The following is a 64,216-nucleotide window of genomic DNA, read 5'->3' as shown; positions in this document are numbered from 1 at the left end:
TGATGGAAAATCTGTTTCAAGCCTCTCTCCTAGCTTCTGGTGGCTTGCTGGCAGTCTTTGGAGTTCTTTGACTTATAGAGGCATTGCTCTGATTTCTGTTCTCATCTTCACATGGCATTTTCTCTGTGTTCAAATTCTCTCTTACAAGTTCATCAGTAATTTTGATTAGGGATCCACTCTACCTGAGTACAATCTCATTCTAACTAACTATATCTACACTGCTCTACTTCCAAATAATGTCACCTTCTGAGGTTTTGGGGTTGAGGCTTCACCATATGAATTTTGGTAGGACACAATTCAAGCCATAACATATATCCATACAATGTTTTTTTGTTGTTGTTGTTTGGTCATTAAGTCATGTCAGACTCTTTCCAACCCCAAGGACTGCAGAATGCTAGGCTTCCCTGGCCTTCACTGTCTCCCAGAGTTTGCTCAAATTCACTTCCACTGATGCAGTGATGCTATCTAACCAACTCATACTCTACTGCCCTCTTCTCCTTTTGCCTTAGATCTTTCCCAGCATCAGGGTCTTTCTTTGGTGGCTTAGATAGTAAAGAATCTGCCTGTAATGCAGGAGACTCAGGCTCAGTCCCTGGGTCAGAAAGATCCCCTGATGGAATGGCAACCCACTTCAGTATTCTTGCCTGGAGAATTTCATGGACAGAGGAGTCTGGTGTACTACAGTCCATAAGGTCACAAAGGACTGGACACAACTGAGCGACTACAATGTTTCTGGTTACATTTAAAACCCATCCAGTCTGATTTGGAATGATGAATCCAGTTGCTTCCTGCTTTCCACTGTGTGGACTAAAAGACTGTATGAGGTGAACCCCAGTCAGTTAGTTCAGTCATTCACTTGTGTCCAACTCTTTGTGACCCCATGGACGGCAGCACACCAGGCTTCCCTGTCCATCACCAACTCTTGGAGCTTGCTCAGACTCATGTCCATCGAGTTGGTGATGCCATTCAACCATCTCTTCCTGTGTCATCCCCTTCTCCTCCTGCCTTCAATCATTTCCCTTCTCCTCCTGCCTCAAGGTTTTTTCTAATGAGTCAGTTCTTCACAACATGTGGCCAAAGTATTGGAGCTTCAGCTTCAGCATCAGTCCTTCTGATGAATATTCAGGACTTATTTCCTTTAGGATTGACTGGTTGTATCTCCTTGCAGTCCAAGGGACTTTCAGAAGTCTTCTCCAACACCACAGTTCAAAAGCATCAATTCTTTGGCGTTCAGCTTTCTTTATGGTCCAACTCTCACATCCATACATGATGTGAGACTAAGAGATTGTATGAGGACTATGAGATTGTATGAGGTGACCTCTAGGGTTCCTTCCATATAACCTAGTGATGATTCAGTGTCTGAGGGCAAGGAATCCATCCTGTCGCCTGAAGGTACACCTCAGTCCAACCACTTACCAGCTTGTGGACTTTGGGCAAGTGACTTAACCTCTGCAAATCTGTTTCCTCAACAGTAAGATGAGGATGACAGTCTTTTACTCCTTGGGTTGTTGTGGTCGAGGCACAAAGTAAGTATTAGTCAATGTGACTGTTCAGACATGTGTGGACTTCAGAGATGGGAGGAGAGCCTGACATAACCCCAGTGTTCTCACCCTCTACTGATGATTCGGCTCAACAATTTCTCCCTGAGGTTCTCCTGAAAGAAATTCAAGATGGGGAGGGATGCTTTGTTATCCTGCAAACAGAAATTCAAATCCGGTTCAGAGAACACAAAGCATTTCTCTTTCTCCCCTAAAGCCAGATGCGATAAATCTTAAGCAGACTCTAGGCAATGTGATTATGAAATACCTGCTCCCTTTAGGTTCCACTTAATCTGTCTCTCTGACATCTATTTTTTTTTTTTCCCTTACAACTTGATCTTTCCCACCATCTTTCAGATGTGGGCTGGAACCAGTCATTTTATTTACAATCTTTTTTTTGGCTTCATAAATTTGGGGAAATGAAACAGACATCTGCTACTTTCCAAGGCGCCACATCTTTTAGTTCTTTTATACTTTTTCTACAGGCCCTAATTTAGCTTGTCTAGATGCTGACTGAATAACAACTAGGACTCCAAGCTCTTGCATGCAGCCTAACTGCTTGCTACAGATGTATCAGGGCTTCACCAAGGTCGAAGGAAGAGGTGTAGATTGCTTTCATTTAGCAAATGTTTCTGAAGTGCTGACTTTGTTCCAAGTGTTGGTTTAATCACCAGGTTCATAACAATGAACAAGAGAGCCACCGTCCCTACCCTTGAGTACTGCACATTCTGGGGACATTCATTCAAGCAGAAAATATGTAATGAGAACTTAGTACACGTCAGGTATTGTTCATCGTTAAACAACACAGACACCATTTCTGCACTAATGGCTATGATGTGTGTGTGGATAAGGTGGGGGCAGAATACAATATACACATACATGTATTTTTTTTATCATGTTAAAAGGTAGTAAGTGCTGTGGAAAAAAACAGAGCAGGATAAGGGGATTAGGAATTTGGGGGGGAGTTACAATTTTAAATAGGGTGAGCATGGTAGGTCTGTTGAGAACGTGATGCTTGAGCAAAGACTTGAAGGCAAGAGGACGGGAATGTGAGGAAGGGAGCCTGGATATTTGGGGGAAGAGCAAGTCCATGGGCTCTGGGGCATGAGTGTGCCCAACTTTTTCAAAGAAAGCAAGGAGGTCAGTTTTGCTGGAGCTGAGTGAGCAATGTGATATCAGAAGGAAATGGTTAGGGACAAGTCAAGCAGAATTTTTACCCTGAATGAAATGACGAACTAACAGAAAGTGCTAAGCAGAGCAGGGACATGATCTCAGACGTGAAAGGGCTGACCTGGCTGGTAAGTTTAGCCCAGGCTGTGCAGATGCCGGTGGTATTAGGGAAGCCAGAATAATCAATCACAACAAGGGTGAGAAGGTACGACACAGACCTGGAAGGGGGACAGGTTGGGGTAGTGAGAAGAAGAGGCTGGATTACGGATTTGTATTGAAGACAGGACCAACACGATTTTCTGACAGACTGGATGTAGGGTGTGAAAGAGGAGGCAAGGATGCCTCCAAGATCTATCCACTGACTGCGGGAGCACGGTTCTGTTTTGGTGCGTTGGGCCAGGAGTGCCGTTCGGACATAAGTTTGAGATGCCTACTAGCTATCCAAGTGGAGTGAGCAGCTGGCTTTTGCCTGTAAAATTGATTTTGGGAATATGCTTACGCTTCAGGAAGTGAGATTGTGTTGAGGCACTTTCAGAACTGGGCACGTCCTCCTCCTAAAAGCTAGAACATCCCTGAAGGGCAGCTCATCGCGCCGCTGCAGCCCCTTCGGCCGACAAAGCCCTTCTTTTTCCTCTTTGGGGAATGGCGAGAAAAACGAACCGAACCCACAAGCCACGGCAAGGCCTCCATTCCCTCACTAGCCGCGAGGAAACAAGCTTGGGGATTGGGATGGGAACGCAGATGGGTTCAGAGAGGTGGGGCGGTCCGGGGAGAGTGGGCGGGGCCTGAGGTAGGCGGGGCCGCGGCGCGGGCGCACGCCTCAGAGAGGGGCGTGGCTGGCCCGGCGCGCGCGCCGGCCTCCTTTGCTCCTGCAGGTCCGCCGGCGATCAGCTGGTCTGCGCTCCACTGACGTGGGCCCTGCACGTCACCGCCGAATGGCAGCCTCCAGAAAGGCACCGCGAGTAAGGTGAGGGCGCTCTGCCGGGGATCCGGCGTCCGGGCAGCGCGCGGTCCCCGGGCCTGGGCACGCATATTGCACCCCGGAGGGCAGGGACAAGCGGGTGAGGAGCTGCGGGCGGCCCACCGCAGTCGGGCGCCGGCTGGGGCTGGCTGGAGCCCCCCGAGCGAGGCCACAGGGGAGGGAACTATGCAGCCGGGCAAGTTCCGGTTGGTTTCCAGCGGTCGCGGGCACCCCCAGGCAGCCCGAGCCAGGTCCCCGGACGTGTGTGTGTGCGGAGCTGCGGCTATCGGCCCGAGGGGGCGGTGGCCATCGCCGCCCCTTCCCCGGCCGGGTGAGAAGGCCCGCTCTGGCAGGAAGTTGACCCCTACTGGCTCTTCTCGGGGTTCGGGAAGGCAGGCGAGCCCCTGCCCTCGCTCCTCTACCCTGGGAATCTAATCCTCAAATTACAACCCTGACAGTATGACACCTGCATTTCGCCTTACTGATCTGCCACCGCCACAAGGATAGGCAACCGCGGGCCCTTCCCCACCCAAGTGTTTTCAGAGGCTAGGGATTAATTCTTGGGCATAATCTCCAGGAAAGTCCCACCGGTAACCTGCCCTGGGTTCTCCCTGGATTCAGGGAGGTGAGAAGGATGATCCCCTGGTCTCACATTAACAGGTTGCAGCCTGTGCTTCCCCTATACCCAAGGAATACTTACCAGAGCAGCTAACAAAATGGGAGGAGGCTGCTAACAAAATGGGGGAGAGATAAGTTGAGGGTCACAAAGGTCAGAAGCCAAGCACCCTGGCAATCCACAGGAGGTCAGCTATCCTCTAACCAGCTGAAACTTGAATGAATAGGCTTCGCAGCCTGGGCAGACTCATTTGCTGAACACAGACCAAGGCTTGTGCTGGTGTTTGTGAGTGGAGGGATCCCAAGCCGACCTTGAGTTGAACTTGGCCTTGCCACAGCATGTTAGAGATGAGTAGAGAACCTGCCCACCCTGTGAAAGGATGTCTGATGTGTGGCTAACCTGCACAGGGAAGGAGCTGCCTGTGTGTTAAGTGCTGGAGGTGGGTTCAGACCAGTGGATCCTGAGTTAGGGCCCTAGGCTGAGAAGTAGCCTTTGAGGACCAAGTTGGTCTTTGCTGGTTTCATAGACTCAAAACATTTTAGGGATAGAAGGGTCTTTAGGCATCAACTGAGAGAGCCTCTTTACCTCACACAGGAGGCCACTGAGAGCTGAGAGAAGGGGGGCCATTTGCCCCAGGTGCTTCCCCTAATGGCAGAACTTGAGGGCTATCACTGTAAACATGACTCGGTTTAGATGATGGAAACTGAACTCAAATTGACTTAGTTAAGGGGTTGAGCCAGCTTCTAGTGTAGCTGAGTCCAGGTAACCACACCAACTTCAGACTTGGTTTCTCTCTTGTACTTCTTGGCTCTGATTTCTTTAGTGTTGGCTTCATTGTCAGGCAGACTTTCTCCTTTGGCAGATTATGACGATTGTAGTCTGACAGCCCCAGCAGAAATAGGGTCTTTTTACCTAATGGTTGGAGCAGAAATTCCAAATCTGATCCTCACTGGACTGATTTGATCCTGTGTTCATCACTGGTTTGGAAGGATGGATTGATCCTTTGTCCTTCGCTGGTTTGGAAGGATGGATTGAGTGGGCCTGGATCCCAGAACTTGGTGGGTGAACAGGTGAGACTCATTCCAACGCTGTGGGCTGAAAGTGGAGAAGAGACATTTTCAGAAGGAAAACCAAGGTGCTCTGACCAAAAGAGGGAGGGTTGGATTCTGGGTAGGCAAAAATAACATTGCCCACTTCACCCTAGAATCTGTTCCATTCTACCCTTGTCTTACCTTACAGGGCATGACTGAGCATCTTGGTCTTTGTTTTGCCCCATCCTGAGTGATATACATGTGTGATTCTCATCCTGGACTGGGGGCATGGGGAGGGTAATAACACTGCTGGGATTTCTTTAAAAAGAGAGAGGGAGAAAAATGTGCCATAACCATCTTATAAATAGATTGAATAGGAAGTTCTCTGCATGCTTCTTTCCTCTTACTCATCTTATGGCACATCATGACATCGAGAAGGTGTTGGCTGGAGAAGGGGCTTCCCAGGTGGCTCAGTGGTAAAGAATCTCCTGCCAAGCAGGAGACATGGGTTCGATCCCTGGGTGGTAAGATCCCCTGGAGAAGGAAATGGCAATCTGCTCCAGTATTCTTGCCTGGGAAATCCCATGAACAGAGGAGCTTGGCAGGCTGCAGTCCATGGGGTTGCAAGAGTCAGACACGATAGTGACTAAACAACAGCCACAGGTTGAAGAAGTCCTGGGCAGGAGAAGAGCACTGAAGTGAACCTTGGGAGGCTTAGACTCTAGTTCTAGACTAGCTGTTTCATCAGATAGCTCTGAGGCCTTGAGCAATTTGTTGATCTCTGTTTCTCAATTTCTTTCTAGAGGTGGGAGCTGAGTTGGATCATCCCTCAGGTATATTCTAGCTCTAAAATTTAATGATAACCTTGCTCTGAGAGCCTGAGAATGTGTCTGTCCAAGTAAGTGAAGGGTGGATGGATTTCGGACTCTGCAGAGACCAGGATATGACAGGAGCATGATTGTTTTAATGTTTAGCTGCTTTGTGGTTCCTTTGATCCTTACAGGAAGATGGAGTTGGTGATGCTGACAGAGAGTGCTTGAACTCAAGTTCTCTGGGAACATCACCTGTCAGACTGATTTCTCATCTTGTCTTTGCAGCTCCTAATGTTTATGGCCTGTGGCGAGTTGTTTCTTCTCATGTAAAGTGAATAATAGGGCTGCTTTTGAATAGTTTCCCTTCAGCTCACTTGTCCTGTGTGTGAACCAGTTAGTTGAGTATGTAGAGAAATTGACTCCCTTGGCTCACCGTCTTTTAAATGTGTATATGAAGTCAAGGGAAATCAGGTAAGAATGTGACTTGTTTTCTGTCCAAGGAAAAGAGGTTTTTTTACTTTGTAAAATATTATAACAACTTTATTGAGATATAATTCATGTACCACACAATTTACCTATTAAAAAGTATAGTTCAGTGGTTTTGAGAATATTCCCAGAGTTGTACAACCATCACCATGATCAGTTTTTAGGATATTTTAATCCTCCCTGGAAGAAGCCCTGTACACAGCGCAGTCACTCCTTATTTCCAGCTCCATCCTACGTCTAAGCAACCACTGCCTACTCTCTCTCTATGGATTTGTTTCTTTTGGACACTGCATATGAAATCATGCAATATATGATTGTCTTTGGCTTTTTTCACTTAGCCTAAAATGTTTTCCAGCTTGACTACGTTGGATTACTACTGATTACTACAGCATCTATCAGTTGGAGAAGGCACTGGTGCCCCACTCCAGTCCTCTTGCCTGGGAACTTCCATGGGTGGAGGAGCCTGGAAGGCGCAGTCCATGGGGTTGCTGAGTTGGACACGACTGAGCGACTTCACTTTCACTTTTCACTTTCATGCATTGGAGAAGGAAATGGCAACCCACTCCAGTGTTCTTGCCTGGAGAATCCCAAGGACGGGGAAGCCCGGTGGGCTGCTGTGTATGGGGTCGCACAGAGTCGGACACGACTGACGTGACTTAGCAGCAGCAGCAGCATATATCAGTAATTATTCCTTTTTATTGCCAAACAATATTCCATTGTATGTTTAGACCACTTTTATTTATCCATCAACTGATGGATGTTTGGGTTGTTTCTACTTTTTGAATATCATGAATAATGCTTCTGTGAACTTTGTGTGTAAGTTTTTAGGTGGACTTGTGTTTTCAGTTTCCTTTGGTATGTACCTAGGAGTGAAATTGCTGGGTCATAGGCTAAGACTGTATTTAATCTTTTGAGGAATGCTGGACTGTTTTCCAAAGCTACTGTACTATTTTACATTCCCACCAGTGAATTTCTGGTTGTTCCAATTTTTCCATGTCCTTGCCCATACTTGTTACTGCCTTTTTTTTTTTTTTAATTATAATCTTCCTAGTGGGTGTGAAGCGGTATCTCATTGTGGTTTTCATTTGCATTTCCCTTATGAATAATGATGCTGAAAATCTTTTCATGTTGATTATTGGCCACTTCTATATCTTCTTAGGAGAGATGTCTATTTGGAATCTTTGACCATTTAAAAGTTTTAATATTTTTCTTTTTATTGTTGAGTTGTAATAGTCCTTTTTAAAAAAAGTTTTATTTATTTTTGGCTGTGCTGGGTCTTTGTTGCTGGGTGCCGCCTTCTCTAGTTGTGGTGAGCGGAGGTTACTTTCTAGTTCAATGTATGGGCTTCCCATTTTAGTGGCTTCTCATTTCAGGCTCTAGGGCATGTGGGCTTCAGTAGTTGTGGCTCATGGGGTTGTTGCCCCTTGGCTTGTGGGATCTTCCCAGACCAGGGACTGAACCCCTGTGCCCTGTATTGGCAGGTGGTTACTTAACCACTGGACCACTAGCGAAGTCCCTATAGTAGATCTTCATATACTCTGGATACCAGAATCTTATCATATATTTGAGTTGCAAATATTTTATTTTATGGGTTGTCTTTTCACTTCCTTCATGGTATCCTTTGAAGCATTAAAGTCTTTAATGAAGTCCTGTCTGTTTTTCTTTTGCTGCATATGCTTTTGATGTCATATCTAAGAAATCATTGCCTAATTCAAAGTCAGGCAGATTTATGTCTATGTTTTCTTCTAAGAAAACATTTATGTCTGTGATCCATTTTGAGTTAATTTTTGTATATGGTGTGAAGGTGGAAGTTCAGCTTCCTTCTTTTACATGTGGATATCCATTTGTCCCATCATCATTTGTTGATTTGTATTTTTCTCCATTGATGTTGTTGTTGTTGCTCAGTCCCTAAGTCGTGTCCTCCTCTTTGCAACTCCATGGGGTGCAGCGTGCCAGGCTTCCCTGTCCTTCACAATCTCCCAGAGTTTGCTCAAACTCATGTCCATTGAGTTGGTGATACCTTCCAATCATCTCATTCTCTTCCCCTCAGTCTTTCCCAGCATCAGAGTCTTTTCCAGTTAGTCAGCTGTTTGCATCAGGTGGCCAAAGTATTGGATCTTCAGCTTCAGCATTGGTCCTTTCAATGAATATTCAGGGTTGTTTTCCTTTAGGATTGACTGGTTTGATTTCCTTGCAGTCCAAGGGACTCTGACTCTCAAGAGTCTTCTTCAGCACAACAGTTCAGAAACATCAATTCTTTGGCACTCACCTTCTTTATGGTCCAGCTCTCACATCCATACATGACTACGGGAGAAACCATAGCTTTGACTATACGAACCTTTGTCGGCAAAGTGATGTCTCTGCTTTTTAATATGCTGTCTAGGTTTGTCATAGCTTTTCTTCCAAAGAACAAGTATCTTTTAATTTTGTGGCTACAGTCACCATCAGCAGTGATTTTGGAGCCCAAGAAAATAAAGTCTGCCACTGTTTCCATTCTGCACCTGCCCCTCCCCATCCGACCCCGCCCAATCTTTTGCTATGAAGCAGTGGGATCAGATGCCATGATCTTCGTTTTTGGAATGTTGAGTTTTAAGCCAGTTTTTTCACTCTCCTCTTTCACCCTCATCAAGAGGCTCTTTAGTTCTCTGCTTTCTGCCGTTAGAGTGGTATCATCTACATATCTGAGGTTGTTGATATTTCTCCTGGCACTATTGATTCCAGCTTGATTCATCTAGCCCAGCATTTCCTATGATGTACTCTGCATGTATGTTAAATAAGCAGGGTTACAGTATACAGCCTTGAAATACTCCTTTCCCAATTTTGAATCAGTCCATTGTTCCATGTCTCGTTCGAATTATTGTTTCTTGACCTGCATACAGATTCTTAGGAGGTGGATCTGGTTGTTGTTGTTTAGTTGCTAAGTTGTGTCCAACTCGTTTGTGACCCCGTGGACTGTAACCACCCACCAGGTTCCTCTGTCCATGGGATTTCCCAGGCAAGAATACTGTGGTGGGTTGCTATTTCCTTCTCCAGGGGATCTTCCTGACCCAGTGATTGAACCCATGTCTCCTATATTGGCAGGCAGATTCTTTACCACTGAGCCACCAGGGAAGCCCTCATTGATATATAAGGCTATCTTTATGCCAGTACCACACTGTCTTGATTACTGTAGTTTTATTAATTTTGAAATCAGGAAGGGTTGAATCCTTCAACTTTGTTCTTTTTCATGATTGTTTTGGTTATTTTGGATTCTTTGCATTTCTGTATGAATTTAGGATCTGCTTATAGTGGAAGAAAATTGATGAATTAGAGATTGAGATTGAGATTTACCTGCCACGGTGATGTTTTATCTGAAACTTACTTATTTCATCACTGATATTGGGGTGAGAGATTTTCCATCTCATAAAGGAAAATTGCTAAGTCAAGTTGATGTTCCTCTCTGACTAAACCTTGCCACGTTTACTGAGGTCAAAGTCTGCAATAGCCTATTCTTTCTCTTCCTTAGGGCAAATTACCAGGATTTTCAGCTGAAAAATTTAAGAATAATTGAACCTAACGAGTTGACATACTCAGGAGACCCAGGTGTGGAAACAGGTAATAATTTTGCCTCTTACTTTAGATGGAACATCTCAGAAGGATTTTAGATTCCCCTACTTCAGCACCAAGTTGAGAGAGAAGGGAGGGTAAGGGATTAATAATTGATCATGACTAGGGCTGAGGGGATGTATGCCCGGAAATTAAAAACCATTTTGTCTTTTGGCTTCCTGAGTTGTTGCTTATTGTGTGTATGTATGTATTTTATGTACATATGTGTGTGTGTGTGTGTGTGTGTATGTATACACATATATATGTTACTTTTTTAAGTAGAAAGTAGAGAGAGATGGTTTTTGAATTCATTGTTCTTGGCATGGTGGTGATGGTGGTGGTAGTGGTAGAGATAGGTTGTTATTGAAAAAGTTCTAGTCTGATTTTTCTAATTTCTAGTATAATTTATTGACATCCTTAGAGATTGGCCTTCAGTTTTCATCTTAAGACTATGAAATAAGTTTATAATGCATCACTGTGCTTTATAAATTGAACAGGCATTCAGGAAAATCCTCTGGGGAAAAATTTCTGGAACCATATCCTCTTCCCAGAACTGATTAGTTATATTGTTGGGTTGCCAGAAACCCAAATTCCGAAAAAAAGTGGTATATTTCTGTATTTCCAGTCCCTTTTCTGTGGACTACCCAGGAGAACTACAGTGAGTATTTCCTTGTAGTTGACTGAAAAAGATCAATCCCACGAAGCACATTAGAAACCATAACTGATCTCTCTTTGGAAGATCAATGCTGTAACTATATGCAGTTTTAGGTCCTTTTTCTTTAAAAATGTAGCTGTATCCAACACATTTTGGGCCATGTTGGAGGAAGGAGAGGAAGGAATGAGAAGAAGAGGAAGTAGGAAAGGGAAAAGTGATAGAACCATTGGATTTAGAGTTTGGTGAGAATTTCTCTTTATTTTTATTACGTATGAAGAAATAGAGCTTCAGGGAGCTTCGTTGTCTGAGGTTGTAAATTCCAGCTGGAAACTGGAGCCCACTTGTTTTGACTCCTTTGGTTTTAGAGTTGCTTTAAAAGAGCTGCCTCTGTTATGTTCTCTAGATAAGATGATGTATCAGTGCATGGGCTTGGTAATTGAATCCTTGGGTCCTTATCCTGATGACCCACTTGACTTGGGTCATCAAGTATTTGACTTCTGTTTATTTATCTGTAAAATGGGAAGAGTTGAACTTCCCTGGGCGGGGATTATTATGAGGATTAACCACTAATGTATGTAAAGCTCTTGGCCCTTCCTCAGCAGTGGGACAGAGCAACAAACTCTAAAGCTCTGGGTGCCGGAGGAGCAGCTTGGCATCTGTGAAAATGCTAAGATGCTGAAATTGGAGTAAACCAGCCCTTTCTATTCTCGTAACAAGACGTGTAGGAATCCCAGCTGGTGCTTCAGATTCAGATTCAGATTGAAGTAATATTTCTTGAGCTTCTACAGTGTATCAGTTGCCGTGTATGGTGCTTTCACACAGGCTGTCATGTTAAATTCTTCTAGCCACCCAGTGAGGTAAATAGGGTGTGCTCTTCATGTAATTCCAAGCAGCGAAAAGTCTTTTGTTTGTGATAAAGGTTGAAGGCTTAGGAACTTATTTCTAAAAGCAGACCCACATATGCAAGAGACTTTCAAATGAGTCATTCTTTTTAGAACATGATTTAAAAATACCTGGCAATGTATGGGCTAATTTTACATCATGCACTAGGTTTGTTGTTCTTGGCTCCCCATGTCTCTGCACACCCTGATTAGCTCTTGGCTGCTTCTAACGTTTCTGAAAAGTAATGGGATGTGGAATGAGCAGATGCTAAAATACGGCATCTTCTAGGATCCTAGCTTTTTTTCACAGAAGATTCATCACTGTTATGTTGAGTCTGAAAAGATAGGCACGGAGCTGTGATACTCATTCAGCCATCTTCGAGTGAGCTTATGCATGTATGAGATGCTGGGCTAGATACATGGATTCAGGGATGAAGATGACATGGCCCCCGCCTTAAGGAGAAGCAATATAGCCACCATTTCTCACCATTTCTCACATTGCTTTCATAGTTATTGTAGTTAATTGTGTATCTACCTCTAGTAATTGCAAACACAACATTTACTATGTGCCAGGCACTGCTTCTAAATGCTTTCCACATGGTAGTCCATTTAATCCTCATAAAAACTAGCCTATGAGGATCACAGCCATGGTTTTCGTCTCCTCCATCCTGACTGTCATTTCAGCTGCCGGCGCAGTGGTTGGGTCTCGTGATTGTACCTGCTTTGTCTCCTCTGCAACTCTAGCTGCTCACCCGTTCACTCACTCGTAAGGCCTGCTGTCCTGCAGCCACCTTTTCTCATTGTGTCCATCTCCATGATAGCTGCCTCCATGGCCACAGCGCATTTGTTGCCTCAGCCACAGCCATTCCTATCTTCTGGCTGTGGTATTGGGAATCTTTGCGTTGAGTCTCATATAGGTGACAAAGATGTGTCTGTATCAGACGAAGGACACTGACCAAATGTGAGGGGCACGAAGGATGAGGAAGGCAGGCTCAGGGGAGATGTTAATAGTGGGGAGGGTGGCAGGGGGCATTGTGGAGGAAAGAGTGAAGATGCCCCTGTAGTGGAGTGAAACTGAGGATGCTGGAGATCCTGAGGGAGGCCAGTCTGGAGGAGGAATGTATCGATGAGGCGAGAGATGGTGATGAAGGTCAGAGTGTGTGCTGAGGAAGCAGGCTGTGGTGACCAGGAAGCAGAGATGTCCTTGACCGGCTCCATCTTGCCTTTGATGGTTTTCAGTGTGTGCTTGCTGTGCTAAGTCATGTCAGTCGTGTTGGACTCTTTGTGACCCTCTGGACTGTAGCCAGACTCCTCTGTCCATGGGATTCTCCAGGCATAAACACTGGAGTAGGTTGCCATTCCCCCAGGGGATCTTCTTGACTCAGGGACTGAACTCATGTCTCTTATGTTTCCTACACTGGCACTCAGGTTCTTTACCTCTGCTGCTGCTGCTGCTAAGTCGCTTCAGTCGTGTCCGCCTCTGTGCGACCCCAGGGACTGCAGCCTCTCAGGCTTCTCAGTCCATGGGATTCTCCAGGCAAGAACACTGGAGTGGGTTGCCATTTCCTTCTCCAATGCATGAAAGTGGAAAGTGAAAGTGAAGTCGCTCAGTCGTGTCCGACTCTTAGCAACCCCATGGACTGCAGCCTACCAGGCTCCTCCATCCATGGGATTTTCCAGGCAAGGGTACTGGAGTGGGGTGCCATTGCCTTCTCCCTCTTTACCACTAACTTTTTTGTGCTTGCCATTGGGTCTGTTGACTTTACTGATGAAGTCAGTAACTGATACTATTGATCCGTACTACAGTCAGCTCAATAAACACCTAGTCAGTGCCAGCAAAATCCTTAAATCAGGATGTGTCCAAATAGAAGTCACATTCTTCTATTGGGAAGAACAGAGGAAATTAATGATGTCAAAAGAAAATACACTGGTTTCTATCATATAGTTGCTTTCTAAAATTCCAGATGCTCAGGCTGTACTCCTCCCTAGGTAGCTCTCATGTGCCACCAAGGTTGGAACTGTTCCAAAGGATGTCTGCGTTTTTGCTTGACTTTTAAAAATATTAAATTGCTCATAAATATGATTCGGAAGCACAAATTTATTTTGAAACCCCAAAAGACATCATAATAAAGTTTTCGGATGCTAGCAAGCTTGTGAAGTCACAATAGGCTTTATTTTGAACCCAGTGGAGGTATTAATATATAAATTTAGGTCATTAGATACTTCTGATCCCTCTTTTTCATGTACATAAGAAATTATAGGCTCAGTAGGACAGACAAAGGAAAGGATGTCCCTCTGAAAAGTATTCAGAAGCAACTGTATTGCAGGGATCATGTACATGTTTGATTCATGAATAGGACCATTTCTGGTGTCTCTCTCTTTTGGAGACTTCTGTCTTTTGGAAACTTCTGAGTGGGAGCCCTAAGGCCAGTAACTGAAGCTGCCCTTGCAGATTATGAATAAGATGGGGCACTTTCCCAGTGAGTTCAAGATTAGTATTATACCCTGTAGGGGAATCTATTGGAGATAACCATAGAGACTGAGGCTCTTATAGCCCAAGGTGGTGGTGGTGATGGAGAAGCACCAGATAAAACTGTTAAAGAAAAAGAACCAAAATAAAAAAAAGATCCATACCCAGCAGACTATAAGCTACAATGAGTCAGAGTATACACTTTTTTTTGGCAGATTTATTGATTTATTTTATTTTTGGCTGTGCTGAGTCTTCCTTGCTGCACTTGGGCTTTCTCTAGCTACAGCAGGAGGGGGCTACTCTTCATTGCAGTGCGTGGGCTTCTCATAGCAGTGGTTTCTCTTGTTGCAGAGCATCGGCTCTAGGGTGCATGAGCTTCGGTAGTTGCAGCATATGGGCTCAGTTGTTGTGGCTTCCAGGCACTAGAGCAATAGCCCAATAGTTGTGGCACACAGGCAGGCTTAGCTGATCTGCAGCATGTGGGAGCCTTTGGAACCAGGGCTCGAATTCATGTCTCCTGCATTGGCAAGTGGATTCTTAAGCACTAGATCACCAGGGAAGCCCCAGGATATAAATTCTTAAAGATAACCTGTAGTACAATGGCCTCACTATAACTTTCCATTATTTATGGGATGGTGCATTAGGATGTTTTTGGTTAAGCCGAGTATTTTTTGTTTGTTTGAAAAATTGGTTGGTAAAATCCAGAAGTCTGAAAACACCAAATGCTGGCTAGGATGTGGACCAGCAGGAACTTGAATTTATTAACGGTGGCAATGCAAAATGGTACAGCCACATTAGCAGACATTTGGTAGACATTTGGTAGTTTCTTAGAAACCAAATATACTCTTACCATATGATCCAGCAGTCATGCTCCTTGGCATTTAGCCGAAGGAACTGAAAACTTACGTCCATACAAAAACCTGCAACATGGATGTTTATAGCAGCTTTATTCAAAATTGCCAAAACTTGGGAACAACCAAGATGCCCTCCAGTTTGTGAATGGATAAATATTAATAAGCTGTGGCACATCCAGACAATGGAATAATAGTCAGCAATAAAAAGAGGTGAACTATTAAGTCATGAAAAGACATGGAGGAACCTTAAATCCACATTGCTAAGTGAAAGAAGCCAATCTGAAAAGGCTTTATGCTGTATGATTACAACAGTGTGACTTCCTGGAAATGGCAAAACTATGAAGGCAGTAAAAAGATTAGTCACACCAAGGGATTGGAGGAGAGAAAGGAAGGATGAATAGGCTGAGCAGAGAGGATTTTAGGGCAATGAAAACTATTAAACTCTTAAATCATAATGATGGGTACACGTCACTATACATTTGTCAAGACCCATAGAATGTGCAGCACCAACAGTGAACTCCAGGGTAGACTATGGACTTTGGAGGATCATGGCATTTCAGTGTAGATCATCAGTTTTTATACCACGTACCTCTCTGGAACTCGGCCGGTCATTGAGTTACGTGGGGGCAGTCTGACTGGTTTTGGAACAAACTCTTCCTGTTGTTGCAGACAGCAGAATGGCTCCAAAGGTAACTTCAGAGCTGCTTCGGCAGCTGAGACAAGCCATGAGGAACTTGGAGTATGTGACGGAACCAATCCAGGCCTACATCATCCCGTCGGGAGACGCCCATCAGGTACTGAGTGGAGATGGGCTGGTGATGGGATTCATCAACCCCTCCTTTGGTTTCCTCCTTTCTCCCCTCAGCGTGTTTGTACTCTAGGATTCTAGTTGTCAAACCACATCTAAGTGTGTCCTCCAGGGCTCGGCACAGGGAACTGTGTCCATTTGAACAGTTTCTTAACTATAGGATTTCTCAGAGCCTTTGATATACTAGGGTGCACTGTGTAACTCTAAGAAGCAGATGAAATATTCAGCATTTTCCAGATTTAAATGTCTGTGGAATTTCCAGTCATCTCAGAGTGGAGTAGGGGACTCCGTGTTCCAGGGAATTCCTTTGTCTGTTGATCTTCAGTAGCAGTTTCTATACAACAATGGGTTCGAACTTGCTCCTTGAAGAGGGGAGAAATAGTATGTAAAGAGGAGAGGCCGCTGAAGAGGAGAATCTGGCAAGTGAAAGTGGTTGAAAGGTTGAAGGAGGAGGTGGGAGAGCAGGTGTTAAGTGTAGAAGCAGAAGATCAAGCAGGACAGGGAGTTGTTGGATGTGGGAAGACGTGGTGGCCGGGTACATTAATGTTAAGTTTAGTAGGCAGTGGGGAGATAGAGAGAGACGTGGGATTTAGGGTGGGGGTTTGGTAATGGAATTCTCCCATTCGCCTCTGTTGTTTAGATGAACAGGATTCATTGGAGTTTCATCTTTCGCCTTGACTGAGGACTGAACGTGAGTAGGTAACATAGCTAGCACAAGTCGGGCCTCAGGAGCGTAGGTAGCAGAGGAGGCGGGCATCCCACCATTTAAGAAGGACAGACCTTGGCCTTATCCTCAGGGAACTCTTTTCTTCTTCCCCTGCCTGGGTACGTCTGATGGGCCCTTACCTGCTTCCCGTCTGTCCCAGAGTTCAGCCTTTGGACTTGGGCTTCAGGTCACATGGATTCTCTGTTGGATTCATCAGTGGTGGTTTTCATTCTCTTGCCTTTTAAGCATCAGGCAGTTGCCCTGGACTGATTTGACTGTAACTGTCCTATCTCAGTATTGGGCGGGATGGTGGAGCACATCATGTAGCAGTTGGTTTAGGGTCTTCCGTAAGTCGCTGCATCAGTAAGTTTCTCCAGAGAGACAGAACCAAACACATGCATATGGGGAGAGAGGGAGAGGAAAGAGAGAGAGATTATATTTTGAGCGGTGGCTCACACAACATCAGCTCCCTTGGTTCTCAGGCTTCGGTTTGAACTGGAGTTACACCTCTGGCTTTCCTGGTTCTTCAGCTTGCAGAGGGTACCAGGGATGTTTTCACATCAAAGGCCTGAGAACCAGGAATGCTGAAGTCTGAGAGCAGGAAAAGATGGATGTCTCATCTCAAACAGGAGAGAGCAAATTTGCCCTTCCTGCACCTTTTTGTTCTCTTCAGACCCTGAACGGATTGGATGCTGGCCCTGTATATCTGAGGGTGATCTTTATTGGGTCTGCCAACTCAAATGTTAATCTTTTCCAGAAACAACCTCACAGAAATTTTACCAGCTTGCTATCTGGGAATCTCTTTACCCAGTCAAGTTGCCACCTAATATTAACCCTCACAGCCTCGCACACTATTGTCTGAAATCGGGTCTGTCCTTTCAGAGTCTCACAAGCTGTCATGGAGCCCCAGCCAAACTCCTAATAGCTTTGCTTTATTTATGAACCTTCACCTCCAGGTGACACCTCATTGTATGGAAAGATGTGACCTGTTAGTATTACTTGCTTCAACCTTTGAAAATTTTTACCACTTAAGAGAGTGTATGGAAACTTTGTGATGTTGGTGTTTCAGTTTTCTTTTGCCTGAAGTTAGGATAAAATCTGCCTGTTTACGGACAGAGGAGCCTGGCAGGCTACAGTCCATAGGGTCGCAAAGAGCCGGACACCACTTAGTGACTAAATAGCAAATAGGCCCAAAGCAATTTCTTATTCAACTTTGGGAATGGCAGCGACAGTGGCCAAACCCCAGGTGATGTTCCAGGCTTCCGCTTAGTGTTTCATCTCCTATAATGGGTCTGGAATTTCAGAATTGGATGGCCCCTCTGTGGATAAGAAAGCTGAATCTCTAATCGTGGAAAAATGTGTTTTCCAGCAATGTCCTGAAAACAGAAAGTTAAGCTTGCTTGATATTAGCTGTGATTTTTCATCGCAGAAGTTACTGTTTAGGCTCATAAACTTATATTCTTGGACTCTTGCTGTCCTCTTCTCTTTCACCACACCCGCCCCCCATTTTTCTTTTATAATCTTTGACTATCATTTCTATTGCTGTAGCCTAGCCATCCGCCTTGCCAGGCAGGAGAAGCTGTGTTTTGTGTGTCTGATGCATGTTTCCTGACTGCCATAACAGGGCTAAGTATTGGGTACTGGCTAAGTAGAGGGCCAGCAGTTGGCATATTGGTATATGTATGGGCTCTAGAAACTGTCTGGGTTCTGGTGCCAGATTTGTCACTTAACTAGCTGCTTGATCTCAAGTTAGTTACCTCAAATTCCTAAGTGGTAGTTAAACTCTCTGGGTCTCAGTTTCCCTATCAGCAAAAAAGGGATAGTGACATACCTATCTCATAGGGCGGTTACTAGGATTAAATGAGTTAAAAGATATAAATGCTTAAAGTGTATCTGTCACCTAATAAGTCTCTTTATATTTGTTGCTATTATTACTATTATAGCGATGAATGAAGGGAAATGTTCCCTTAAAGAGTAGATAGCCCCTGTCACAAATATAACACAAAGTTCAACTCGTAAATGTCATAGGGAAGAACCCAGTCAGTCCAATAGAAATATGTGAGGCATGTATGTAGTTTAACAATTCTAATATTTATGGTGGAAAAAAAGGAAAAAGAAACAGTGAAACAATTTTTTTACCCCAGTATGTCTGACATATTGTCATTTCATCACATCATCAGTATAAAAATCATCAATTATATAATTTACATTCGTTTTTTTATATTAGGTCTTAAATTCCGGTATCTACTTTATTACAGAACATCTCAGCTTACGTGTAGAGGGTAGACTGTTCATTGGAAATATTTGATCTGTATTTAGATTTCATAAGATCTACAGTTGAAAAGTGGACTTAGGTGCCAAAGTTTTTCCAAACATAGTTAAAAAAATTTATAATAATAGAGTCTTGAGCATCAGTTTTAAAATGTAAGTTAATTGAAATGAAATAAAATTAAACATTTAGTTTCTCAGTCACCTTAGTCACATTTCAGGTGCTTGGTAGCTACCTGTGTCATTTCAGGTGCTTGGTAGCTACCTGTGTCATTTCAGGTGCTTGGTAGCTACCTGTGTCATTTCAGGTGCTTGGTAGCTACCTGTGTCTGGGGGCTACTGTAATGGTCAGCACAGATTTAGGTAAAGTGCAGACTGAGCTCATTGGTCAGAGAGAATATTTGAAGCTGGCAGGGTAAGGAAGGCTGCCTGATGGAATTGCATCATGTTCACATTCCTATTTAAAGGTAGCAGGGACCCACTGTGGGTCTTTGGACAAGAGGGTGATGCGATCAGTCAGTGGGAGCAGTATTCAGCGTAGATTGGAGAAGGGAGACACTGGGAACTGAGACCCCTATTTGGAGGTCATTGCGGGAACCCGGAGTGAGGGTGCAGAGGTCCTGGACTTTGGTGCTGTCCTTAGGAGCAGGGAAGAAGGGAAGGATTCAGAGGAGAAGCAGTGGATAGACTCAGAGAAGGCAATGGCAACCCACTCCAGTGTTCTTGCCTGGAGAATCCCAGGGACGGGGGAGCCTGGTGGGCTGCCGTCTATGGGGTCACACGGAGTCGGACACAACTGAAGCGACTTAGCAGCAGCAGCAGCAGCAGATAGACGGAGCATGAACCTTGCAGGCAGATGAATGAGGGAATGGGGAAGTTCGGAGACTGGGAGGGTTTGTGGTGCCATCCACAGAAAGAAATGAGAAGCCCCACGTTCTTGTTTCGGGTCCGTGAAGAGGAAGGGCAAAGCTGGGATGACTGTGAAGTGGGGCCTGGGTCCGCGCCAGGACTTTGAGGCCAGGAAGGAGGGCTGGCTTTGCGTGTGACCTGCCGCAGCAGCCTCCTCAGTAATAGAGGGGCTGCTGTTCTCTGGGGCTCTTGTCCCCGGCTGTTTCCTTTCAGGCTGGATTCTGGGCTGATGGGATTTCTCCTCTGGGTCGGGGAGGGAGGGTGTTGGAGAAAGGAAGACGAATCTTGAATTCTGTCCTTTGTGTACTTTCCAAACCAGAAATGCAGACACCCACACACTGTTGCTGGAGAGAATATGCATCCCAAATGCATGATTGTGCAAGGTCTTGGCGCTCCAGGGGTCTGCTCTTCTCTGTCCTCTGCAACTCTAAGGGTTTTTTCTTTTAAATTCAGAATAAGGGTTTTGGTGTTAATGAGTTTGGGCCCTGAGGGACTTTTACAGCAAGGATGTGTCCTTTCTCTCTTGTAATCTTCTTGTACTGTCGAAGTCAAATGTTGGGATTTGTGGGCACCGCTGGCCCCAAACCAGGAGAATCATTGGTTGGGGCCAGAACTGCCCTGGCACCACCTTTGAGAAATCTGAACTCTTCATCCCCTCCTTCTGTAAGGCCCCTCATTCTGCTTTTGGGCACAGCTTAGTCAAAAGATCACGTTCTGGCAGGGCTGACTCTGCCAACTTGAGTTTTTGGCTGTGTTTATGGTTCCTCCTTCTGGAAGACATGAATCAGATTTTCCTAGACTCTTTGGATTCTACTCCCATTTCTCCCGGAGTTGGCTTCCTGTTTTTTATTTCTTAAATAGGCTCTCTCCTGGGGTGGAGGTAGTGATTTTTATCCCACAGTGATTTCAGCCACTGTCTTAATTGGAGTAATGTTTGCTGTGGGAACACATCTCAAAGTTGCAGTGACTCGGTGCTGTATGTAGAGCCTTATTTCGTTCCTGTGGCAGTCCAGAGTGGGTGCTCCTGGTTGGTGGGTGACTTTCTTCCACTATAAAGAGGGGTGATTCAGGGATCCAGGCACTTTCCATCCTATGATGCCACCATTCCAGCTGGCGGAAGGGGAGTAGTATGGACAGGGCACATCCGTCTTGCATTGCCCTGACCCAGACAGCACTTCCCAACCAATCTGCATTGATGAGAACCAGTCACGTGACCCCACCTAGCTGCAAGAGGGTCTGGGAAATGAAGTCCTAGATGGGAAACCAACCATTTTCAGTGACTGTACAGTAGGGAAAGGGTATCTTTGACTCTTTGGACTGCTATCCAGTGTTTTTCCTGTTACCTTGACTTCAGTTCAGTCAGTTCAGTTCAGTCGCTCAGTCGTGTCCGACTCTTTGCGACCCCATGAATCGCAGCACTCCAGGCCTCCCTGTCCATCACCAACTCCCGGAGTTCACTCAGACTCACTCAGAGTCCATCGAGTCAGTGATGCCATCCAGCCATCTCAGCCTCTGTTGTCCCCTTCTCCTCCTGTCCCCAATCCCTCCCAGATTCAGAGTCTTTTCCAATGAGTCAACTCTTCCCATGAGGTGGCCAAAGTACTGGAGTTTCAGCTTCAGCATCATTCCCTCCAAAGAAATCCCAGGGCTGATCTCCTTCAGAATGGACTGGTTGGATCTCCTTGCAGTCCAAGGGACTCTCAAGAGTCTTCTCCAACACCACAGTTCAAAAGCATCAATTCTTCGGTGCTCAGCTTTCTTCACAGTCCAACTCTCACATCCATACATGACCACAGGAAAAACCATAGCCTTGCTTAGACGGACCTTTGTTGGCAAAGTGATGTCTCTGCTTTTGAATATGCTGTCTAGGTTGGTCATAACTTTTCTTCCCAGGAGTAAGTGTCTTTTAATTTCATGGCTGCAGTCACCATCTGCAGTGATTTTGGAGCCCCCAAAAATAAAGTCTGACACTGTTTCCCCATCTCTTGGTTTCATTTAAAAGAGACGAAAATGCTGAGGGCTGGATGTTACCTCAGTATTTGGGGTTTGGTGGTTCTCATCTCTGTTCACAGTCTGAACTCGGGGACTTCCTGTGCACACACAGCCATTTAGTCTTTCGGTTTCATTTTTTTTGAAAGCCTCATATATCTGAGGCATTGTGCCAGGCTTATGGCTTACGGAGGTGAAGGGCCAGTGGGGGGCACAGATATCACCCCCCACAGGCTCACGTAACTTTAGTCATGCTTACCATGGCACCCAGCCATCGCCTTGCTTGCCCTGTTCAGTCTGCATGTGTCCACGTTGCTCACTCTTCTTAAAACCCAGCTCTGGTCACATCACTACCCACTCTTGAACTTTTGTTCTCTATCTAGAACTTGCAGGAGAAAGTTCAAGCCTCTAAGTGTGGTGTTTGAGGTCCTTGACCATTGTCTTCAGCCTGCCTTTCCAGGAATCTCTGCTGCCACTCCCGAGAATGTTCTGCCTCAGCAGTCAGGCTAATCATTCACTGTCCTGCCACAAACCTCTGCTTCTGGGCCTTCTTGAACTTTCTCCCCTCCCTGTGTTACCTTCCTGCTTCTCGTCACCTGTCTGTGGTGGGCCAGGTCTAACCTCTGAGCTTGGCCTGAAGGATTCAGAGCACATCTGAGTTTGAAACTATAGCAGATACCATACTGCATATGCAGCATAATTCATGTGCTGATTATTAGGGCTGACGTTTCACTGACACCTGTCTTATTTTGTTTGCTGGACTGTCCACTCCAAGAAGATATTTTCTTATGTTTCCCATAGGGTCTAGGTCATCATCTGGTAGTAATAAGTGCTGTAGTTTATCAAAAGCTTAGCATGTGCTAGTTTCTTTATGTTACACCTCAGCCCTCCCACATGGGTGTTTTTATCATCCCTGCCTTACAGATGAAAAATCGAACCTTAAGGTTTACCCAGCCAGTAAGTGCGGGAGCCAGGCTTGAACACAGGTTTGATTCCTGGGTGTGGGAGTCACCTGTCACATGGTTGATGAAAGAGGTGAATTCACATAGAGGTGAATGGGGGCATACCTGTGTTCCTGGTTCCCTCAGAGTTTATAATCCAATTGTGCAGACCAGATGTGCAGTCTCTATACAGAATAAAAGATGTTGCTTGGCAATGTGGCAAGGGCATGGACTTTGGAATGTCAGACCTGAGATCAGATCTCAGCTCTGCTTTTAGAGCAGTGGTGTCTTGGGGAGGTAAGTAGGTAATTTACTTCTCTGAGCTGCTGTTTCTTTTCTTTTTTTTTTTTTAACCTATAAGTAGGTAGGATGATATCTTCCAGAGCTGCGTTAAGATTAGAATTAGGGGGAATGAAGATAGTTACTGGCAACTATGCAGTCTTAGCCAGTATTATTTGTTATCACCCAGGGTGGGGGGCATGGATCAATGCCAATGTGGATGGTTCTGTGAAATTCAGAGATGTGGGAGGTCTCTGAAAGCTGGGTAGGTCAGAAAGCTTGTGGAAAGGGGCAAGTGTGAGCTGGATTATGAGATATGGCTGAAGTTTTCTTTCTTTTTTTTTTTTTTTTTCCTGTAGCTTACTGATATGCTTTATTTGGCTGTGTGTTATTTCATTGTTTAAATTAGATGCCAACATTTAAAAATGGGATGGTATCTCACGAACATACATCTATTTAGCCTCTTCTGAAATACTGAAGGTGGAGCCCACACTGCAGCATGACAGGAATCAAAGCTGAGTAGGAGCTGCTCTCTAGAAAAGGCAGCCCCTTGTCCTGCTTTACTCTCTTAGTTTACCTGCCGTACCCTACGGCTTATGAGTTCAGAACCCCAGTTATAATCCCTTCTGGTCTTCTTCCTGTTGGACAAAGCATTAGCTTCCTGTTGCTGCTGTAGCAAACTTAGTGGCTTATCCTGGCACACGTTTATCATCTTCCAGCTGTGGAAGGCTGGAATCAGCAGTGTTGGTGACTTCTGGAGGCTCTGGGGACAGTCCATTTCCTTGTCTTCTCCAGTTTCTAGAGGCCACCTCCATTTCTTGCCTTGGAGCTCTTTCCCCATTTTCAAAGAGGTGGCTAAAGTCTTAAGTATGAAGAAAGGTTCATCTTTCTTCCTGCTTGTTTACTTATTCCACAAGTATTGGTTGTGGGCCTGTGCCTTGTTCAGGGACAGTGACAAACAAGACAGACAAACACCCTGATCTCCTGGTGCTTACATTCTGCTGGGCAGGGCAATACAGTAACAGCATGAAGGAGTCATGAAGGAGAGCACGTGCTAAACCGAGAGACAGAAGAGGCTGCGTGGCTCCTGGAGCTGGATAGTAAGCTGCTCTGTGAAGGTGACAGCTGACCTGAAGTATAAGGAGCTAGCCGTGCCATGATGAGAGGGAGGCCTTGACAGGCACAAGGAGGAGCGTGTGCAGAGGCCCTGAGGGAGGAGTGAGATCGGAAAGTGCAAGGAGCGAGGAGCAGGTGGTGTGGCCGGAGTGCTGTGAATGGGTGTGTTGTGGGAGGACCGTTCTGGGAGGAGAGCAGGGCTTGATCAAGCCACGCCTTGGGGACTGTGCTGGAGTCTGAATTTTACCCCAAGTGTGATGGGAAGTCATTGATGGGTTGTAAGTATGCTGCTAACGTGATGTGATTTCCCAGGTGGTGCCAGTGGTAAAGAATCCGCCTGCCAATGCAGGAGATGCAAGAGACGTGAGTTTGATACCTGGGTCAGGAAGATCTGCTGGAGTAGGGAATGGCAACCCGCTCCAGTATGCTTGCCTGGAAAATCCCATGGACAGAGGAGCCTGGCGGGCTACAATCCATAGGGTCACAAAGAGTCAGACATGACTAAGCATGCATCCCCTTGAAAAACATAACATATACACACACACAGGCTATTATACACACAGATATACACACACATGCTAATATATACACACACATAGACACATGCTAATATGATATATACACACACACACAGTTTGAAAAGCTCGCTGTGAGTGAAGAGTGGATTGCAGGGGCAGTGGTCCAGGTAGAGATGAGGGAGGCTTGGATGGGGGTATTAAAGATGGAGAAACATTATAGTTTTGGAGAAAAAGCCCATGGCTGTGTTTCTTTGAGCCTTTTCCCTAGTATGCTAAGGCTTTGGCTTATTTTAGGCGTTTTGCTGCTCTCTAGGGAGAATGTTCCCAGGCTTTGCCAGCCTCATGGCTGAGGAAAGTGGGGGAGGCCTGGGCCAGTGCTTGTCTGGCGTCTGCTTAGCCTTGTTGGTGTGGAGGTGACAGCTTCGGTCAGCGATGTCTTTCTGGCATGTTGACCACTTAGGTCATGTCTAGACATTCTTACCCCAGCCTTCATCTTGGTCCCAAACCAAACATGTCCACCTGCTGTTAATTCCACCTCTCTTCAGAGAAACTCTAGGTGAACCCCTGGGGGGTTCCTTCCAGGCTTCCCCAGGTTGGGAGCGGGCACTCTTCTGTCCCTGTGTGCCAGAGCCAAGCCGGATCAAGGTCAGCAGTTCTTCTCTGCCAGCCCCTCACTCCAGTCCTCGCTGTGTGTCAAGCGGGAGAGCCCCAAGCCAAGGGGACCCGTTGTCACTCGCGTGCCCGCTCCGGGTCTTCTCTCTCGTGTGCTGCGTCCTCTTGTGTGCTGTGATTGTCAGCACAAGGGTTTAGTTTTCCCAGCCTCTCTCATGCTTTTTCAGCACTCAGGAAGGAGACATTAGTATCATCTCTTCTCTTGTGTATGTGCAGCTCTCTCAGGTTTCTGGTGAGTTTTGTGGAACCTGTACTTGCTATTCCTCACAACAGAACTTGGACAAGGGTGGGAACCCACTCCCCCATCTTGGCCTTTTTTTTTTTTTCCAGTCTTGCACTCAATAATTGCTGGGTTAGTAAACAAAGGACTCTACAGTTCATCATTGATGCAGGTGGCCATTTCTTTCTATGTGCTTAGTGCTATCTGGTCAATGTTCCTTTGTGTTTTGGGGATCAAACATTTGCTTGCCGTTGCAGTCAACTATCTGAAACAACCCGCTGTGGAAGTGAGGACTGAGGCTGAGAGAGCCGGGGAGATGCATCAGAGCACGTAACTGGGCCTGCTGGAGGGCAGCTGGGGCTCAGAGATCACAGAGCTCCTTCATGCCGCCATTGTGATTCTCTGTGGCCCTTCCAGCACCTCTGTGGGTCATGGTCTGTGACTGGTCTGAGGCTGCAATTATGACTGCCTTGGTGAAAGGGGAGGCTTTCATCCACATGGCAGGAATGAAACCCGGGAGCCAGTTTTCCCCTTATGTTGTGTTGATTGTCCCCAAATGCCCTCGGGTCCAGCAAATGCCTACCCTCCCCGCCCTTCTCTATCCTGAGCATTCTGGCTGCACCACTGGGGGTCTTAGTTCTCCCACCAGGGATCAAACCTGAGCTGCCTCCATTGGAAGCACAGAATCTTAGCCCCGGGAGCACCCTCTCCTAAGCATTCTTAACCCTGCCAGGTCCTTTAGCTCAGGAACAACCTGCTGCCAGAAGGAACAGCAGCTCTGGGCTCAAGCAGATCAGATCCTGGCCCTGCTGCTGACCTGTTAGTTACTTAAAGATTCAGTCTTTGAACCTCAATTTTCTAATTTGCTATTGGTCTTATCCCGGAGAGTCATTTTGAGGATGCAAGATGATGTATTTAGGGGGGCAGTGTGGCACAGGGTTTGAGTTGAGCTCTAGAGCTGACTGCCCAGGTTCAAATCCTGACTCTGCTCCTTTTGAGCTGTGTGATTTTGGACAAGTTCCTTGAATCTCTGTGCCTTACTGGCACAAAAGTACACACTATGTCCTCGTACCCCCTCCCCAGGAATGGAACCTCTTACTTGCTTCTCCCTGATCCCATTCCATTCAGAGGCTGGGGAGGACCTGGATTTGAACATGACGTTTTATTTTGCTAAAGCCTTCTGGGTTGGAGGAAGCATTTGTTCCCTAACAGGAAGGGACAGGGTCTGCGTGGGAGAGATTGGTGACACTGCCTTGGATGGGGGATACAGACAGGAAGTTCAGAAATAAGCTGATAGCTAAAGAGAGTTAAGTTAGAGAGTTATTGGCACATAACACAGAAATTCAGGCTTTTCAGAAAAATAACAGATGCCTAAATGTCAGTGGCAAGGAAGGGAGAAGGCTATCAGATTGTTTTTTGAGTAAGATCTCAGCGAGGAAAGAGCAGTTTTGATCTATTTCTCTTGCTTTGTTTTCCAGGTGAAAAAAATCGAGGCTCAAGGGAGCAGCCCTTTTAGCCCTTAATTAATTAGGGTCACCTATAGCGTGCACTAATTTTTTTTTTTTTTAATGTTCAGCTTGCCTTTTCGGCTAGACTGTCAATTCCCTGAAGGTAGGTGCCCAGCTTTTGCCAGCCTCTGTGGTCCTGCTGGGCTGTGACTGATCAAGGTCCACTTCCTTGACCCCTCTGTTTTCCAGAGTGAGTACATTGCTCCGTGTGATTGTCGGCGCGCCTTTGTCTCTGGATTTGATGGCTCTGCAGGTGAGTCACTAAATTCTCTCTTTGTCCTTGTGGTACTTGTGTTCGCCTCCCTAAAATAACTGGACCCAGTTTCAGTCTGTGATACAGAACCAAAAAGAAAATACAGACCAGACGTCCCCATTGACCCTCTGCAGAGGGGGCGTGGTCCCGGTGCCTGCAGCTCCTAGGCTTAAGTGTTAGTGACTCTCTTCTCTCATGTGTTAATGATGCTTCTTTTTAATGACTCTTTGCTTTTCAAGTCAAAAAATTTTATTTTAAAAACAGTCTTGGGGACTTCCCTGGTTATCTAGTGGAAAAGAATTCGCCTTCAAAGCAGGGGATACATGTTTGATCCCTGGTGGGGGAACTAAGATCCCACATGCCTGGGGCAGCCAAACCCTCTTGCTGCAACTAGGGAAGCCTGCAGGCTCTTGAGGCTGCCTGCCACAATGAAGACCCAGTACAGCCAAAAAAAATATTGTTGAACTTTTTATTAAATATAACATACACACAGATAAGTATATCATGAATACCCCTGTGTAACTGGCACTGCAGATAAGAAATGGGACACGAATGGCATCCTCAGGACCCCTTTCTTAGCTTTCTGGTCCCCTGTAATTCTCTAAGCGCTTAACTCTTGGTTTCTCCCTTTTCCCTTTCAACTTGAATAATAAAGATTAATGTTGAGCTACACTGGCGTACTGCATTAATTTTCTAAGAGCTGTTGTGCCCTGGGGTTTCACGGTGGGTTTCCCCTTCAGGCTCCCATCCTCTTAAGTGGCTAGGTTTGACGGGAGCCCCTCTCCTCACAATTAGCGCACTGCTTCCATTGATGTAGGTGCATGTGTTGGTTGGCACATTCCATCTGGTTTAGGCTGACACCTCTGCTGAAAACCCTGAGTTCTTCTGGGCCTGTGGGAGCTGAGGGCGGGTAGAGGTGGAGACAAACTCCCTGCGTCTCCCTGAATGCTCACAGCGCCCAGGCAGTCTCTCTTGGGAAAGGCAAAACACCTCCTTTGGGGCGTCTGTTGGAGCAGGTGGCTGTGATTGCTGAGCAGGAACCATTTCCAGCTCACTCCTGTTGACTAGAGGCCCTGTGGCCCTCTGTCCACAGACCTCTGTCCTCCTGGCCTTGACTCACATCATGCACATGGGGTCCTTTCTATGCAGGGACCAGTACCTGGGCTGCCTCCAGACTGCCCACAACTGGTTGTCAGTGGTACCGTCTTCTCTTGCCTGGAGGTTTCCTTGGAGTCAGAGGCCCACCTGCCCCGCAAAGTGGGGGTGGGTGGTGGGGCCACATGGAGTCTGGGGCCTCTCACCGTGCTCGCCTGCCTGCTGCCATTCTGGGCAGCTTCTAGGTGTTTTTCAGGAACCTCTCTCATTCCTTCGCTCCCCTCCTCCAGGCACAGCCATCGTCACAGAAGAACATGCGGCCATGTGGACTGACGGGCGCTACTTTCTCCAGGCTGCCAAGCAGATGGACAGCAACTGGATGCTCATGAAGATGGGTGCGTAGAGACACAGCCGTCTCAAGCTTAGCTGGCCGGCTAGGGAGGAGACCCTGGAGCTCCTCAGGGCTTCTGGATCTTAACCCTTTTATGGGGTCAGGGACCCCTTTTAGAATCCAAGGTGTCTTAGTAACAAACTACCATAGATGGGGTGGCTCAAACAACAGAAATTTAAGAGAAGGGATACGTGTATATGTATGGCTGAGTACCTTCGCTCTTCACCTGAAGCTACCAAAGCATTGTTAATCGGCTGTTGTTGTTCAGTTGCCCAGTTGTACCCAACTCTTTGTCACCCCATGGACTGCAGCTATACCCCAATACAAAATAAAAAGTCTAAAGTTTTGGGGGGAGAAATTTTCTTTCAACGGAAATTTATCTTTTCATGGCTGGTGGCTGGAAATCTAAAAGTCTGAAGTTTTGGGGGGAAACTTTTTTTTCAGCAGAAATTTATTTTTTCATGGCTGATGGCTGGAAATCTAAAAGTCTAAAGTTTTGGGAGGAAAATTTTTTTTTTCAACAGAAATTTAATTTTTCATGGCTAGTGGCTGGAAGTCTGAAATGAGGGTGCCAGTGTGGTCAGATTGGTGAGAGCTGTCTTCCTGGCGCGCAGACAGCCACCTTCTCACTTATCCTTACATGGTTCTCTCTCTCTTCCTCTTCTTAGAAGGCTACCAGTACTACTAGATTATAATTCTACCCTATGACTTCATTTAACCTTCAGTATCTCCTAAGCCCCTGTCTCCAAACATAGGTCATTGTGAGGTAGGGTTTCAGTGTATGAATTTTGAGGGGAAACAGTACAGTTCATGGTACAAGGAAGAATGAGAAAGTGACAGGCTTCTATATACAAACCATCATGCATTCAATTTTGGAAGGCCCTGGCTCAGAACCCTCGTTTCAGTGAGGAGTAGCTGAGGGCCAGAGAGGACCCTGTGCCTTTGACTCATGCCCTGGGGGCCTATCCCCTGCTCTCTGCTGCCTCATGATTTCAAATGAGGTGAAGGTAAGGGGCCCCTGGCAGCCGAGCTAGGAAGCTCTCCCTCTGAGGATCCTGGCAGCTTAGCCACAGGGCAAGAGCATGGGTCTGCAGCTTTCTTGGGCAAGTTACTTCATCTTCAGTTTCCTCATCTATAAAGTGGAATGATAATAGTACCATAAAATGGCGAGGATTAAAGAAATAATATATGGAAAGCATGGAGCTCAGTGTTTATTGGATAATGATAATGTGTGTGTGTGTGTACACGGGTTTTTCATTTAATTGCGTGCTGTATTTTTCCTTATCATCAGAGTAGTCTTTTGAAATATGGTTTCAGTGATTGTACAAAGGTGCAGCCTGCTGCATTTTGAACTTGGACAATAGAAGGAGGGGAAAGCAGCTGCCAGGGCCGAGTGAGGAAGAGGAGAAAAGGCCAAATCCCTGATGTTTCTTGTTTGTTGTTGGAGGTTATGAGGAAATCGGGTTGCTACCAGATTCACAGTTCAGGGAACAGAGGGCTGTTGATACTGAGTTGAACTGACCCCAGGATCTATTACTGAGGTTATGTGTGTGTGTGTGTGCGCACGCCTGCATGCTCCACACACTCTCCATATGCATGTATGAATGTTTGGCTTAGGGAGGAATTAAGAATGTTTTTATCCTGGCAATGGGTTTATTTTAAACTTGGGTTTCTCAAAATTCTTTTAAAATATAGAAACGTCAACACTGCAGCTTGGTGTTGTCCCAGTTGCGTTCTGTCTCACACACACGCACAGGCCTTCGGGATTGTGGGGCTGTTAGAAGTGAATAGGCCTCTAGGCCTTTGTACTTTTTGATTACATGCCTCTCTGTTTCTGTTTCATGCGCCCTTAGCATGTATGTATATTTGTTTATATGTTAGATGCATGTACTATGTCTATGTGTATTTCAGATTCAAGCAAAGTTTAATATCTTAATTTTTAAGAAGTACAAATGGAAGTTCTGATACTTTCTGCTTGCACCCCAGGGTCTCTTTTAGTGTGCTCCTGGGATGTGAGCATCTCTCTTTGGGGCCTAAACTTCAGCTGTTAGATATGTCAGTGCTTTGGGGGTCAGAGTGGCAGAGGAGCGACTACTATCTGCCTCTTCCCTAGACCAGCCCTGGGGGAGGAGTCCTTCTTCCCTCCAAGCCCTCTCTAGCCTCTGCCCGCAGCCCGCCTCCTCACTGGCTCTCCTGTGTAGGGAGGTTCTGGTGGGTGTGGCTGGGGAGTGGTTGATTCCTGGGGTTTTGCCCAGCATCTGTCTGCTAGGAGATGATATGACTTCACCCTGTGAAAATTACACTAGGGGCATTCAAGAAACTTGCTTAATAATTGGCTTGTTTAGCGGTTTGAGGAAAAAAATAGGAAAGAATCAGATAGGAAAATCACTCAGTGACAGTTTCTAGGCAGGCTTTTAGAACTGAGATGCGTGAGCTCATTTCTTTATAAACCTTTGAACGTCCGTTATGTGGTTATCAGTACTCAGGGAAGGTAGTAAAAGTCAGTACTGTTTTGGAATATATGAACTTGCACTCTTTGATATTTTCCCGAAATGTTTCTTAATTGTTTAGCAAAAATCTGATGAAAAAGTATACATCTGAAACGTACAAGATATACTAGGTTGGATTAAAAAAAACTGGGATATCAAAAATAATTGTAGTTCCTTTTGTGAAGCTTATTTGGTGTCCTGTGACTAGTCTCTTAGAAAAGGAAAGGGCTGTGTGCTCTTGGTAATTGGGAAGCCCAGGGAGCCAGTTAAAGACACGATTTTGGGTTCCTATGTGTTCCTCTTACAGTCTTTGGATAGGTTTCTGCTGCTGAGACTTGAGCTCAGTCCTCCAGTCAGGCTGATTGTCTGGCAGGGCCTTTCCTCTGCAGTGATGCCCTCCAGGTAAGGCGAGAGCCCTGTGCATGTGTTTGCCTTACCTGGGTGGGACGTAAGGGAGACTCTGAGCTTCTGCCTGCACAGTCTCACCACTCATGCTCTCATTACCATTAGTGGGGAAGTCACAGAAGGCCGATGAGATGATCTTCAGGATGACATCATGCACCTGTGTTGCAGTGATTCCCAGGATGCCTTTTACCAGGGGTCTAGGGAAAATCCTGCTTCTTCTTTCTTCTGTCTTACCCTCCCCTTATATACCATCTTACTTTATGCTTTCCTTTTTTAGCATCTAACACTTCTTCTAACCTTCCAGGATGAAGAGAAGTTCAGATTTTCCAAATGCTGTCAATCCTTTTTAAAGAAGGTGCTTGATAAAGACCCTGTTCTCATGCTATTGGTGAATTGCACCCTTCTGGGTAGGATATCGAGCTCAGGCTCCCTGGGAATTGTTTCTCATCAGTTCTTCCCTCTGTAGGTCTGAAGGACACACCAACTCAGGAAGACTGGCTGGTGAGTGTACTTCCTGAAGGATCCAGGGTTGGTGTAGACCCACTGATCATTCCTACAGGTGAGTAAGCCAAGGCCCTGCCAGCTTGGGTGAGGACTGGGGTTCTAGATGCCTCCTCAGCCTCCTCGTTTGCTTGTGGGTGGTGGAACCTTTGGGGGCTCAGCATGACATGAGGTCACAGCGGAGGTCAGGGTGAGGAGAAGAGTTAGCAGAGGGCCGCAGGATCGCCTGTCAGAAGGTGGCAGGCTCTCAGAGCTCTGCTGCCTGTAGAGGGTGTTCAGTTCACAGCTAGACCACCAGTGTTTCTCCTCAGATTACTGGAAGAAGATGGCCAAGGTTCTGAGAAGTGCTGGCCACCACCTCATTCCTGTCAAGGACAACCTTGTGGACAAGATCTGGACAGACCGCCCCGAGCGTCCCTGCAAACCGCTTATCACACTGGGCCTGGATTACACAGGTCAGAACCACGGCTGTGCCCCGCAGGCCCTGGCCATTGTCCCCTCCACCTGAATACAAGTCCTCTGGAGCCAGGTCATTGAGCCGATGGGAGAATTTGGCCCCGCTCTGGCATGTGGGGCATTGGGGCAGCAGGAGTTCAGTTTGTTTCCACTGTTGGCACTTGCTTGGGCATAGTTGACTCTCACAGAGCTCTTCTGGGCAGACCCATGGGTGCTGCTGAGATGGCTTTTTTTTTTTTTTTACCATTCAGTTGCTCACTGCCCCTCTCACACGTCTGATATTGGACACAGAGCCTAGAGGTTTCTAGATTCCATGTCCTTTTCTTCTGCCAGCACTTGTAGGTTTACCTTCCCAGGCCCCCTGCCCTTTATCTGTCCTCTGCCGTAGAGGCTTTGGGGAGTGGGTGGATTTCTTTGGCTTGCGTGATAGTGGTGAGTGAGGAGCAAGTTCTGTGAACAGTCTGTGGGAGATGAAAGTGTGGATTTATGGAAGAGTGAGGAGTGCAGAGGGAAAGGCCTGGAGGTGGGGCAGAGGGGAGTGAATCTTGCTGTAGAAACAGCAGAGGAGAGGTGGAGCGGGGATGTCTGGAATGCAGGCACATTGCCCAGAGGGGTCCTGGGAAGAAAGCATTACAACCCAGACTCTCAGCCAAGTTTTAAGCAGAATTCCCGAGCTGATCTTCACAGCAGTGTTTGGTTGTGGGGACGCCCCCAGCTTGCTTCCTTGTGACACTCTCACCAGAGGGTATTGCAGACTGGGGAGGGGGATGGGTCCAGTGAGGGGCCCTGGGTCAGCTAAGCATTGTCCATCAGCATGCTTTAGATTCTGTCGAACTGAAGGAGAGGCTCTGACCTGTTCTTTACAGAGCAGGGAGAGCAGGTTTGGCTGGTGAGACTTCAGGGCAGCAGACACGTGAGCGCCTGCCGTGTGCAGGGCACTGCCAGGGGCTGCGTGCATGAGACGGAGCCTGCCCTGTTCACAGGTGGCTGTACCATGAGGTCCAGGTGCTGCCTCATGTCCGGTGGTGGTGAGCTTCTCTGGGGCCCACAGGAGTAGCAGGGAGTCGCCGGCTGTGTCTGGCAGAGCATGTGTGGTTTGGAAGTGGTAGTCACGCTGAAACAGGCTGTGGAGAGTTCCTAGATCTTAGCACTGAAAGGCAGGTCTTGAGGCTCTAGAAATGTAAGGTAGAGGGTGATGTTTGCCTGACCTCTAAAGATTCGGTGAGTTCTCTCTGCTGGTTAGTGTCTTCTCAAAGCTCCCTGTGCTTCCTCTATGGCAGCAGTCTTTGTACAGGAGTGTAACTAATTGCTGGTTTAATTATCTGTCTTCCCTTCCAGATTGTAAGCCCCATGAGGGCAGGGACTGTGTGTAGCTCAGAGCTGTAACTGCAGTGACAAGCAAGGCATCTGCAGATATTGATGCCTGGGCAGGAGAGATGGTTCATAGACATTTGTTGGATGAACAAATGGATTAATTTTGTTGTGAGGCAGTCCGGGCTTTGGATAGTCAACTAGCTTAGACGGAGTTACTTCTCTTGTATGGGATTGGTATCCAGGCATTCTGTCCACTCAGATAACATGCTCCCTGGATATGGTGCTGGTTAAGAATGTTTGGAATGGGTTCTTTCACTTGGCTCTCAACAGTCCCCGGGACCAGACCAGGGCTGGAGTGGCAAGTGTGTTTGTTTCTTGCAGGCATCTCCTGGAAGGACAAGGTTGCAGACCTTCGGTTGAAAATGGCTGAGAGGAACGTCGTGTGGTTTGTGGTCACTGCCCTGGATGAGATTGCGTGTGAGTGCTCTGGTTTCACTGTTGGGGCGTGTTACCCAGTCTCTCAGTTGGTTCTCTGGGAATCTGTGTGCTCACAGAATTCAGTTTTCTGCATGGTCAGTAAGCAAAAGACCATCACCAGTGGGTATATGGCATGCCAGGTGGGATGGAGAAGGGATTATTTTGGATGGAGAATTACAGGGTGTTGGGGAGGAGATTGTGGTTGGTCTGGAGCAGTGTTACAGCCAGGCGCTGATGCCAGATCTGTGGTGGTGTCCCTCTCTGGCCAGTCTACTCCGTACTGTGACACCTCCGAGCAGGGGCGCTTTCGCCAAACTTGTTGTTTCTGTTAACATTCGTTTGTCTCTAAAGGTATGGAAGTGAGCTCATAGGAGATATTTTTTTCTTTATACTTCTGTATTTCCCAGATTCTTCACAATGAGGATGTTCTAGAAATACTTCTACTTCAGAAAACTCAGGAGCTGAAAGTTCACCAAACCTTTTGGCACAATAGCAGTTTTTTAATCTTTAGATCTTAGACTATCCTCATGGAATTGTTCAATGCCTTCTAGAACCTGAATGAATAAGGTTGAACCTTCTTTTTCTATTTTCTGACTGGATTTGACCCAAGGTACCTGAGAAGAGGCACTGCTTTATCTTTTTATTTTCTCACTAGAGAAAGATGGCTTACTGCACAATCTCTAATGCCTAGCCCCCAAACTTTGTCATGTGTATCAGTGATTTATATCCCTAATTAACTTAATAACATCAACATCAGAGAAAATAACATATGAAGCTAATTTCTCCCCTTGATTATTTAAATATCCTCTGTTTTCATTGTGGAAAATCTGGGAAGTACAGAGCAAGTAGAAATAAAAAAAAAGTCACCTATAATCTTCTTGTACAGAATCAGTTAACATTTCTGTGCATATATAATTTTGTAACTTGATTTTTTCCACTCTATTTACTCTAAGCAAATATAAACATAATTTTAAGTGAATATTAAATATCCCATCATGTGGTTATAGTGGAATTTACTTAACCATTCCTCTCAGGATGACCTTTGAGTTATTTCCACATTTTCTCATGATTGTATTACAGGACTACCATCAAAGTCTTGGTGCATCGCAATCTGTGTCTTAGTTTCTGATAATTTTCTTTCAGCTTTTGGTTGACTTTGGAGGTGGTGGTATGGGCTGGAGGGTGTGTGCATGGTAGGGCCTTTGACCTTATTACCATGTACCTGCCGGAGAGGTTGCACAGCATGTATGAATACACCCCTCTTGCCACACTCGCACCGACCCCAGGTACTATCATTTAAAAAGAATGCTAGTTGGGTTTGATGGGTAAAACATGTTGCCTCCATGCTGTACTTGAAGAAGCCATGGTTTTAAAATAGAGGCAGTGCGTTTGATACCAGGGTCTTTTTTGCACTCTGATTGTCAGGAGAGCAAGTGTTAGGCTGCGGGAGGCCCTGGGATGAGAGCTGTGCTCAGCACCGGTCCCTCTAGTTTCTCCAGCACGCAGTGACCTCACCAGGGCCCTGACACTGGCCATGCAGGTCCTCCACCCAGCCGTGGTTCCGGGTGGGCCGCCGGCTCGGGTTTCATTCATGGGCCCAGAGCCCCACTGACTCACTGCTTTTGTTCCTCTGCTGGGAAGCTCCGCCTCCCCGGGGCTCCTGACCCTTACACAGAGGGCCTCATCTGGCCTCCCTGGTGGGTGGGTCTCCGTTTTTCTACCCTCAGTCTCTTGCCTCAGAAGGGAGCGAGTGCTTGGCTCCCGCCCTTGTACTTGGGAGTGCCAGAGGTTTTTCTGCGGCAAGGCCAGGCCTGGCGGGTCACCGCCGGGTGGACCATTTCAACTCTTTGTCTGGAGGGCAATTCTCGGGTGTTCTGACTAATAACTCTTTCCATTCCCTTCCGGGGATGGTGATGTGGCAGCGAAAGACACAGTTCTGGTGCCCTCATTTGGTGGATATGTGCAACTGCAGCTCAGAGGCGAGACAGGGAAGGGAGGCTCCCGGCCTCTCTGAGAGGCCTACCCTGCTCTTCCCGGCCAGTGGAAGCACTCCCTGCATCCTCCCAGCTGCCCCTTAACTCGCAGTCGGGCGGGTGACAGGAATTTTTTTTTTTTCCAGGGCTATTCAATCTCCGAGGATCAGACGTAGAGCACAATCCTGTATTTTTCTCCTATGCAATCTTAGGACTAGAGACGATCATGTGAGTGGTGGCCCCGCACCTGAAAGTCTTCCCCACAGCTCCTTGGAGCCCCAGTCCACCACCCTCGCCTGGGCCCACTGGTCTCGGCCTGATGTGCGCCAGAGTCCTGCTTTTCTCCTGCCCTTTCCTGCCCCCCTTTCCCTTCTGCCTTCCTTAACAATAGTTATTAATTTATATCCTGCCTCTCTTATAATCCTGAAAATTATTGGTAGTCCTAGAAGATAAAAAAAATAAATGTCGAGGACATTAGAACAAAACCGGAGAGAGTAAGCTTAGTTCACAGAATTCCTGCTGCAAAGACTTGTTCAGGCCGCACATTAGACTCCTTGCAGCCAAGGCAGAGAGGGATATGGGCTTTGTTATACACAGTCCTGGGTCCACAATGCAAATAGACCTCACCATTCAGAAAGTCAGAAGTGATGCAGGAAACTGAGTTGTGCCTTGTTGAATTATCTTTTAAACTGCTGCTTGCGGCCTTCCTGCCATTGCTCTTCTTGTTTGAGTGGCTTTCTGCATTCAGACATGTTTATTGAGTGCCTGTTACGTGCTAGAGTCTCCACTAGGTGTTGGGGTGAATGAGGCAGACAGGGTCCTGGGTTAGAGCTGGGGATTCCGATGCATAGTTGGCACTCACTTGTCAGTGGGGCACGTATGGATGTTATTGGAGGGGCCTGACCTGATCAGAGGAGACAGTAATATTGAGACAGAGATTCAGGGTACTTGGGAGTTAGCTCGGTGAGGAGGGAATGAGGAGGAAGAGAAACAGGTGATCTAAGCTGGGGAGCAGCATTCTCAGAGACTTTGGGAGAGAGTGCAGTGCAGGTGAGGGACCCAGAGTGGTCCAGTGTGGTTGAAGCCTGGAGTGGGAAACTGGCAGGTAGTCAGGGCCACATAAGCAAGGCCTTGTGAGTCAGGTTCAGGAGCTTGGGCCCTTGTCCTGAGAATGCTGTGAGTTTCCACAGGGAACCACATGGTCAGGCTTGTAAATCATAGAGAATTTACGATTGGAGTGAAATTATGGGGTGGATTATGATTATTGAAAAATGGGGTGGATAGGGAAGACTAGTGGCAGGGAGACCAGTTAGGAGGCCATGGGACTAATCCATGAAAGATGGTAGTGGTTAACCCTAACCCTAACCTGGGCAGCAAGTGGGCAAGGCTACAGTGAAAGCGGGAGAGGTTTGAGGGGTGCTTAGGACGTAAGTTCAAAGATCTCCATGAAGGAGGGAAAGAGGGGCATCAAGGAGGACAGTGCCCAGGTCCTGGCTTGGGGGACAGGGTGGAAGGTAGCATGCACAGGGCAGGGAGCACAGGTTTGGAAAGGGCGTGGAGGGAAGAGAAGCTGCTCATTTGGGATGCTGGAAGGTGGAGCCTGTCTCTTGAGTGTGGGTCTGTGTTCTTGTCCTCTGATTCCTGCGCCCATCTTTCCTCACCTCTCCTCTGGCCCCTCTTCAGGCTCTTCATTGATGGTGACCGCATAGATGCCCCCATTGTGAAGGAACACCTACTGCTTGACTTGGGCCTGGAAGCCGAGTACAGAATCCAGGTGCTTCCATACAAGTCCATCCTGAGCGAGCTCAAGATCCTGTGTGCCAGCCTTTCCCCAAGGGAGAAGGTGTGGGTCAGTGACAAGGCCAGCTATGCTGTGAGCGAGGCCATCCCCAAGGTTGGTAGCCCCAGAGCTGATCAAAACCTGCCACTCTGGCTACCAAGCCCTTCCCAGTCCTGGCATCAGGCGGCTTCTCTTTGAAGCAGAGAGAGGTTGGTTGTTCAGGCAGGTTCCCAGGACTGGGTGTCATATCAGAGGTGTCATCCCCGCAATGAGCCCTTTGGGCTCTTAGAACCCAGTGAGTCCCGTGTTTTCCAAGATGTGGCATGAGAGATGATTTTAGGTGGTGCACATTCATACTTAGGTTTATTTAAATGTATCTATTTTTAAAGCATTTTAACAGATTTAAAGAATGAACCAGTGGTTACCAATGGGGAGAGGGAAAGGAGGTGGGGCAAGATTGGGGTACCAGATTCAGAGGTACAGACTGCTATGTATAAAAAAAGAAGCTACAAGGATATATTATATAGCACAGGGAATTTAACCAATATTTATAATAACTTTAAATGGAGTTTAACCTTTAAAAATTGTGAGTCACTCTATTATACATCTAAGACATATAATATATTGTATAGGAGAAGGCAATGGCACCCCACTCCAGTACTCTTGCCTGGAAAATCCCATGGATGGAGGAGCCTGGTAGGCTGCAGTCCATGGGGTCGCTAAGAGTCGGGCACGACTGAGCGACTTCACTTTCACTTTTCACTTTCATGCATTTGAGAAGGAAATGGAAACCCACTCCAGTGTTCTTGCCTGGAGAATCCCAGGGACGGGGGAGCCTGGTGGCTGCCGTCTATGGGGTCGCACAGAGTCGGACATGACTGAAGCGACTTAGCAGCAGCAGCAGCAGCATGCGTCAATTAAAAAAAGAGTTTTAGTGTGTAGTTGAAAAAATATAATTAGCATATGCGACCAGGTATTATAAAAATTATTTCTTAAGAGAGAGTTGATTTCAATAGACTGTTGATTCAAAGATCATCTAAAGAAGTCTTAAGTAAATAAGGGTCCAGCGAGTAGGCAACCCGGGTAAGCCCTGTGCAGATGGTGTGAGAGTGTCTGAAGTTTGGGAAACACTACTCTACATCCGCCTCCCCCACCATATTTTATAGTTAAGGAGACCTGAGGCCCAGGGAGAGTTAGAGAGTTGGGCATTTATCAAAGGTCAAGTGATAGTGATAGTGATGCCCTTGACCGAACCCCTGCTGGGTGGTGCTAAGCAGCTGACATGTACCCCCCATGTTCACTGAGGCCTGGGGCAGGAGTCCATGCCGCCTTAGTTGAGACTTTTTGATTGTCCTACTCTGGGCCTCTGGCTGCCGAGTGGCCTTTGGCAAAGCCAGCAGTATTCTGTCTCCTCCACTAAGCAGGGGCCATGCTGGGAGGAGTCCGGGCCTGGCCTTCTAGCCCGGTTTTCCCATTGCACCCCTGTCACTCTCACACTGTGTGATGGAGTTACTCAGAGCTTTGCTTCCGTTGGGGTCATGCCTGCCTTTGTTTCATGAGGGGCAGGTATGCAAGAGAGAGAGAACAAGCAGTGTGGAGAGAGGGAGAGCCCTTTGAGAAGCTCCATGCAGGCGCAAGGTGATACAAAATTACTCCCTGCTCCCTGTAACACAGGGCTGGATTCTGACTTGTTCTCAGTTGGGAAGGCTCTTCCCCAGCCCCTTAAGACCTGACTGTTAATGGTAGGTGATCCCTGAGCATGAGGTGGGAAGGAACAGGAGCTCCCTCCCCCCTCATTGGTCACATACATCCCCAGAAAGTGGGAAAAGGCCTCCTTTGTGCAGCCAGGAAGGGGTTACTTCGGTCAAGCTTTGATCCATTAGTGAACCCTGACCATGACCATGGAGGTTTGAAAAGTAGCATCTTGCTGCTGGCTGGCAGCCAGCTGTCTCAGAGAGCTAAGGGGGTGGGGGAGAGACGAGAAATAGCTTATTTGATGTACTTTATCTTTTTGGATGAGCTCAAGCCCCTTTTCTCCAGCTCAGAGTCACCACCCAAAAAGGGCAGGTCTTTGGGCCTCAGGGGAGCAGGGAGGGTCTGAGTGGGAGCTCTCTGCGATTTGTCCAAAGTGAGGAGTCCTGGCTGGAGGGGTGATCTTGGTCTGGGGTGAGTGAGTCCCACACTACTGCCTCCTGCCCCAGGATCATCGCTGCTGTATGCCTTACACCCCCATCTGCATTGCCAAAGCTGTGAAGAATTCTGCTGAATCAGAAGGCATGAGGCGAGCTCACGTGAGTAAAGCAGCCTGTGCAGAAGAGGGGGTGTGTGGTGGTCAGAAGGCCCAACTCCCTTACCTGCTGTGTGGCTTTGACCCTGGTGCGGGTGGGACCGTCTCCGAGCCTTCCAGAGTTAATGAGAGAATGAAATAAAATCCTGGACGGCTCATGGGAATCGCCTGCATGGAAAGTCCTGACTGCTGGTGGTGTGTGGTCCTCTACGTTAGGGCTGGGCCTTGAATCTGCCCATCTGATTTTCAGTCACAACTTAAAAAAATGTCTCTATTATTTGCACAGATTAAAGATGCCGTTGCCTTATGTGAACTCTTTAACTGGCTGGAAAAAGAGGTTGGTTCTTAGTCTTTGTTTAACACGTGGACATAGATCATTCAGAAATTATCTACATGGGATTCTAGCTGTGACTCTGGTTGACCATGAGGTCTAAGCTCTTGATCTAATTTTAGTACTCGCTTTTAAGAGTTCTTTGTGGAAATTTGTTGTGTGTGTTTTTAAAAACTGTAGAAAATAGTAACAAAGATGAAGAAAGAAATTCCTTAATAGAATGGATCCTTTCTGGGTTAAGGAATTGTCTTATAATGAAGTGGTCTTTCATTATAAGGAAAAATGACTACAGGCAAGCTGATTGTATCAAGAGAAAAAAGGTCTTTGTGTATGTTCTGAACTTTAAGCCATAAAGCTTTTTATATTAAATTGATTCTTGGTCATTAGTTTCTTGCCTTTTCACTCCTTGTAGCTGATAAGGAGGTGATTTCTTTGTGCTCTTATTAAACGGTGTCGTATTCCCTTTAAATATTTTATGAGCAACTCTTTGAAAGTAGCTTACATTGGGAGAAGAAAATACTTTGATTCCCACAAGTTTTTCCCGTCTGGCAGTTGTTCATCTGTGTATGTCATTTTTTGTTTTTTTCAGCGTAGGTCATTTTATGTGTCTCTCACTGTATCGCTATCACTCTGTATTCTGTTTTATTCACTTAGTATCATAGTGTGAGCATTTCCCATTTTCTTTGAGATTTTAAATAAATAATCCAAATGGAGACTGTGTTTAGTGGCTAGGCTGCTTTATTTACCCATTCCTCCTATTTTCAAATGTTGAGAGTGTTTTTTGAAAAAAAATTTTTTTTTTTTGCAATTACCAAGCACCTTGTAATAATATCTTTGCATTTATCTTTATTTAGGATCTTTTTCTTAGGATATTGTAGGTGTGAATGCTTTTGAGGTTTTAAATTTAGGTGTATCAAATTTGGGGAAGTTTTAGGATATAATACTGAGGGAAACAGTTGGGGAAAAATTCAATGGATAGAAGTCCTTTTACTTTTACATAGCTTTGGTTAAGAGCCTTTGGAATTCCCTCCTTGTTGAAGATGAGACATACGCTGTGTCCTGTAGGTTGGACAGTTGGAATGTGGAGACTGAGGAAAAAGTAAGCTTTTAATGTACTCCCTATAACAGAGGAGCCTAGCAGCCTACAGTCTGTGGGGTCGCAAAGAGTCAGACACGACTGAGCAACTAACACTTTTCATAGTATGTGGGAGACCCGTGAATTTATCATGCCCCAGTCATTTATAAGCAACTTTCTCGTAGGTGCCCAAAGGTGGTGTGACAGAGATCTCAGCTGCCAACAAAGCTGAGGAATTCCGCAGGTAAGGATCACTGTGGGGGGACCCTGTGAGTCTTGTGCTCCTGTCCTTGGCACATTCAGGGAAGCTGGGCGGGGCCCTGATTCCTGGCACAGTAAGAACCTTTAGGCCACTCTGCTCTGTGTGTGTCTTTCTGTTCCAGGCAGCAGGCCGACTTTGTGGACCTGAGCTTCCCAACCATTTCCAGTACGGGACCCAATGGCGCCATCATTCACTACGCGTAAGGCATGCGGAGGAGCACGCTGCCTGGCTTTGCTGCTGCTTCTGCACAGGAGCCTGAGCAGGGGAGAGACATTGTTTTATCAAAGGCCCCTGCGCCCACCTCCATGTGTCTGTTGAGATTGTTCTTATGTATGAAATAAGATCTTTGAGGTCTTCTTGTCTCTCAGTCCGAAGCCTCTGCCTTTTGGGAGTGACTCTTTGGCACCGATGTTGCCCATCGACATTGTCCATATGTAGTCAAATGGGTCATCCCTCTTTCCTTCTGAGACTGCAGTATCTGTTGTCATAATCCCCGAATCTTAACAGTTAGAAGTTTTAGTGTTTTTCTTTTCTGACAGTGGCAGCCTTCTTGACACACTAGTCCAAACATCTTGTGAGCTCCATGACCTCCATACCAAACAAACTTACCACTAGGTTGTGGAGCACCCTGTTATGTTTAAGGAGATAATCTGTACCATCTCTTTCCTCCCCAGCCTATGGGGATTTATTTGTACCACATGAGCCCGTGGACCCACAGAGCCAAGCTTCCTTCCACTGTGAGACCAGGAGGGCAATGATGAATTTGGGAGAGCTAGACCCACCTGTGGAGGTGGTGGGAAATGGATCTAGGCTTCTTGCATGGGCTCCAGCTTCAGCTTTGCCTGGCTCACATGGTTTTGCCTCATGTGGGGTATCTTGAGTTCTTTGCTTCCCATCTGTGATGTGCATCGTGATGGAGCACTCTGGCTGTCTCACTATGCTGTACTTGGGCACAAGTCCCCCGTCCACCCTTTTTACTAATCGCTTTTAGAGTTTTTAGTCTTGGGACAAATTTTGAAGCTGCTGTGTGGGAGTTAGTCACGGGTGTGGCTGTATGATTCTCTCATATTAATGCTTCTGTTCCAACATTAAACTATCAAAAGTACTTGAGTTCTTGTCTTATATTTAGCACAGGTGATGAATTTCCTGGCTGGATATGACCCTAGAACTTAAAAAAAAAATTTCAGTCCAAGAGGGGAGGATCTCACTTTCCCTTTGTGTTTTTTCATTGTGGCTGTTGGAAGCCTGTTGAGAAGCAGGGTGCTGGGCCCATATCTGGTGGCCTTTTCTAGTCATTGGGCTCGAGTGCCTACTGGCCCCCTTACTGCCTGCAAATGAAGGAGAACCTCTGTGAGACCCTCTCTGCACTGCAGGGCAGAGACTTGGAATGCTCATGTCCCGTCTAGCTTTTCTCAGTGCAGTGTATTGTCTGGAAGGAGATATGGAGGAATCAAACTACTTTAAAAAATACCTCACATTCATTTGAAAATAGTGCTCTAGTATAACAGCATCATGATCTACTCCTTCCCCCAGCAAAAGTCCCTTTAGTTTTTCTTCCAAAGTGAGACACTCACCTTCTGCCCCTCTGGTGGTCTAGGAAGCAAGTGGGGAGGCTCCCGGTGGGGTTAGGAGTGAGGGAGAGAAGTGGAGGCTTGAGGCAGGGGACTGAACCATCCTCCCCCGCCCCCACCTTGCCTAATAAAGACAAATGACTCCAGACTGCTCTCTTCTCATTTTCCAGCTTGGTCCTCTTGCTTCTGTTGATGATTATTTTTGTAGTTTTTACAGTTATCTCATGAACACTTATTTTGTTCTAGTCTCAAATGGAGGTAGATATAAAGAAATATGTTATTCCTCCTTCTCTTGAGCTTCTTATCTAGTTGGGGAGATAGGTTGACTAGTCTTGAGTAGAAGGTTAATATTACTTGCAATAATTAACCTATTGGGTAACTTGGGTTTGATACCATTTCAGGCTTACATAAGTTGTTAGACTAGTACAAAGAACTCTTGTATTCCCTCCTCCCGGCTTCAGGAAGCATTTACATTTGTGGAATAATTACTTTGTAATTAATTTTCTTAGGCCCGTCCCTGAGACGAATAGGACCTTGTCTCTGGATGAGGTGTACCTCATTGACTCGGGTGCTCAATACAAGTAAGTGAATCCGGGCTACTGGAGAACCTGACTCCGCTAAGTCAGGGCAGTTGAGTCAGTGGACAGGCCAGGCTCCAGCCGAGATCTCTCAGCGGGTCATCTCATTCTGCGCCAGCCACTGATGGAATTGTTCCCATGTCTTGTCCTTTTCCTCACCCCTTGTTGAAATAGCCCAGTTGTGATTCTGTTCCCACAAAAGACTGTTTGTTAGAAATGTTTAGTCCTTGGCTGGAAGCTGTTAAATACTAAATAAATAACTGAAAGTAAGCTTTCAGAACCACTGGGAAGTCTTCTGCCTCAGCCATAAACCACCTGCCAGCTCCCCAACTTGCAGTCACCTCAGGGCCTTGGGGAGTGACAGCTTAATTTTGAAAGGATGAATGAGAAATGAGGGTCATCCCTGAGTTTCTGAACTTGTTTCTTCATGCCCTGCTGCTTTCACAGTCTTCAGCTAGAATAGTTCCCCAGAGAACCCACGATTTGATTGGGTCTTGAGGGGGAACCCATGAGGAGGAGCTGGAATAGGTGTTGTCTGCATCAAGAGAGCATGAGCCAGGCCTTTTAATCCTCCATTTTCCACTGCAGCTGGGACTTTGCCTGGTGGAGAACCTTGTTATTAAATGAGCTCAGCCAAGTGTGTGGAAGCCACAATCTAGCCTGGGAAGTATGGGCTGGTGTTAATAACAGCCTAGAGCATAGAGTATTGAGATTACTTGGGTAATGGTGTAACTTTGGGTCACTTCTACATTTTAGCAGCATTCTAGAAGTTATCCTTTCTCTGTTGGGGGTGGATTGGGGTATTCTAAAAGATGCATTTGGGTATTTTTAGGTTCTAGTAAACTGCTTGCCATCCTGACAGGAGGAATTAGAGTTTGACCTTTTGCCAGAAGGTCCACTTCCCTTTCATTTATAACCCCAGGAATGATGTCCTCCATGAAACAGTGCTCATATTGTAGACTACGAGTGTGTGTGTGTGTCAAGGCCTGACTGAGTTCACTCCCACTGCACTGGGCCATCCTTGCTTTCACATTCTGTCTCATTTTATTTTTTATAATAACTTTATCAAAATATAATTCAACTTATTAAAGTGTACAGTTGATGATTTTTAGTTTGTTCATAGAGTTGTGCAACTGTTACCACCATCAATTTTAGAGTATTTTCATCACCCCTCAAAAAAGAAACACTATTCCCATTGGCAGTCACTTTCCATCTTCCCCTAGCCAGGGAACCACTAATGTGCTTTAGTCTGTATGCACTTGCCTGTTCTGGACATTTCATATAAATGGAATTATATAATATTAATATATGGTGTCAGTGTCTGCCTTCTGTCACTTAGCATAATGCCTTCAAGGTTCATCCATGCTGTAGCACGCATCAGTGCTTCATTCGTTTTTATTGCTGAATGCTGTTTCATTCGGAGAAGGCAATGGCACCCCACTCCAGTACTCTTGCCTGGAAAATCCCATGGATAGAGGAGCCTGGTAGGCTGCAGTCCATGGGGTCGCTAAGAGTCAGATACGACTGAGCGACGTCACTTTCACTTCTCACTTTCATGCACTGGAGAAGGAAATGGCAACCCACTCCAGTGTTCTTGCCTGGAGAATCCCAGGGATGGGGGAGCCTGGTGGGCTGCTGTCTGTGGGGTCGCACAGAGTCGGACACGACTGAAGCGACTTAGCAGCAGCAGCAGCTGTTTCATTGCATGTATATACTGCATCTCGTTTACTCATCAGTGGTTGAACATTTAGGTTGTTTCCGTGTTTGGGATGTGAAGAGCACTGCTGCCATGAACATGAGTATACACCTGTTTGTGTGGACGTTCTCATTCTGTCCGGGGTTTACTCGGGGGAGTAGAAGTGCTGGGTCATGAGGTCACTCCATGTTTAAGAGACCTTTTATGAACCAGCAAACTGTTTTCCAAAGGGGCTGTACTATTTACACGTCCACCAGTCAGCGCACGAGGGTTCACTTTTCTCCACATCTTCACCTGTCTCTTATTTGAGGAAGTGCTTCTCTGGAGTGAACACTGTAGCTTGTCCTTTCTTTTGGGCAGGGACGGAACCACAGACGTCACCCGCACCATGCATTTTGGAACTCCTACGGCTTACGAGAAGGTAAGAGAACGCTCGAGAGGCCCGCTGCCTTCTCTGACGGTTCCCTCTCGTGAAAAGGGATTGTATAAATAAGTACAAGTTCCACGTGGGACAGTAAAATAGCTCATTACTGTGGAGTCAGGCTTATCTGCTTTATGACATCCACTTAATTGATTATTGGAGAGACTTTAAGAGCATTCTGTCTGCTAAGGTTAGGCTCAGATTCAAGTTTAAACTACTTTGGCCTTCTTTGGGGAAGGGAGCAGGGTAGTGAATTTTTTTTTTTTTTTTTAAATGAGCAGTGTCTAGATTTGATTCTGAAAGCTACCCCCCTTCTTTTTTCAATTTCAGTGTTCCTATTAATAGGCTCAGCTATCTAGGAACCCTCTGAAATGACATGTATTGCTCGGTGTCTGGGCTTTCCGGCATACAGCTATAAGGTAGAGAGATGTGTGCTAGGAGTCTAGACACTGGGCTTCAGATCTCTGCTGTTCACAGGCTCCATGACCTTGATCCTTGACACTTAGACCATCATAAAAATGGGGGCAGAGTACTCACCTCCAAGGCTGGCTGGGAAGGTTCTGTGAGTCCAGCTGGTTCCTGGATCTTAGCCACTGCTTGGCAAATACTGGTTGAATCTGAGTCTCTCTTTTTGCCCTGGGAGCTCCTTCAGGAAGCTTGTCCAGAGAGGAGGGCTCTGTGGGATGCAGCAGGGCAGATTTCCTAGTGCTGGTCCCTCGTGTCTTTCATTAGTTGGCACCAGCACCTTGGATGAATTTGACCTTGGGTCCAGATACCTTTAATTTGGGGCTTCCTTGGTGGCTTAGACGGTAAAGAATCTGCCTGCAGTGCAGGAGACCTGGGTTCGATCCCTAGGTCAGGAACATCCTTTGGAGAAGGGAATGGCTACCCACTCCAGCATTCTTGCTTGGAAAATTCCATGGACAGAGGAGCCATGGAGTCGTAAAGAGTCAGACATGACTTGAGTGACTAACACACACACCCCTTTGGTGTGTGTATCACCAGGGGTTCCCGTGCTGTGTTCAGTCTGGACCAGATTGGACAGTGTGCGGTTTTGTGCTGATTTTGCACCTTACTGGCAAGCCACCACCCATCCAAACAGCACTTTTCTTGTCTGGGCGGTCAAGACTAAACGCTGAGTATAGGTGGTGGCGAGGTGCACAGAGTAGCAGCAAGACCACCTGGCTCCAAGGCCAGATGCTGCCACTTATGAACTGCGTGACCTGGCATGTTGATTACGTCATCCCCCTGTAAAGTGAGGATGGCAGGAGTGCCTCCGTCCTGAAGTGTGGGGTTAGACATGCAGTGCTTAGTATTGTGCCTGGCACCGAGGAGTAGCTTGATAGTGTTAGGTAGTGTCATCAGGACTTCTTACTACTTTTTCTCAGTCTTTTTGAGGCTCTGATGGCAGAGAGTTCATTTCAAAGGAAAGACTAGTGGGGTCATCTCTTGGACAGTTCTCTTTTACTACATTGAATTTCAAGATTTTCCAGAAAATTGGTCCCAAGGCCAAGTTTTTTCCCCACCATTTTTTTTCCTGTTCCTCTGATTTTCTCTGTGGTATTGCTATAAACAGTGGAAACAGTGGCTGACTTTATTTTTTTGGGCTCCAAAATCACTGCAGACGGTGATTGCAGCCATGAAATTAAAAGATGCTTACTCCTTGGAAGGAAAGTTATGACCAACCTAGATAGCATATTCAAATGCAGAGACATTACTTTGTCAACATGGGTCTGTCTAGTCAAGGCTATGGTTTTTCCAGTGGTCATGTATGGATGTGAGAGTTGGACTGTAAAGAAAGCTGAGCACCGAAGAATTGATGCTTTTGAACTGTGGTGCTGGAGAAGACTCTTGAGAGTCCCTTGGACTGCAAGGAGATCCAACCAGTCCATCCTAAAGGAGATCAGCCCTGGGAGTTCATTGGTAGGACTCATGTTGAAGCTGAAACTCCAGTACTTTGGCCACCTGATGCGAAGAGCTGACTCATCTGAAAAGACCCTGGTGCTGGGAAAGATTGAGGGCAGGAGGAGAAGGGGACGACAGAGATGGTTGGATAGCGTCACCAACTCAATGGACATGGGTTTGGGTGGACTCCGGGAGTTGGTGATGGACAGGGAGGCCTGGCGTGCTGCGGTTCATGGGGTTGCAGAGTTGGACACGACTGAGTAACTGAACTGAACTGATTGCTATAAAACCTTAAGAGGCAAGGTTTTCAGAACTACCTGAAAACTGCAGGATGTAAGCATCTATGCCCATCTTGAACATGCCCCTGGGTTTTCTTTGGCAGGAATGCTTCACATATGTCCTCAAGGGCCACATAGCTGTGAGCGCAGCGGTTTTCCCGACTGGAACCAAAGGTAGGTGGTGCCTTGTGTCACATGGCAGGCTTTTTCTTGTTCAGGCATCAAGCATGTCTAAATTTGGGTGAAAACACATGTCCTCCCCTTGCCATAACAGCCTGCAGACTACTGCAGGCCCAGCCTGGGCAAGTGGGGTTGCTGCTGGACTGAGCGGAGAGGACCTCCAGGGAGCCAGACTTAGGATCGGGCCCAGGGTCAGCTGTACCTCCCTCCTGACCACTTGTGTTGGGTGACCTCGGGGGGGTGGCTCTCAGGAGAGGGCAGCAAGGCATGAAGGCCCCTGGGGAAGCTGGTGCAGCCTCCTGTCTGCCCCGGGTGTTGGGCCAGCGCTCCTTTTAGGACTCGTGTTGGGATTTATTTTACTGGGAGCCTGACTTGAGAACTAGACCTTGTTGCCTGAGGACTGGTGGGTAGGCCATTGCATGGGAAGTTGATAAGACCCGGTCCTCGAATCTGCTTAGATTGCCCTGGCACTCATCTCCCCGGGTACCACTTTCTTCATGCTTGCAGTCTGGTTAGGATCTCATTTTGCAGTTCCAGAACTGTAGGGTTCCAGCACTGGGAAGGGAACGTTCGTGCCATCTACTGCAGCCTTTACCTGCTGCTGGCGACGTCCTTGACCAGCATCCTCCAGCTGTAGAGTGAGCTCCAACTGGTGGGGGAGCCGTCCTGCTCAGGAACTCTGGTTGTCAGAAACTTCTTCTTTGTGCTGGACTGAAACCTGAATCCTCCAGTAACTTTTACCCGCTGGTTTCTGTTTCATCTTCCGGAGCCAGACCTAACAAATCTAATCTCTGAAGTGCTTTGCAAGTTGAAAAGTGCTGTATAGATATCACCAAGTGGTCCTTTATGTGTCTTTCAGGCCACCTCCTTGACTCCTTTGCTCGCTCAGCGTTATGGGATTCTGGCCTGGATTACCTGCATGGAACGGGGCATGGTGTTGGGTCTTTTCTGAATGTTCATGAGGGTCCATGTGGCATCAGTTATAAAACATTCTCTGATGAGCCCTTGGAGGCCGGCATGATCGTTACTGATGGTAGGTGTCTCTTACTTAGAGGCTGCACGTGGATCCTCTGCCTTTTTGAAATCTCTGTGTTGTTTCTTATATTTTAATTATTATAAAGTAAACTGGAAAAAATTTGCCCCTTCCATCACTTTGGGCTTTCCTCATGGTTGAGATGGTAAAGAATCTGCCTGCAATGCAGGAGACCTTGGTTCTATCCTTGGGTCGGGAAGATGCCCTGGAGAAGGGAATAGCAACCCTCTCCAGGATTCTTGCTTGGAGAAATCCATGAACAGAGGAGCTTGGTGGGCTACAGTCCACGGGGTCACAAAGAGTCAGACCCAAATGAGCGACTAACACTTTGACTTCCCGTCACTTTGAATTAGACAACAACCACATTTGCTGATTATAAAAGTAATAAATATTCATTTTAGAAAATGTGAGACTGTGGAATGATACAAAGAAGAAAATGAAAATTATTTGTAATCTAGCCACCCAGGGGAAACATGACTTAACATTTGGATATGTTAACTTCTTGTTTCTTTATATATGTGCATACCTTTTTTAGTATCATTGAAATTACACTGGACATATGGTCTGTATTCTACTTTCTTACCTAATATGTCCCTATATCGTTACCAAATCTTGGTGAACGTATTTTAACACCTGCGTCATTGTGTCTTACGGCTCTGCCCCATACTTCGTTTGGCAGATTTTCTGTTATTTTATTGCCTACCCTGCAGCCAGTTCTCAGGAATTCCAAGCCTTTCTGTCTCTGGACCTCTAGATAAAAGTGCCTCATGGGAAGAGGTGTATCTGGGCTCTTGCACTGGATTGAGTGGCCCTTCCTCTGCTTCTCCTTCGAGTGTGGTCAGCCCAGCAGTGAGAGCTTCTCTGCATGTCTTCATTGCGGGCTGCTCCTCATTCAGGGGTTTGGTTTGTTTTAGAGCCAGGGTATTATGAAGACGGGGCTTTTGGAATTCGCATTGAGAATGTTGTCCTGGTGGTGCCTGTTAAGACCAAGGTGAGTAATGATGTATTTATTTTGTTTTAAAAATTCCCTTATTCCTTCATGGGGGAAGATGAGGGCTTTTGTCCTTCAAACCAAGAGCATGCCATTCTGGGGCCAAAATGGAGTCTCCTTCCCTTGGTATTGGGGTCTTTCCTGGAATTCGTTCTCTTCTGCAAAGCTAGAAAGAAAATCCTGAGTGAACGGGGACCCTGAACGGGACCTCAGGGAGCCTCAGGCAGGCCCCTGCTTCATGTAACGTGGGGCTCTGAGTTTACTGGAGGCAGGGTCTCATCATGAAACCTTCACTGTGTGTGTGTGGGCGTCGGGCAGGGCGCGGGTGGGGGGTGCTTGTTTAAAAGCTCCCTCCAGATGTTGAAACTGAACCTCCATGACTGGGACCTGGGAACTATTTTCAACAAATGCCCCAGATGGTTGTTACCAGGTAAAACTGAGGAAGCCTGAGCTAGCCGCTGGGTCAGGTACCACAGATAGGCGATAAGACAGGTGTGGTGCCGTCTCCCCATCACAGTACCAAGAGGAGGCAGGTTTTAGGTGCTGGGCTTTACCTCCAAGACCTGTTTGCTCCTCCTCCACAGTTGGAGGGAAGTGACTTCCTAGGCCTGCAGGGAGGCTGGCCGCTGGGGTCTGCTCTCTGCTTGCACACTGGCGTCTCTGGAGCATCCTCGCCTCTCCCCATCCCACAGGCCCTGCCAGGAAGAGAGACCCAGCATGGCCCATGTGCCCTGCCGTTCCATGCCTTGTGTACTGGACAGACCTCTTAATGTCACCTGAGGGGCCTGGCTGGGGCAAGGCAGGCCATGTACTTGATGTTAAAAAAAAAAAAAAAAAAAAAAAAAAGATCTGCCGGGGCTTACAGCTTAGCAGAGGCTTGAGAAGCAAACCAGAGATGCACCTGCTTCTAGATGCCCCGCCCCCCCATGCCTTCTCCCATCACAGCAGACAGGAGCCTTGTGCACCTGCTGACCAGGTCCTCAGCACTCAGTCTGGCCTTTCCTGAAGGCGCAGGCTGTGGTCTGCACAGTGGAGCAGCTCTTGGAAAGTGGCCCTGCCCTGTTCTTGTCTCCTTCATCTGTTAGAAATGGTGACCGGCTAACCACTCTTGATTTCTTGCTACACCTGGCTGAGGGGTGGTCATGTCTTGGGGGGGGGTGACCTCAGAGTGGGTCATTGTGATGAAGAGGAATAAATGCTCCTATTGTCTTCCCTCTCCCATAGTATAATTTCAACAACCGGGGAAGCCTGACCTTTGAACCTCTGACTTTGGTTCCAATACAGACCAAAATGATAGATGTGGATTCTCTAACAGACAAAGAGGTAACAAGGGACTCCTGGGGCAGGGGGCAGAAGTGTGTGTGTGGGGTCGGGGGTGGAGAGCTGCCCTGAGTCCTCCTGTCCATCCTCACTTTTAAGTCCTCCTCTGCCCTGTGTCCTCCCCTCCATCCTCACTTTGAAGTCAGAGTCTAGGCCGGTTGAGTTGGAACATCCTAGGTTTCCCAAGGACTCTAGGTGCTTTTCCTGTAGTTGTTGGGTTTCGAGGTAGGTAGCAGCCCTGTTTGGCCCACCCTTGGAGGCTGTAGTGTTCATAGGTGGGAATGAACAGTGCTCTTGCCTCTCGGGAGGGCAGGAGCCATAACTGCTGGGAGGCATGTTCAGCAAACATGGACCATGTGTCTTCCCACAAAAAGCCAGGTGGGCAGGGGGACTGTTGGCTGTTGCACACACCAGATTGTTTTCTCGTGTTGCTTGAAACATTCAGGAACTGAGAAGCACAATCTATGATCATATGCGTGGTTTTCACACAGACAAGGAGGCGGGTGGTTGCTCTGGGCTCTGAAACCCTTCACAGAGCAGAAACATGGCCGTGCTCACCTGTCAAGCTCAGAGGGTAACAGGTCTTGAAACCCCTTCAGACCCTTGGGTGGGTCCCCAGGCTCAGATCCAGAATTCTGTAGGCAGACTGGAAGGGTCAGGCAGGCGATCAAGGTCAGAGTAGGGATGAGAGTCAAAAATGGTAGAAACACCATCACTCCAGCTATCTGCTGTGAAGTGATCAGGCTTGAGCCAGGAAGATAGAAGCCAGAAGGATACCAATTCCAGAGCAAGGCAGGTGGCTGGAAGTCCAGCAAAAAGCAGCCTAGCAGGAGCCAAAGGCAGGCCAGCATGGTGGGAATAAGAGGTGGTTGTTACCAGGGGCAGCTGCTGGCCTCATCCCAGGGGCTGTGAGATGGGACTGTATCCTCAGTGGAGCCCATGTGGGTCTTGTTCTTGGCACCAGAGGAAGGTGCCTCTGCGGGCTGAGGAGCCCCTGCTACAGGCCTGTGGGATGGGGCTCTGTCCACCAGAGGCCCCTTCTTCTGCCTCATCCAGTTCACAGATGGCTGACAGGAAGGTCATCCACTTCTCAGTCTGATGCCCTCCGTGTGTGGGCACTTCTTCTTGACCTTCAGTGCCCTTGGTTCAGCCAAACGTTCCTGCTCACAGGACCGACACAGGCCCCTGAGGCTGCTTTATTCATTCAGGTCAGAGATGGATATGGAACGGAAGCAGCACCAGGTGTGTCTGTTCAGCAGGAAGACTCTCTCCTGTGGTCCCGGGGCTCTTCCCTGGTCCCCGCAGGGGTAGCTTAGGTGGGAGTGGATGAGAATGTAGAAGTGAGCATGGGAGCCCCCCTGCTTACAGCCCTCAGCCCCAAGGAACCAGTCTTTTTTCATGGCCCCCAAATGCAGCTTCCAGGGTCTTAGCAAAAGAGTCTCCACTGATAAGCTGCTTTGCACTCTTGGATGCTGAAGGCTGTGTCGTCTGCCAAGTAATCCCGGGTCGGAGAGGCCTTGCTGTCCATGTGAGTTGTATTGATCAGGAGACATTTCTCCCATGTGACTTTCCATTTTATCCAGGGAAACAGCGCATGAGGAAAGTTAAGCGAGGCCAGTTTTTCCTTGAGGGAGAGTTTTGTTACCCTGTGACTCCCCCATGACATTGGCAAAGACTAGTACACTCTGTCTGGTCCAGTGTTCATGACTATATCTTATGGACTCAAATCACTGAACTATTCTTTTAGTCAGTCAGTTTTTGTAGGACAGGAAATATCTTCTTACCTTGGAATCATTAGCAAGTTTCCACAAATACCAAGTAGAGGACAGTATTTAATATAACCAAGCAGAGTATATTTATTATCTCTTGTAGCAAAAGGGTTCATTTCCCATATACCACTCAATAAACCTGGGACTTCATTCTGTCTTTAGGCATAGAGATACCCCACAACAAGATACTGCGCACTGGGCTTTGGAACTCCCAGTCCTTGCCCTTTACTGCCTCACAGTCTTAGCAGTTTTGGGGTTGGGTCTGCATTCCCATCCATCTGTCACCAGGTGGCAGCAGAGGACTTTGGACACGAGTGGGTGCTGCAGGCTGCCAGGGCCTTTGTGGTGATGCTTTGGCTTCTGATGGGGGCCCCCTTTTCCCCCAACCAAAAGGGTCTTGGGAGTTTCTCTGTGGCCCCTCGTTGCTCCTGTCTCTTGCGCTGTTGGGCTGCCTTACACCCCTGCCTGGCCTTGCTGGTGACATGTAGCAGCTTGCTTGTTTTTGGTACCGCACCCCCCAACAAGGCCCCCACCTCCCAGACAGACTAGTAACTCTTATCAGTGGGAGTTGGAGTCCCACTTGGGTCAAAGCCATTGGCAGCATCACCCCATCTGTCTAATGTGAAGTGGGCAGGCCCCCTTCATGGACAGTAGAGAGTGGGTTCTGCTCTAGGTAGAACTTGCTTTCTTCCATACTTGAGCCTCCCTCCCTCCTCAGGAGGAGGAGATCTAACCTTTTACACATGCACAACCTCTGTCATCAGGCCCAGCACGTCAACACCGCCCCCCCCCACACATCCCCCAAGTCCTTCCTTTTTGCCTCCTTTTTTATCTCCTGGTGTGGTGGTTTTATTCAGTTGAGCGTCTGAAAGTCAAGCTTACTCCCCACCCCACTCTGCAGCACAGCCCTTGACCACCAGAGGTTTTGGGTACATCTGGACGGCCACACTGGCAAGACTGTCATGGACCTAGCTGATCCTACTTTATTCAGCTTTGTAGGTGGATACGGAATAGGAAATTCAGTGCCTCGGTAGGACAGCCCCAGGTGTGTCTTCACAGCGGTCGAGGCAGTAAGGGTGGGTGCAGGAGCCACGAGAACCCCTGCCCTGCTCTCTCTCATCGTGGCTTCCAGGCAGGGGGGCTGTTGAAGGGAACTCTGGTTGCAAGTCTCCCTGCACTCAGGGGAGCCCAGAGCCACAGCCTGCCGTCAGGTGTTCACCGTTCCCCCAGAGTCACTGAAGCCCGTGTGCGGCAGACGGTTCTGGGAACGTTTTCACCGTCAGCCCTGTGGTTCGTCCTGTCTGTTTCCAGGGAGGCAGAACACAAGGAAGTCGCTGTCCCTGGGCAGGGAGAGAGGTTCCTGTGCTCCTTTACTCTCAACCTGTGAGCTCTGCACGTGGGGCCCCGCTGCTCGATGGGCAGGCTTTGGTGCAGGTGTGATGGTGAAAATGCGTCTGTCTTCCCTCCCTCTTGCAGTGCGACTGGCTCAACAGCTACCACCTGACCTGCAGGGATGTGATCGGGAAGGAGCTGCAAAAGCAGGGCCGCCAGGAAGCCCTCGAGTGGCTCATCAGAGAGACGCAGCCCATCTCCAAACAGCCTTAATACCTCCTTGGTTTTTATAAAAAACAAAAAACCAAACAAAAATGCTCTGGGGAAAGGAAGAAGCCCGGCACACCCCTGACATCTCCCCCATGTCCCCTCCTTCTTCCTTACTGCCCCTTTTTACTTTTAGACTCTGAGAAGAACTGAGAATGTTCTTATCCTCTTTGATATTTTCTTGCAGACACTCAATCTTTTATGATTTTTTTTTTTTAATTGAATGAGCCAAGAATAAATTGCTGCCCCAGAAGGAGGGTACCTACAAGCTGAACGCTCGATCGGGCGGGCGCCCCAAGCGGCCACAGGGAGCCCTCTCGCCGGCGCTGGTGAAGCAGGCAGGGCTCTGCCACGGCCACGTTCCCGGTGCTAGTCCCTCATTCATGATCCCCTTCATGCGCACGAGACTGTATTTATGACCTGAGATTAAAATGTCAGAATGGGCTTCGTCTCCACTCTTTCTGTCCTCCCGGCACCATTTACCATACTGTGTGTGGGGTAGGCTCCTCTTTAGGGCACATGTTCTAGGTCGGGGGCGGGGGTGCCTTTTGGGGAGACATCCCTGGCCTCCCTCTATCTCTTCTGACTTAATTTTCAGCTTCTTTTTCTTTTCTCTTCAAGCCCAATGTTTTTGATGAGTATTTTTATTTTCCTTCCTTGCCTCTGGTTTTAAAATGTCACTGATACACCAAAAAAAAAACAAAAAAACCCAACAAAAAATCATGTCGACAGTGACAGCCTTCCGTGATCCAGTCTACAGTGGACAGTTTGGAAGTCCCATTGTCTCATTGTTTGTGGGAAGTGGTCTTTGGCTGGTGCCTGCGACTTCCTGTCCTTGGGCCTTCCCTGGACTTGCACATGTGGGGCAGCCTGAAGGGCTGGCAGAGCTTATGATTCTGAGGCCTCAGACTGTGAGGATTGGGTTGGGAAAATGAACCCCTCAGCCCTTAGCCGGGATGCCCGAGGTGTGGTCTACCCTGTCTACTGGGGTTTCTCAGTGGGACTGAGCCCTTCTTGCTGACGTGGGATCTTGTTCAATGACACACCCTTTATTTTCTTCCTTCCCTCCTGGGACTCATTTTCCTTTTCTCCCCCCAGTGTTTCCTGGAGTCATCTCCCAAGAGGCCATTTCCATGCAAATCCTTGTCTTTGGGTCTGCTTTAGGAACCCAAGACATTCCCTGTACGTATAACCACTATTTGCAGCATATTTTTTGCCCGTTTCTTTCTTTGTATTTAGTATTCAGTAGTATGTAGAATGTGTGTGCACAGATAAAAGAATATTTTTGCACACATGCACATCATATGTACAGACATCGGGCCATTCTATACATATGCAATTTCCTTTTTTAACTTGGCAATATATCCAAGTTATTTTTCCATATTGGTACACATAGATCCAATTGTTTTTAATGACTGTAGACTATTCTCTTGCATGGCTATATCTTTTTAAAACCAGTCTCATTGAATCTTAAATTACATCTTTGATTTGGGTGGTAAATCAAATCATCTTTGATTTGTGAAAGGTAAGTAGAAGCATATGTTGGCTTTTCACCAAAGCATGGCTGGCATGGGCCAGTGCCCATTACTTTCTCCAGCTGGGGAGCAGAAAATGAACTAATCTGTATTTACTAGGGCTTCCCTGGTGGCTCAGATGGTAAAGAATCTGCCTGCCATGCAGGAGACCCAGGTTCCATCCCTGGGTTGGGAAGATCCCCTGGAGAAGGGAATGGCTACCCACTCCCGTACTCTTGCCTGAAGAATTCCATGGACAGAGGAGCCTGGTGGGCTACAGTTCGTGGGGTCACAAAGAGTTGGACACGACTGAGCAACTAACACTTTCACTTTCAATCTGTATTGAACCAGGGTGGCAGCAAAGCAAACCTGACCGAGAGGGTGAACCTAAATTGCCAGAACACCTACGAATGGACTTGTCAACATTTACACCACCCCTCCTGCCTTCTTTCCTCTCAAGGATCATTGATTCCAATTTGCTGTGTGGGAGGAAGCAAGATAGACAGCTAGTTCTCAGGCTATATTTGTAACAAAGCTAGGAAAACACAGAAGCAGTGCCACACCGTGACAGGATATATTTTGATCAGCCAGAGATCAATCCTTGAATGCCTTTGGTTCACCCTTGCTCATATTTCTAATATGTTCCGTAAGATTAGACTTAAAACAGACGTTTTCCCTCTGATGATGGAACTTACTAATCACCCTCTCATCCACCTGAAAGTTGGAGCCCCACCCCTATCCCCTTGAGGACCCAGACCATCTTCTCCTCTGTGACATCCTGAAACTTCCCCTTTCTCAGGAAATGGGAGCTGTGAACTGCAGCTGTTTTGGAGTTTAAACAGACTGTAACTCAAGTGTGAAGGCAACTCCACTGTTCGTTCACCAGGCGTTAAGCCTGTCACTTCCCAAGGCAGCCTCAGAGCAGAGTTTGATTTAATTGGCTCAAGCCCAAGAAACAAAAGTGTCCTGGTGCCAAGAGCTTCCTGCCCAGACCTGCGTGTCTTGGCATGAAGTTCAAGAGCCATAAACTAGGCGAGATGGCCCCAAAAAGACCGAGGACCAAAATAAAACTGTGATGTGCAAGAGCTCAGAGGAGACGATGGGGAGTTAAAAATGAGGATCAAATGAATCACTCTTCTTCACTTTAGATGATAAACAAAAGTTTGGCTGCAAAAGCAGGCATTGTGCTAAATTTGTGGAAGAATTTCAGGGAAGCTGCTCTTCTGTGTCCTTGTCTTGCTTCCTTTACTGTCTCTTGAAGTTTTAGGTACAAGATGGGATTCAAAAATGGCTATGATATGGGGCCTCTGCTGTGAATAGCCCAGAGGCTGCCTTCTGGAAGCTTGCTCACCCTCTGGTTAAAAATCCATCTGGGGGGCTTCCCTGGTGGCCCAGTGGTTAGGCATCTGCCCGCCAGTGCCAGGGACATGGGTTTGATCCCTGGTCCAGAAAGATCCCACATGCCCTGGAGGAACTAAGCTCCTGCACATCTATTGATCTCGTGCGCCCTAGAGTCTGTGCCCTGCAACAAAGGAAGCCACCGCAGTGAGAAGCCCGAGCATCACGACAAAGACCCGGTTCAGCCAAAAAAAAAAAAAATCTGTGTTGCTTATGCTGTGAGAGGGGCCCGCCCCACCATCCTCACTCTCAGCACCTATCCAGCCTAAAGGCCGGTGCCAGCATTTAGCCACCCCGCAATAACAACCATTTATCGTCAGGTTGGAGCAGGTATTCACGTACTCACAAGCTGTGAGGGAGGGCTTGCCCTTGGTTTTTCCTGGCAGCTGGGGATTTATACCATCAATGACACAAAGACTCACAGGCTGCCTTTGGAGACACCTTTCAGCTTGAGCCCTGCTGGCTTCTAGGGAGAGACAGAAGCGGGCAGTCAGAGGGCTGGGAGAAGACAGGAAGGGTGCTTGGCAATTTTAATGCCAGTACTGTGGTGGCTGGTTCCTGAAAGCAGATGGCGTGCAAAGAATGAGAAGCTCATAGGATCAGAATTTGAAAACAAAGATTCAGATTCTGGCAAGGTGATGGCTGTTGTGTCAGAGGTTTTGAATCTCTTCAAATCATTCCCTAAAAACACAGAGAAGCCGGGATAGCACACTAAAACTCGTGGATGAGATTTATACCAAGTATATGGGACATGTATCCCCACAAACTTAAAAAAAAATTTTTTTTAATTGTAGTAAAAGTCATATAAAACAGTTTTAAGCATATTTAACTGTACATTTCAGTGGCACTAAGTATATTCACATTGTTGGGCAACTGTCAACCATCATCCACGTCCTGAATGTTTCACCTTCTTAAACTGAGTCAGTGCAGGGGACCCAGTGTGTTGTCAGCAGCTGTGCAGAAGGGCACTGAAGGAAATTATGAAGGGGTGCTCGATGGACTCGAGAACCCCAAAATAACCATCAGAAAAATTATTCTACCTTAAAGGAAAATGAAATCTTTAGTAGTCAAGCGCATGATCCAGTCACACAGTAGAAAATATATGAGATTGTCATTAGCTTTTGGAGCAACATTTTGGAGAAGAAGAAATAGAGTCACACAGGGCTGTGGTTACAGGGTGTTTGTCATTGTTTATTAGGCCTCAAATTTCTTTCACGTGTTTTGTATCTGTGCTGATTTAACAATTATGTTAAAACCTAACAGTGACCAGGTGGGTAAAATTAGAGCTAATGGGTTGGACCATGATGGTAGGGGTGGGGAGATGCAGATGCCTCTGTAACTGCACACATTTAGGGAAGGGAGTTCTCCTTGAATCGATCCTGATGGAAGATTCCATCACAGACACCATCGTCTCACCAGACAGTTATTTTTTGAGACCTGGGAACACTGGGATTTTCTTACTTTTTTTAGTTTCATGTTTGTCCGTTTGCCTCCAGGGCTCCTTCAGGGCGGGGAGGAGATGAGTTTTTCTTTTGAGGTTTCTCCATAGGGTGCATGTTGAATGGATGCTGGTATGCTGCTGCTGCTGCTAAGTCACTTCAGTCGTGTCCGACTCTGTGCGGCCCCATAGACGGCAGCCCACCAGGCTCCCCCGTCCCTGGGATTCTCCAGGCAAGAACACTGGAGTGGGTTGCCATTTCCTTTTCCAATGCATGAAAGTAAAAAGTGAAAGTGAAGTCGCTCAGTCATGTCCAACTGTTAGCAACCCCATGGACTGCAGCCTACCAGGCTCCTCTGTCCATGGGATTTTCCAGGCAAGAGTACTGGAGTGGGGTGCCATTGCCTTCTCTGGATGCTGGTATAGACAGGCTCAAACCGCACCACAAATGGTGTGTTTATAGCAGCCCAGACCATTTTCTTACCTTCTGCCCCAGAAGTCAGTGCAACGTCCTTTTTCTTTTTCTTTTTTTTAAACCTGAGTACCTGTCACAAGGCACTGCCGTCTCTTCAAAGTCCTGCTTTGGCTCTGAGGGCCTGAGGACACAGCCCAGGGCCCATCCTCCTCTTCCCTGAAACCCTGGGCTGAGGACTATCAGACTTGAATTGATGCTTTCTTGCTCTGTTTTCTGGTCCTGTCCTGTGAGTGGGTTACAGACTTTTTCCTTGCCTGAAGAAACCTCATCTAGTCTTTCTTCAGAATCCCTTGGACTGCAAGGAAATCAAACCGGTCAATCCTAAAGGAAATCAATACTGAATATTCATTGGAAGGACTGATGCTGAAGCTGAAGCTCCAATACTTAGGCCACCTGAAGCGAAGAGCCAACTCATTGGAAAAGATCCTGATGCTGGGGAAGACTGAAGGCAGGAGAAGAAGGGGATGGCAGAGGATGAGATGGCTAGATAGTATCACTGACTCAGTGGACATGAGTCTGAGCAAACTCCAGGAGATAGTGAAGGACAGGGAAGTCTGGAGTGCGGCAGTTCATGGGGTCACAAAGAGTTGGACACGACTTAAGGACTGAACAGGAATGAAAAGATGCTCTATCTCAAACATTTTGTCTGGGAAATGAAGAATAATCATGAGATATCATTTCATAAATACCACATTGACATAACTGAGGCTTCCCTGGTGGCTCAGACGGTAATGCATCTGCCTACAATGCGGGAGACCCTGGTTCAATCCCTGGGTTGGGAAGATCCCCTGGAGAAGGAAATGGCAACCCATTCCAGTACTCTTGCCTGGAAATTTCCATGGACTGAGGATCCTGGTAGCTATAGTCCATGGGATCGCAAAGAGACACGACTGAGCAACTTCACTTCACTTACATTGACATAAAATTTTAGATATGATAGTTCCAACATATTGGTAAGATGTTGAAAACTGGTACCTTTATGTACTGCTTAGAGGAGATGGACTTGGTATAAAAGCTGTGGAGAGTATGGTTTATATAGTGAATCCTAAAGGAAATCAGTCCTGGATATTCATTGGAAGGACTGATGCGAAGCTGAAACTCCAATACTTTGGCCACCTGATGCTAAGAGCCAACTCATTGGAAAAGACCCTGATGCTGGGAAAGATTGAAGGCAGGAGGAGAAGGGGACGACAGGATGCGATGGTTGGATGGCATCACTGACTCAATAGTCATGAGTTTGATCAACTTTGGGAGTTGGTGATGGACAGGGAAGCCTGGTGTGCTGCAGTCTATGGGGTCGCAAAGAGTTGGACATGACTGAGCAACTGAACTGAACTGACTGAAGTTGTTAAAATATAAAACAACAGCATGAAGGACTAAGGAATAAATGGAGGCATACTGTTTCAAAGTTCTTATAAGGACTGACATGAATTTGAGTGAACTCCAGGAGATAGTGAAGGACCGGGAGGCCTGGGTTTGCTGCAGTCCATGGGGTTGCAAAGAATTAGACATGACTTATCAACTGAACAGCAGTCTTTTTTAAAAAGAGAATTTGAAGCTGTTGTTTATGGGTCACTGTGTGGACCCACTACATGGAGGCTACAAATCCCTCCCCCGATTTCTGTGTCCTTTTGAGAAAAGTCAGACGTTTTAGTTCTGCAGCTTCCCAGGCAAAGCTGAAAATCTGTGGACTTCTCTCCTTTCAGAGTCAGTCATCAGAGGACTTCTCTCCTTTCTGGTCCAATCAGAAAGCTGAGACTTGAAACTCTGCCCAGTATATCACAGGGCCCAGAATCCTGGAGCTCAGACCAGCAGGGCCCACCATCCTGGCCCAGTCAAATTTCAAGCCAACATAATTTAAAGAGAGAATTTGCTAAACAGAGACAAACCCCAATATACCAACCGTTAAACAAAACAAAAACCAACCAAACTTCCAGGACACTATTACAAAATAGATATGCAAACATCATCTCAGAATAGAGGACAGTTACTGTTATTAAACACATTTTAACTCATGGTAAAACTTATGATATTGGCTTCACTTTTTTTTTTTTTTTTCATTTCGGGGGATTGTTTTGTTGCAAACATCCTTATTACACACAGAACCATGGAAGATGCTAAATGGAAGAAACCAGGCACAAAATAGGGCACCCCCCAGGAGTCACATAGAGAAAGGATGAGCATAGGTGAGGCTCCCTCCAGGAGACGCAGGTAAGGCTGGTCTATGTGGCCAGAGGTCAGGATCTGGTTACCTGGGCTTGGGGGTAAGTAACTGGAAGGGAGCATGAAAGACTCTAAAGCTGCTGGTGATGCTCTGCTTCCTCATCTGGATGCTGGTTTCATAGCATGTCCAGTTTGTGAAAATCCAGAGAACTCTGTACTTATAAAACTTGTACTTTTCCGTATGCCTTATACAGGAATTAAGTGTTAAAAACATGCTTCATCATTGCCTACCCTGAGTCTTTAGTTCTTTGGGATCCACTGATCAAGTTCAACCTCCATGTTTGATAGAGGAGGAAACGGAGCCCTTGAGAAGGGAGGCACTCATTCTGGGTGACAAAGCAAGTCACTGGCCAAAGTGAGTCTGCAGCTTGAAGCTTAGCTCCGGGACCCCTCACTGCTTCCGGATTCCTTGTTTTTCAGGAACCATGGAGCTGGAGGCTGCGCTAGTGCAGGAAGGGTCCTGGCTGGCTGGGGTGGTGGGTGGGGGTCAAGGAAGGTGAAGAGGCTCACCTGGTGGGGCTCAGTTGATGGTTGAAGTGTGGAGTGGGTGTTGCTGATACCCTCACCATGGGAGCTGTCCTTACCCCGAGGCTCTTCAATTCCCCTGCTGAAGAGCTGTCTGCTTCCATTGGCAAGTCCTTTGCTCACAACAGCTTCATTTTATTTATTTCTTAAGAGAAGAAACTTCTCCTTTTCAAGGCAAATTCTTTGCCCACTTATACACTTGAGGGTATTATTAATTTATAATAATCAAATTGTTATTGAATTATTTTGTATTTGCATGTTTTATCTCTTTCCCCCCATAGAGTTGTATCCTTCTGACTACAAATATATTCAGTATTTTTCTCTCCAACAAACAACCCCTTTCCTGGTCCTGATTAATGAATCAGTATGTACGTGGGAAGTGCCTATGCTGGGCCCTGTACAAGGACAGGATGGACAGTGTCCCCGGTCACAGACGGCAGGTCCTGCTGCCTCGCAAGTTATTTTCAATGTTTTCAGACTTTCTGAGGACGCTGCATCCCTCTGCACTCTTTCCGGCTCCTCATGCCCCTATTTCTCTTCCACTCACTGTTAACTGACTCCACCCTCACTACCATTTTGCTTTGTTGTTTAATTAATTTGTTTTTTAAAGCCAGCGTCTTTTGAGCCAGATGAACACATGTGTAGGTTGCCTGGAACGGTCCCCTCTCGCCCGCGTTCTCGTAGCATGGTTAGGACTAGCGCCCTGTGTCGCCCTCCCTGCAGCGCTCTGACGTGGGTGCTGAGCTCTCTGGCCACACTGCCTCTTGGTAGTCATGTACAGTGGCCTCTTTTGCTCATTTGTGTTAACTTTGTGTCAGTTTTGGCCAAGTGTTGATTAAGAGCTCAGGCTTTGATAAAAATCAGATGTGACTTTAAATCCCAGAACCTCATCTATACACAAACCCTGAGCTTCAGTGTTTTTATCAGAAATCAGAGGAATAAGAGTGATTGTACCTACTTCATAGGGCAGCTGCTGGCTTCAGAGAGGGAAGTGCTTGAAGTACCTGGTGTGGCTCTGGGCATGAGGTAAGTGCTTGGTAAGTAGCTTCCCGAAGCTCCCTTCTCCCTCGACGCCTGGACTCCCCAGGGGCTCCTCCAGCTCTCTGATGCTTTCTAGGTTCTTCTCTGGCTTTTCAGCCTCTCCTGCCCTAACTTGCTTGAGTTCTCAGCATCCCAATTTCTGTGATTCAGTCCAGTCTTGTTATGAAGAGTGTCGGCTG

General features: G+C 47.0%; 1 protein-coding gene and 1 long non-coding RNA gene across 4 annotated transcripts in view; both read left to right on the top strand.

Annotated features, from left to right (window-relative positions):
* Positions 1 to 3,532: 3,532 nt before the first annotated feature.
* XPNPEP1 (X-prolyl aminopeptidase 1) lies at positions 3,533 to 55,867 on the top strand. Of its 3 annotated transcripts, XM_055560236.1 has the most exons (21): positions 3,533 to 3,675; positions 10,120 to 10,208; positions 15,729 to 15,853; positions 27,183 to 27,246; positions 28,632 to 28,736; positions 32,093 to 32,185; positions 32,439 to 32,582; positions 34,279 to 34,374; positions 36,494 to 36,575; positions 38,031 to 38,241; positions 40,329 to 40,418; positions 40,701 to 40,751; positions 42,006 to 42,064; positions 42,204 to 42,281; positions 44,163 to 44,234; positions 46,288 to 46,348; positions 48,636 to 48,705; positions 49,571 to 49,744; positions 50,659 to 50,735; positions 51,960 to 52,058; positions 55,301 to 55,867. In XM_055560236.1, the coding sequence occupies exons 1-21, from the start codon at positions 3,644 to 3,646 to the stop codon at positions 55,427 to 55,429; spliced, it is 2,001 nt and encodes a 666-aa protein (XP_055416211.1). In that variant the 5' UTR covers positions 3,533 to 3,643; the 3' UTR covers positions 55,430 to 55,867. The 3 variants fall into 3 exon arrangements, with proteins under 3 accessions (XP_055416211.1, XP_055416213.1, XP_055416212.1); XM_055560238.1 differs by lacking the exon at positions 49,571 to 49,744; XM_055560237.1 differs by lacking the exon at positions 10,120 to 10,208 and having other exon boundaries at positions 3,537 to 3,675.
* Positions 55,868 to 63,884: 8,017 nt separating this feature from the next.
* LOC129636667 (uncharacterized) overlaps positions 63,885 to 64,216 on the top strand; it is a 1,130-nt gene continuing 798 nt past the window's right edge. Inside the window, exons 1-2 of the long non-coding RNA XR_008707068.1 lie at positions 63,885 to 64,022; positions 64,188 to 64,216. The exon at positions 64,188 to 64,216 is cut by the window's right edge and continues 58 nt beyond it. This is a non-coding gene — a long non-coding RNA (uncharacterized LOC129636667). The remainder of the gene's footprint in view (positions 64,023 to 64,187) is intronic.

This window comes from Bubalus kerabau, chromosome 22 (genome assembly GCF_029407905.1).
Source record: "Bubalus kerabau isolate K-KA32 ecotype Philippines breed swamp buffalo chromosome 22, PCC_UOA_SB_1v2, whole genome shotgun sequence".
NCBI classification, from domain to species: Eukaryota; Metazoa; Chordata; class Mammalia; order Artiodactyla; family Bovidae; genus Bubalus; species Bubalus kerabau.
This window is presented reverse-complemented; position numbering and strand designations above follow the sequence as displayed.

Excerpts from the sequence above, each read along its gene's own strand:
- XPNPEP1 (XM_055560236.1), top strand. The coding sequence starts at position 3,644 with ATGGCAGCCTCCAGAAAGGCACCGCGAGTAAG. Across the intron at positions 15,854-27,182 it reads CGTCGGGAGACGCCCATCAG|AGTGAGTACATTGCTCCGTG; the intron begins GTACTGAGTGGA and ends TCTGTTTTCCAG. Across the intron at positions 42,282-44,162 it reads GGCGCCATCATTCACTACGC|GCCCGTCCCTGAGACGAATA; the intron begins GTAAGGCATGCG and ends TAATTTTCTTAG.